Genomic DNA, 72,089 nt, shown 5'->3' on the forward strand with positions numbered 1-72,089 from the left:
ATTTACTGTGTGATGATCCCTGAGATCATGCAATGAATGAGAAAGAGGAAGCCCTGTTAACATTGTTGGGTGTTTCTTTTTAAGCCCTGCTGTAGATCAGGAGAACAATTATTGTAAGCAGGCATGAGAGGCAAAATAATTAAAATAAAATAAAGACAGGCAGACTAGAGAGAGGATCCCGACTTTTTGCCTTAAATATTATAGGCTCTAGTCTTAACATATGCATGCAGGCACATACATTTCCCTATAGAAACCACTCTAGAATGTAGGCTTTAAAGTTTAATGTAAGTTTTGCATTGCTGACCAGCACAAAAATACCAAATAAAACATGCTGCATTACTAGGCTATGCTGTAACATCTTATTTTGCTCCTGCGGGGATAAGACATAATTCATAATATCTGTAAATAGTGCATGCGTTTACTCATTTGTTCCAGCAAGAAGGTAAAACCTTTATGGAATTATAGCAATAGGATCCTTGGGGATCCTAATCTAATACTGTTTTTTTCCTTTCCTTTTACTGCCCTGTCACTGCGTGGCAAACACTTTCCCCTCTCCTTCCTCCGTTATGACATATGCAATGCTTTGCACTGTTATCTGACACATTATAGACAGTGCTGGCTTTCAGATGAGCATTTCTGAGCAAGGGCCCTTCCAGCCTTCCACCCAGCTCTGTCTTGCATTGATTATGCACAATTACACCTCTGAGTCATGTGCCACAGCTGTCCCCACCCCCAGGTGATTTATTACCAACGAGATGGTTCTAAGCAACAACCTGTTTATCACTGTCATAGGTGCACAGATATTTGAGATATCTGTATGTACTGTATGGAGGCTCTAGCGCATGGGCATACATAATCTTAGAACCCCACCAGGGAGTGATGAGCATCATAGGAATGTCATGCAATGCTCAGTCCACAGAGCAGGCCTAAGCAGTGTTGTGCCCAAGTCACCTTATTTCACCTTATTTGCTTCCAAAGCAGCACATTGAATGCGTCTGAAGAAACACCTGGGGGTGGAGAGACTAATAAGCTTGCAATGTATGCTGTGCAGATGCTGTTCAGCACCCTTCTGTTACCCTCCTAGAAGCTGCTGCTGTTCTGGTGCCCTTACTGTCCTTGCCCTCATTTGCCATTGCTTGTTGTTGAACCCTAATGGCTCTTGTAACCGGTGCAATTTTTTTTATAACTGTATCCTATTAGACAAGGCATTGCAACAGCATTCACGAAACTGTGTTAGTCATAGGACGTATGAAGTCATAGGAACATAGAAAGTGATACTTCAGGGTTTCATGCTCTCCAAGTAAATGTTCTCCTGTAAATGCCATGCATGCATGAAACCTGTGAGTTTTTTCTGCATGCACAGCAGATGCTCTAGCTGTGGTCCTTTCCCAAAGACATAGGAAGATACTGCCTTATACTGAGTCAGACCCTTGATCCTTCAGAAGACTTCCTGTCTGAAAACATGGAAAACCACTGCGGCCTAATTTTACAGCTGCCCCTTACTTATCTAACATCACTAATGAAGCTTACAGATGGGCCTTCTCTAGAGCCCGCTTTGAGGCAATGCCCTCAGCGGTGCTGTACGGCAAATTTACGTGGGTGCCAATTTATGAGCGCCTTTGCCCTTGCATGTCTAACAAGGTAGAATCTGTCACTCACATTCTCTTATTTGTGAATTTTAGAGTGAAGAACAAGCTCGACTTATTTTACCCCTGTTATCAAAATTTACAACCTTAAAATATTATTTATTTGGAACTCCCCCCCCCCCCCGAAATCTTACAAAAATTCCTTCTGGAAGATTCCTCAAGCCCAGTGTCATATGACGTGGCCAAATTCTGCACTTTAGCTATTAAGAAACGTACATCCCTTCTGTTGAATGACACATTACAAATTCCTTTTGTGTAATTGTTCTATTTCCGGTGATGTTATTGCTGATTTTCTTTCGTTTGGAATTATGATATTCTGTATTGCTGGCTTTTGCTGTAATAAAAATTGAACTTGAACTTGGAAAGCCACTGCCAGTCAGTGTGGACAGTCCTGAGCTAGATAGAGCAATGGCCCCACTCAGTAAAATGCAGCTTTCTATACTCCTGTACCAGTGAACACAGTTATTATTTGTTCACTCCTAAGGAGAATCAAACAAGAACCCAATATCTGTTTACCTTTTGATTGGTCGGAAACACACATATTTAAAAACCAGTGTGATTTGAATTAAACACTGAATGAATTGCATAATGAAATATATCCAAATAATGGAATGAATAAAGTATCAAATCAGATTGGAAACAAACCTTCAAGTTAGTACTGTGAAGAACCTCTGTTTTCAACAAGAAAGTTGTGCATATGCTTGATACTTTTCCAGCAAAATCAATGGGATTTAAAAGGGGTTACATTTGAAACTGAGACATACTTTGTTTTGACGGAAAGCAATCCGAACTTCATGCAGTAGTTACATTGCAACAAATGAAAAAAGAAATTCCACTCACCTGGGCTGTGGGAGACAGTCGTGGTGTGGCATGGCTTACCACCGATGCTATGCATATTCCACAACTTCTAACAGCCAGCAGGAGATGTGTGTTTTTTCCCCTCTCCCCCTGACCAAGGAAGTTTGAATACGGCCCACCTGTGGATCTGTCCAATCACAGCTAGGCCCCAGGAGGCCATCATGGAGGAGGTGGGGCTGAAGATCTCTCAGGATCTTCGCTTAGGGCCACATCCCAGGTATAAAATAGGCCTGCCTCCGTGCCTGGCACTGCAATCAGTTTTCCCACCTACCCTCCCATTATTTTGTAGCCCATTGTTATACAACAGTGTTGGGTTAGTTTCATGTGAAGACCTTCTACAGAATTGTCAGTCACTGTATTTGGAACGAGGAATTAATTCTGCTTCCAGACAAATTGGCCAGTCTATGGGATTTTGCCTCCCTCATAGCAATCATCACAACTTTCGTGGGTAAGGCATTGAGTAAGATCGATAGGAATGACTGAAGGGGAGGTGGGTTGTAGGTCTTTGCCTTCCCCCTCTAGGCAAATGGGGTATCCCATTAAAGGAATCCCAGGGAAGGTGTTTCTGTCCATATGTCCAGATGGGGGCTGAAAGTCATAGCTCTCCCCAAGGTCACAATTCTGATGGGTTGCTCCTATTTAATGTATGCCATAGGGCAGGAACATCCAACTCTCAATAGACTGTGATCTACTCACAGTATATATATAAAACTGGCATTAATCTACCCACTGTCGTAAAAAGACTGGCAGTGATGTACCCAAAGTTGTAGAGCTTTTTTTAAGAAGCCAAAGTTGTGGAGCTTGAGCTTTTATTTTTTTTAGTAAGCCAAAGTTGGGTTTGTTTGTTGTTGTTTTTTGCTCCTTACTTTTTTGTAAGGAGATCGCTGAGGGGCCAGAGATCAACCAGGAACACCCTGCGATCTACCAGTAGATCATGATCTACCTGTTGCACATGCCTGCCATAGGGCAATCCTAACCCAAAATCAACCCCCTGACTGATTTTTAAATCCCCCAATGCCTAGGCCCAAACTCACTTGCATCTGTAATCAATAAAGTTGTGGCCAGTTTTGATCCAATAACCTTGTCCTGTGATTCCTTCGTGTTTACACGGCACTCTGATGGTGGGCTCACATAGTGCCTGGGCATGCAAATAAACTACCCCTATGATCTAACTTCCATTGTGTTTGTGCAATACTAATATCAAACTGAATCAGGAGAGGTAACTGGGTTATGCTGTTAGCAGAATGTATTACTTACAGAGTTAAACATTGCCTGTACATTGCAGACTAGTAACAAATCAGATCAGTATAGATAACTGCATTATTGTGTTAGGGCAATATATTACTTACAAAGTTAAACCAAGAAAAGCATTAACTGCATTGAAAGATGTTACCTCTGGAGGGGACTAGGTCAGAGCAATCCAACACCCAGTACAAAGCAATCAGTAGGTGCATATAAGTAAGTCACCTTAAGTCCAGTGAGATTTACTCCCAAGAGACCTCATAGAAGACTACTGATATCCTGTAGAGTTTCATACCAATAATGTCCCAGCAGTTCTGTACTGCTTTTTCTTGCACTGTAGTGCAAAAGTGCCTCTCCAGACAGCTGTGATGCAGCAATGCTAGGAGAGCATCACAGAACAACTTTTAAATAGGGGGTGGAACATTTTTGTGTCACTTTTGTTCTTGTTTTTATTCTGTACTTTGTGATTTTATTCTGTACTTTTGATGCTGTGAACCACCCTGGGATCTTCAGATGAAGGGTGGTATTCAAATTAAATAATAAAATAATAATTCTAATACACTATTGTTGCAACAGTGACATTTTACAGAATACAACCACAGAAAACATTTTAAAAGGTCTGCAGGGGACCATAGTTTTAATTTATTTATTTCTAAAAAATTCTCTAGATAGATACATAGATAGATAGATAGATGATAGATAGATAGACGATAGATAGATAGACGATAGATGATAGATAGATAGATAGATAGATAGATAGATAGATAGATAGATAGATAGATAGATGATAGATAGATAGATAGATAAAAATGCTCAACTGCTGTCTTTACTTGGCCAATTTCATTTGGGCTGCTGAAAGCAGGCAAATCTTTGCTAATTTCATTATGAACTGACATGATCCACAGTTCCCAAACCATTGCATAGGTCAGAATGAAGATTTTGCACTTCACTGAATTTGACGATGTCCTCATCAACTCAAAATACATATGAAATAATAAGTTAAAAATGCATATTCATGTGATAAAATACATTTAGAAACATATTAAAAATGCTTTCAAAACTTATCTATATGCAAATTTAAATTAAACTAATTCTAAATTATACATTGATGTGGAAATGGGGGGGGGGACCCAACTTATGAATGATCACGTGTGAAATTGACACAGACAAAAAAAATCCTATGATTTGTCCATCTCTATCAAAAACACACTCCAAAGTTTACTGTTATCTTCTGGGGCTGGGATAAATGATTTTGTTTGTGTGGGCGGGGGGAGTTCTTACCATGATAGATATAAAGCAGTCACGGGCTGCGACGAGTAAAACCGTATTGCGAATATTGCCCTATGGGAACAATGCATTGCAATGATCTGCTGTTGATCCCAGAGGGAGGCAAAGATAGCTAACCCCCACCACAGAGCCGTGCTACCAGCAAGACACTGGATAATATATTGTGCCCTTTCATTACTGTATGAGTAAATAAAATATGTCATTGAAATTGTCTGTCTACATCAGCAAAAGGTTTTGGAAACCAATGAGATAAAGAGAGTTAACCTTGCATAGGCTCCAGAAGGAGGAAAGACCATATGTTTTGTGCTGAGGAAGGATTAATAGGGCAATGTACAAATTGTCCTCCAGCCATTTATTTTTTTTGAAAACATCTAGTTTGGGTTTGGTTTTGTTTTTTTTACCAATGGGGGTGTACATATATTTTTATGAGAAAACTCAGAAAAAGTACCCTGTTGGTAAGTTGCCTTAATGCCAGCAGGTTGGCCCATTTGCTCAAGTGGGGCACTGCCCATTAACACCTTGACAGCTCTCACATACCTGCCTTCTAACTTGCATCCATTTCAATGATGCCCACCAGCCTATATCACTATAAATGAGAATTGCGTGGTGATACCCCGATCCCTCCCAGAATAAATAAAGACACAGGACACATTTGCATAAGGTTAATGGGCGTAAAAGGCCACAACTTTATTGATTGCGGATGTAGAGAAGGATTGGCTTAGGCATTGGATCTAAAATGAGAATTAGAAGAATTCATGGAAGAGAGGGCAACCAGTGGCTGCAAGCCATGGTGGTGATACTCTGCCTCCACAGTTGGAGGTAGCAATGCCTCTGAGTAGCGGTTGCTGGAAACTGCTCCTGCTCGCAAGACCTGCTTGTGGTTTCCCTATAGGTTTCTGGTTCCACTGTCCACTGTGAGGACTGAGGACAGAATGCTGGGCTAGATGGACCTTAGACCTGATTCAGCACACTCTTCTTATGTTCTCATGTAGAGGGGGGCACTGGCTTTCTGCTTCCTCTTCCTTAGTCTCAGTGTTGCTCTTATGAGAAAGTAGTGGGGAGAAGGATGAATCGATTGGTTTTGTCTATATTTGCCTCTGGCTCTGCCTAATGTCCTTCTGTGTTAGTTTCCCGCTCCCTCTTCCAAGCAATATTTCCCTTGTTGAGGGGTGCAGGGATAATGACAGCCAATATATTTGACCATTTTGGTTGCCCTCTTCTGGAAACGATGCCTTATGAGGAACGGCTTAGGGAGCTGGGTATGTTTAGCCTGGAGAAGAGAAGGTTAAGGGGTGATATGATAACCATGTTCAAATATATAAAAGGATGTCATATAGAGGAGGGAGAAAGGTTGTTTTCTGCTGCTCCAGAGAAGCGGACACGGAGCAACGGATTCAAACTACAAGAAAGAAAATTCCACCTAAACATTAGGAAGAACTTCCTGACAGTAAGAGCTGTTCGGCAGTGGAATTTGCTGCCAAGGAGTGTGGTGGAGTCTCCTTCTTTGGAGGTCTTTAAGCAGAGGCTTGACAGCCATCTGTCAGGAATGCTTTGATGGTGTTTCCTGCTTGGCAGGGGGTTGGACTGGATGGCCCTTGTGGTCTCTTCCAACTCTATGATTCTATGATTCTATGATATTCACTGGCACTATTTCAGAGAAATAGACCAAAGAGGAAAGGAGGAGGAGTAGCGTTATATGTCAGGGATGTGTATACCTGTGAAGAGATCCAGGATTTAAAACTTCAAAGCCAAGTTGAGAGTATCTGGGTCAAAATTAAGGGAGAGAAAAATAACAGTGATCTCATTGTGGGGGTTTACTATAGATCCCCAAGCCAAACTGAGGACACAGATGATGCCTTCCTGGAACAGATGACCAGGCATTCAAAAGGAGGTGAGATAGTAGTAATGGGGGATTTCAACTATCCTGATATTTGTTAAAAAAAATTCCTTCAGTAGCACCTTAAAGACCAACTAAGTTTTTATTTTGGTATGAGCTTTCGTGTGCACGCACACTTTACGAAAGCTCATACCAAAATAAAAACTTAGTTGGTCTTTAAGGTGCTACTGAAGGAATTTTTTTTATTTTACTTTGACCCAGACCAACACGGCTACCTACCTGTAACCTGATATTTGTTGGATGTCAAACTCAGCCAAGAGCATAAGGTCGAACAGATTCCTCACTTGCCTTGCAGACAATTTCATTGTCCAGAAAGTGGGAAAAGCAACAAGAGGATCAGCCATTTTATATCTGGTCCTAACCAATAGTGATGACCTGGTTAGTGGGGTAGAAGTGGCAGGATCATTAGGTGGGAGTGATCATGCTCTTCTGGAGTTTATTGTTCAGCGGAAAGGAGCAACCAAGCATGTTGTTCTTGTTTAGTCGTTTAGTCGTGTCCGACTCTTCGTGACCCCATGGACCATAGCACGCCAGGCACTCCTGTCTTCCACTGCCTCCCGCAGTTTGATCAAACTCATGTTCGTAGCTTCGAGAACACTGTCCAACCATCTTGTCCTCTGACGTCCCCTTCTCCTAGTGCCCTCCATCTTTCCCAACATCAAGGTCTTTTCCAAGGATTCTTCTCTTCTCATGAGGTGGCCAAAGTATTGGAGCCTCAGCTTCACGATCTGTCCTTCCAGTGAGCACTCAGGGCTGATTTCCTTAAGAATGGATAGGTTTGATCTTCTTGCAGTCCATGGGACTCTCAAGAGTCTCCTCCAGCACCATACTTCAAAAGCATCAATTCTTCGGCGATCAGCCTTCTTTATGGTCCAGCTCTCACTTCCATACATCACTACTGGGAAAACCATAGCTTTAACTATACAGACCTTTGTCGGCAAGGTGATGTCTCTGCTTTTTAAGATGCTGTCTAGGTTTGTCATTGCTTTTCTCCCAAGAAGCAGGTGTCTTTTAATTTCGTGACTGCTGTCACCATCTGCAGTGATCAAGGAGCCCAAGAAGGTGAAATCTCTCACTGCCTCCATTTCTTCCCCTTCTATTTGCCAGGAGGTGATGGGACCAGTGGCCATGATCTTGGTTTTTTTGATGTTGAGCTTCAGACCATATTTTGCGCTCTCCTCTTTCACCCTCATTAAAAGGTTCTTTAATTCCTCCTCGCTTTCTGCCATCAAGGTTGTGTCATCTGCATATCTGAGGTTGTTGATATTTCTTCCGGCAATCTTAATTCCGGCTTGGGATTCATCTAGTCCAGCCTTTCGCATGATGAATTCTGCATATAAGTTAAATAAGCAGGGAGACAATATACAACCTTGTCATACTCCTTTCCCAATTTTGAACCACTCAGTTGTTCCATATCCAGTTCTAACTGTAGCTTCTTGTCCCACATAGAGATTTCTCAGGAGACAGATGAGGTGATCAGGCACTCCCATTTCTTTAAGAACTTGCCATAGTTTGCTGTGGTCAACACAGTCAAAGGCTTTTGCATAGTCAATGAAGCAGAAGTAGACGTTTTTCTGGAACTCTCTAGCTTTCTCCATAATCCAGCACATGTTTGCTATTTGGTCTCTGGTTCCTCTGCCCTTTCGAAATCCAGCTTGCACTTCTGGGAGTTCCCGGTCCACATACTGCCTAAGCCTGCCTTGTAGAATTTTAAGCATAACCTTGCTAGCGTGTGAAATGAGTGCAATTGTGCGGTAGTTGGAGCATTCTTTGGCACTGCCCTTCTTTGGAATTGGGATGTAGACTGATCTTCTCCAATCCTCTGGCCATTGCTGAGTTTTCCAAACATGCTGGCATATTGGGTGTAGCACCTTAACAGCATCATCTTTTAAAATTTTAAATAGTTCAGCTGGAATATCATCACTTCCGCTGGCCTTGTTATTAGCAGTGCTTTCTAAGGCCCACATAGAAATTTGAGTCTTACTATGCAACCAAGCATAGTAAGACTCAAATCCTAGACTTTAAGAAAGCCGACTTCAGAAAACTTAGGGAAACGCTGTGTGAGATTCCATGGACAGAAATATTAAAAGTGAAGGGAGTTCATGATGGTTGGGAGTTTGTTAAAAGGGAGATATTAAAAGCACAACTTCAGGCAATACCAATGAGACGGAAACATGGAAGGTGCCTAAAGAAGCCAGGGTGGCTATGTAAAGAACTTTTAACTGAGTTAAGATTTAAAAGGGATATGTACAAAAAATGGAAAAGGGGGGAAATCACCAGAGAGGAATTCAAACATATAGCCAGCACATGTAGAGACAAAGTCAGAAAAGCTAAAGCACAGGATGAACTCAGGCTCGCCAGAGAGGTTAAAAGCAACAAAAAGGGCTTTTATGGGTATGTCCGTAGCAAAAGGAAGAACAAGGAAACAGTGGGGTCACTTAGAGGAGAAGATGGTGAAATGCAAACAGGGGACAGAGAAAGGGCAGAACTCCTCAATGCCTTCTTTGCCTCAGTCTTCTCCAAAAAAGAAAACAATGCCCGACCTGAAGAATATGGAGTCGATCATTCAGCAGGGGAAACACAGCCCAAAATAAGTAAGGAGGTAGTACAAGAATACTTGGCTAGTTTAGATGTCTTCAAGTCTCCAGGGCGAGATGAACTACATCCAAGAGTATTAAAAGAACTGGCAGAGGTGATTTCAGAACCACTGGCAATAATCTTTGAAAATTCCTGGAGAACAGGCGAAGTTCCAGCAGACTGGAGGAGGGCAAATGTTGTCCCGATTTTAAAAAAGGGGAAAAGAGAGGACCCAAACAATTACCGCCCAGTCAGCCTGAAATCAATACCAGGAAAGCTTCTAGAGCAGATCATTAAGCAAACAGTCTGTGAGCACCTAGAAAGAAACTCTGTGATCACTAAAAGTCAGCATGGGTTTCTGAAAAATAAGTCATGTCAGACTAATCTGATCTCATTTTTTGACAGAATTACAAGCCTGGTAGATGAAGGGAATGCTGTGGATGTAGCCTATCTTGATTTCAGCAAGGCCTTTGACAAGGTGCCCCATGATATTATTGTAAAGAAGCTGGTAAAATGTGGGCTAGACAATGCTACCATTCAGTGGATTTGTAACTGGCTGACTGACCGAACCCAAAGGGTGCTCATCAATGGCTCCTCCTCATCCTGGAGAGTGGTGACTAGTGGGGTGCCACAGGGTTCTGTCTTGGGCCCAGTCTTATTCAACATCTTTATCAATGACTTGGATGATGGGCTTGAGGGCATCCTTAGCACGTTTGCAGACGACACCAAATTGGGAGCGGTGGCTAATACCCCAGAGGACAGGATCACACTTCAAAATGACCTTAACAGATTAGACAACTAGGGCAAAGCAAACAAGATGAATTTTAACAAGGAGAAATGTAAGGTACTACACTTGGGCAAAAAATAATAATGAAAGGCACAAATACAGGATGGGTGACACCTGGCTTGAGAGCAGTACATGTGAAAAGGATCTAGGAGTCTTGGTAGACCACTAACTTGACATGAGTCAGCAGTGTGATGCAGCAGGTAAAAAAGCCAATGCAATTCTGGGCTGCATCAATAGGAGTATAGCATCTAGCTCAAGGGAAGTAATAGTACCAGTGTATTCTGCTCTGGTCAGACGTCACCTGGAGTACTGTGTCCAGTTCTGGGCACCACAGTTCAAGAAGGATACTGACAAGCTGGAATGTGTCCAGAAGAGGGCAACCAAAATGGTCAAAGGCCTGGAAACGATGCCTTATGAGGAACGGCTTGGGGAGCTGGGTATGTTTAGCCTGGAGAAGAGAAGGTTAAGGGGTGATATGATAGCCATGTTCAAATATATAAAAGGATGTCATATGGAGGAGGGAGAAAGATTGTTTTCTGCTGCTCCAGAGAAGCGGACACGGAGCAATGGATTCAAACTTCAAGAAAGAAGATTCCACCTAAACATTAGGAAGAACTTCCTGACAGTAAGAGCTGTTCGGCAGTGGAATTTGCTGCCAAGGAGTGTGGTGGAGTCTCCTTCTTTGGAGGTCTTTAAGCAGAGGCTTGACAGGCATATGTCAAGAATGCTTTGATGGTGTTTCCTGCTTGGCAGGGGGTTAGACTGGATGGCCCTTGTGGTCTCTTCCAACTCTATGATTCTATGATTCTATGAATTTAATCAGGATGCACAGATGATGACGGAAACTATGGGTCCTGGCTAGAAACAACATTCCTGAATATGTTCAGTAGTATTCATCTCATAGGAAGAGACAACAAGAAGAGCAAAGCTCTTGTTATTCTTGTTATTTAGTCGTTTAGTCGTGTCCGACTCTTCGTGACCCCATGGACCATAGCACGCCAGGCACTCCTGTCTTCCACTGCCTCCCTCAGTTTGGTCAAGCTCATGTTTGTAGCTTCAAGAACACTGTCCAGCCATCTCGTCCTCTGTCGTCCCCTTCTCCTTGGGCCCTCCATCTTTCCCAACACCAGGGTCTTTTCCAGGGAGTCTTCTCTTCTCATGTATTGGAGCCTCAGCTTCAGGATCTGTCCTTCCAGTGAGCACTCAGGACTGAGAGCAAAGCTCTACCCGGCTCCATTTCCTGTCAGTCTCAAGGTGGATTCATAAGGGTTAGTTTTATCTTAAAAGGTAGTAAGTAGCAGGGCAGGCTACATTTATGAATGGTTGAAGGAGCTGGGTATGTTTAGAGGAAAAAAGAGAAACTAAGAGGTCATATGATAGCCATCTTCAAATATTGAAAAGGCTGTCACGTAGAAGATGGAGCAAGCTTGTTTTCGGCAACTCCAGAGGGGAGGACCAAAACTAATGGATTTTAATGACAAGAAATGAGGTTCCAATATAGTGCCCCAATCAAGGGAAGTAATAATACTGCTCTATTGTGACTTGCTCATACCACAACTGGAATACTGTGTCCAGTTTTGGGCACCACAGTTTAATAAGAATGTCGACAAGCAGGAATGTGTGCAAAAGGAGCGTGACCAAGAGGATCAAAGGTCTGGAAACTAAGCTTTATGAGGAGTGGTTGATGGAGATGACCATGTTTAGCCTGGAAAAGAGGAGACTGAGAGGAGTTACAATAGCCATCTGAAAATATCTAAATGACTGTCACATGGAAGAGGGAGCATGCTTGTTTTCTCCTGCTCTGAAGAGTAGGACCCAAACCAATGGATTGAAGTTACAAGAAAAGAGATTCTGACTAAACATCAAGAAGAACCTTCTTACAATAAGAGCTGTTTGATGGCAGAATGAGTTCCCTTGGAAAGTGGTGGATTCTAATTCATTGGAGTTTTTTAAAGCAGAAGTTGGATGGCCATCTGTCCAAGATTGTTTAGCTGTGATTCATGCATTGCAGAGGGTTGGACAAGATGACCCTTAGGGTTCCTTCCAGTCCTGTGGTTCTATGGTTTTATGAACTGTGCCCAAATGCAAAGTTTCTGGAACCTAGCTCATAATGGATGATTATTTCTGCTCTCTGAGAATCTGCCTCCTGTGCGGCCCCAAGCCCAAATTTGCCCTGTGACATATTGCTTCAAAATAACGACTTACGCCTTTGCCCGCTTGCTTCTCCTAAGAATATATTTCCATATGTTTAGGGAGTGCAATCTGTGGGGTGGATCATCAAGCTAGGAAATGCTTTTAAAATGGGATTGAACAGAGCTGACTCGGAAAGTGTAGCTGTTCTGAAAGAATCAATAGGTCTTATGGAGCCCATTATCATAACATCCTGTCCCTGGTACGAGAGTGGGGGATAAGTGTGCTATTGTTAAATTAGGTGGTGCCATCTTAGCGAGGAAAACAGAAATGTAATGTTTGCTAATTGAACTATAAAAATAATAATTACCTTTGATGTAGGGGAATGCGATGTCTCTCGGCACTGAGCCCTGATTGTATAAATTGAAGCCGTTATCATCAGAGCCTAAACTAGATTAGATGAGAACCTCTCAAATTACATTCAGATGATACTGAATGTAAACAAAGTGCTGAATGGTTTCTCTAGCAGCAAGAGGGCTTCTCCTCGCCCAGCCCTTTCTTCTTTCCGCATCACTTTATGGCCAGAGCATTGCCATTTGGGCTTGTTCAGTCATTAGCCTGAAATGTTAGCCTGCTAGAAATGCAGGTTTCCCATCATGGATGAAAGTAGTCAACCATGAATGCACCATCACATACCTAGAAGAAATGTTGATAGCTTAGTGAAACACTGGAGAGCCCTCACCCTGCAAATACAGAGGAGTTATGAGTTCTCCCCCTAGAAGAAGACAAGGCTCCCAGAAGACATCTGGATCAAATATATAAAGGGCTGTCACATAGAAGATGGATCAAGCTTATTTTCTCCTACAGCTTCAAGTTAAAAGCCAACTAAACATCAGGAATAACTTTCTGACAGTAAGAGCTGTTCGACAGTGGAACGTCTCCCTCGGGAGGTGGTGGTCTCTCCTGCCACTGGAAGTTGGGTGGATGCTTTAGTTCAGATCTTTGCTTTGCAGTAGGTTAAACTAGATGATCCTCAGGGTATCATCTTCCAAATCTACAATTCTGTGATTCTGTTATCGATAGAGACAGGAAGTGATGGGGTCACTGGTTTTAAGTTAAGGGTGACTAATGGTAGAAGAATTAGGAAGTACTTCTTCGTGCAGCTCTTATTTAAATTAAAGGCCCCCCCAACCTCTCTCGATGACAATGAAAAATAATAAATGAATAGAAAGAGAATCTACCCATATGACTCTGACACAAAAACCTCACAAATACACTATGTAAAAGAATGAAAGTTTACTACCTCCCTTCTTCTCCCCCAACTTTATACTGCATACAACATTAAATTCTAACATTGGCTATTACTGACCTGTAGAAAGGACTTCACAATCTGAAAATAGAGACAATGTATGAACTTTTGGAACCTCGGAAAATCTTTCATAAAAACATTTTTTTTAAAAAAAAGGTAGTGGCCTTTCTGTGGGTGACAAGGATTAAGAGTTACATTTGAGTCAGAATTCTGTGCTTTCTTTTCTCTTTCTCTGCCTTTGTTTTTATTTAGATTAGTTTGTTTTATCGTATTGTATTTTGAAAAGCCTTCAATAAAAGCTTATGGGGGGGGTAGGGAAAGGGAGTAGAAAGAACATCATCAGTAACATAAAAGTAGAATTTCAGGAAACAAGTGGGTATGCAAAGGCAAATAGGTTGACTTTGGGGGTTGTTCTATTTCCTATAATGGTAAACACACATGAAAATTATATTTCTCACATTTTTAAGATAGTCCAGTTAAACAGTGGATGTTCTCAGAGGTGTCTCCATTTGAACTTTATATGATGAACAAATCATCCCAGAGATGTTGAATAAGATTATCAAATATTCCTAGTGCAGAGATGGAGGTTCCTAGATGAGTGGTGGAGAACCCGTGTGGTCCTCCAGATGTGGCTTGACTACAGCTCCCATAATCCCCGACCATTGGACACAATGTCTGTGGTGATGGGAGTTGTAGTCCAACAACCTATTGAGGCCACAGCTTCTCCATCTCCAAACTAGACCATTGTTGCTGTCAGGATCTGGCAGGCTGCCGGCTTAGATAATCAGAACGCAGTCATTCTTATTACAAGTAGATTTATTGTACACAGTGATTAACCTCACACTAGTGACCGTCCATCAAGATGGAGTTGAGGCATCTGAATTCAAAGTGCTTCTCCAACAGGAAACACAACAGCCCCCCCCTTGATTGACACCTTTCTCTGGCCTTTGTTCATCTGTGAGCCCGGGGACTCTCAGGGTCATCTGCCACGACTTCATACCTGCCAAGTCTCCCGCTGAAAAATGTGGGAACAGCAGCAGCGTGGTACCGGAAGTTGCGTAGAAGCAACTTCTGGGGCCGCTCTGACTATGTGTGGGCACTGGAAATAAGGCAAAGCGACATCGGAAGTCACTTCTACGCATGCCCGGCGGCCATCTTGGTGGTCTCGGGGACTCTCGGGGTCATCTGCCACCTCTTCCACCAATGAAGAGTAGCCCCTCCCCTGTGCTTGGACTAGATGCTGCTTCTCAGAGAAATAATAATAATAATAATAATAATAATAATAATAATAATAATAATAATAATAATTTATACCCCGTCCTCCCCAGCCAAGACCAGGCTCAGGGCAGTGAACACCAAAAATAAAACAATTGATTAAGATACAACTTAAAAACAAGATTAAATACAACATTACAATTAAAATGCAGCCTCATGCAGAAGGGGAAAGGGAATAGGGAAAGTGGGAGAGGGGATCAGGCCTGGCTCTAGGGCTAGTCCTGGTGGCGTGGGGCGCCAGGGTGCTGGGCTGGCAGGAGGGCGCTGTGCGACAAAGCTGCGCGGAAGCCCGCCCATGAGGGCGGGGCAACGGAGCGATCTCCATGCCACGGTGCCAGGGCACCCGACCAGCTTGAGACAGCCCTGGAGGGGATCAAGTTGGTTCCAGGCCAAAGGACAGGAAGAACAACCCTGTCTTACAGGCCCTGCAGAAAGAAGTCAGGTCCCCCAGGGCCCTAGTCTCATGAGACAGAGCGTTCCACCAGGTCGGAGTCAGTGTTGAAAAGGCCCTGGTTCTAGTTAAGGCTAATCTGACTTCCTTCGGGTCTGGGACCTCTAGGGTGTTACTATTTATGGACCTTAAGGTCCTCCACGGGGCATGCTGGGAGAGACGGTCCTCTAAGTATGAGGGTCCTAGGCTGTGAATTGGCCTCTGTCCAGCCCACTTCCGCTGTCCTGATAATTTACAGGCTCTTCTCCTCTAGATAAGGGGGGGGGGTTGTGGCCCACTGCCTTCAGCTGGCTGGGAAAGAGGCCAGTCTCCTTCTCCCTCTTCTGACTGACTGCCTCATCCCACTCAGAATCCTCATCCATGACAGCTGCCTTTACTGCCAATACCCATCTCTGTCATAACCCTGCCAGATTTTAATGCAGGGGTAAGAAATGCATGCCCCCTCCTCTGAAGCTGCTGAACACCCATCATCCCTTGCCATTGCTTTTGTTGACTGGAGGTGATGGGAGATGGATCCAACAAGATCTAGAGAACTGTGGGTTACTCATCCCCTACCTTTGGGGGTTTCCGCATATCCCTATGTCAGATTGCATCACCTGCAGGGTCAACCCTGCATTTCCATTTCAGCAATTCATATGAAGGAGCATTCGTCACCAAACCCTAGCAGAGGCTTCACCCAGCATGTGGTTTCTCAACACCACAGCTGCAAAACTGCTAAGCATCAGCCTCAACTCCTGTCTTGGAGCGTGACAGCCCTAACGGTCCTTGTTTTCCCTTTGTCTGCTTTAATTTATAATCATCAACATGCCTTTGATGGTTCCCCTCCTCCCAACCCTGACGCCATTCCCCAACCCCCGCCCCAGTAATGCACAGGAGGTAGAGAGCGGGGTGGGGGGAGGGGGAGAGAGAGAAGAAGAAGAAGAAAAGAAAGAAAGAAATTGCCACCTTGAAATTAGTCAAGGCAATTGCAGATGGCATAATGACACCACATAATCGTTGCAATTTAAGTCACAGAGAATCAAAGCTCGTTCGCTCCAAATGTTTCTTCCCTCCCAAGCTCCGTCCCCAAAATTAAAGTATCTAAAAACAGGAGATGGCAAACAACGTTTGACTCCTTAAGGAGGATCCATTTTTGAGAACGGGGTGCTGGGGACAGCCAGCAAGCATTCCAACTGCATGCATTGGCTGACAGTAGATGACTTCAGTGGAGGAGTGACACTTGAATTTACCCCACAGGGGGTAAGGAAGGAGGGAGGGAGGGAGGGAGGGAGGAGGAACGCAGCTGCTCCATCTGTTCAGACAATGCCACGTTCCTCTCTCCACTCAATAATGAAGGCTCTTGAGCGATCTTTCATCAGAATGACTCTGCGGCATTAAAAATGCATTTCAATACATAGCTTGTTTAAATATTTAACCCTCCTCGGCTTTGAACGATTGATTCAGATCGGTGCTTGTTTAGATGTGTGGGAAACATCGATTTTCATAGAAACGGGTGCATAAATCTTGGGTGGCTGCATAGGCATGGAGAAAGCTGGCTTACTCTTCACCAACCCAGTGCCCTCCAGATGTGGTGGGTCTCCCATCTCCTGTGAGCCCCATCAGGGCTGATGGAAGTTGGAGTTCAACGACATCTGGAGGGTTTCAAACTGGACTAGGCTAACAGGGCTCCATCTTCAAACATGAGGTGTACAGACTAAGAAGAACTTGTCTCCCACATTTGTTTTTGGAAATGAGTTCACCCTTCTTCACCACAATAGCATCAGTACTCCAGATGAAAAGAATCGCCTAAGGCATCTCTCTGAGATAAATCTGAGATTTATCTCTCAGATTTTTTGCTTTTGTTGATTAAAGGGCTTGACCACCATTGTCCATGTCCAGGTATCTTCCTGGTTAGATTACTATGATATGCTCTATGTGGGGCTGGCCTTGAGGCTGGTTTGAGCTAGTGCAAAATGCCATGGTTTACTCACTGAAGCAGCATATCAACACCATATTATGCTGTTGAAATAATTGCACGGTCTGCCAAGCTAATTTCAAAGTGCTGGTTTTGGTGCCTAAAGCTCTGTATAGCTTTGGACCATATTACCTGAAAGATCATCTCTCCATACCAAATTGGTCACTGCGGTCTCCAGAAGAGGGCCTCCTGCAGATACCAACTTATTAGGAAGTCTGTTACACGTGATAGAGGAACCAGACCTTGGGTGTGGCAACTACCTTTAGCTACCTCCAGATAGGTGCTGTCTCTGGTTCCTTTTTGGCACCTATCTTCCAGCTAGCCTTTTCAAGAGGAATATTTCCCAGTCTACATCTGTACTGGAATTGTTTTCGATAGGTTTTAATTATTTTTCTATGTAATTCTTTTCCATTCCTGAACTCCTTTGGGATGACGGGCAAGAAATCATCGCCGCCACCATCATCATGGTACACCTGGTGACTAATGGGGAGCCCTGCAGGGTGGGAGGTTCACACACCACTCCTTTCAGCTAGAGCAAGGGGACAACTGAGATTGGTTTCATCCATCATGGAGCACTTCAAACTCAAACCCCAGATTTGTATTTTGAACGTGAATTTCTATGTCCGAGCTGAAGCTGCCTCCTGGAGTTCCTCAAATAGGGCGTCTCATCCTCTGCCAGCACGACCAATGATCAGAGATAATGTGTTGATGGGAGTTGCAGTCCAGCAGCCTCTGGGGGAACATGCAGGTTCTCCATGGTCAAGGGAAACCTGGGTTCAGGCCCCTATTCACCCATGAGTCTTCTTTTCACAGCAATGAGGAGTGCATCACAACAATTCGGAAAGGAACAATGAGTCTGTATGCCAAGAGGGGAAACAGAATTCCAAACAGGATGCTGGGAGTTGTAGTCCAACATCATCCAAAATGCCCTCATTGGATATAAACTATATCAAATGCCATTGTGCCTCATACAGTGTCAAATACAACATAGTGTAAGTACATCTCAATTAGTCAATACGCTGAAATATCAAAGACTGGCATCAAATATCACAATATATCAAATCCGAAGGGTTCCCTGTGGAAAAAATATGGGTATTCTGAGAATATCTGACATTATTTTTAGGAAGATTTCCGGGAGCAGATTCCTTTCAGCTCTGCTTCACATGGAGAAGCCCCTTTGCTTTCTTCCTCAGATGTTTCCTTGGAGAAATATGTTGCATTTTAATTGAGCTTCTGCTATGAGATCTTCTTTCACTTGGCCTTTTTCTTCACTGTGATGTATAAGGGCTAATAATAATAATCATTCAAATTAATATCATCAATCCTTGCAAAACAGTCAAGCTCATCCACTCTTGAAGGGCACTGAACTCGTCATGTTCTGCACTTGCCGCTTCTTTATTACACTTGAGGTGTCCTCGTAAACTACGACGTCCCCCATACCTTGTCAGAAAAGGGCATGCCCAACATTGTGGAAAGGAGCTAAGAACAATTTATCCTTGAATGTTTCCACTGTGCCTCTCCTGGTTTACTTCCTGGAGCAATTTCCAATTCATCCTTCATGATTTGGCTTTCTAAAAAAGTTGCCGAGATTTTGGAATGGAGGTGGGGGTGGAGGTAGGACCCTGATGTCTATGATCATGGCTTGGCAGCCTGAAAATTAGTACACAAAGGTCCTGGAAGACCCATTTCCTGCCTTGCAGAACTTTTTGCCAACTGGGGTGGGAGGGTGAAACCCTCATTGACTCCAGCTACAAAAGCCGAGGCTGCTGAACAAACTATCGGTCTGAGGTTGTTTAGGGTGGGTTGGGGGAGGTTGTTGCTTCTATTAATTTTCTGTATCTTTATTTTAGATCTTTTTATGCTTTATGTGCAAATTGTTTAATTTGATTGTGTACCTTTGGATGTGTTTTATTGATTGTCTATGCCTGCTTTTGTTATGTTTGTAATCATAGCAGCCAACTCCTAGGGGCCAAAGTCCCTTTGCTCCCCCCATAAAATATTTGAGGGCACTAGGGCCCCCCAATGTTTATGGGCATTGTCATTCAAATAGTATATCTGTGCTGCATCTTGTGATCAATTATGTGGGAAGAGGCTTACCTCCCCCCCCCACAAAAAATGAAGTTGGCACCCCTGTTTGTAATTAAGTACCCCCCCTTCAATGTTGTAAGATGCCTTGATCATGAGCATTATGGAAAGGCAGCAAGCAAATAAAACTAGGTATGCATTTATGTATGTTTTCCCCTCCCCTTCTTAGCCGGTGTGGTGTAGTGGTTAAGAGTGGTAGACTCATAATCTGGGGAACCGGGTTCGCATCTCCACTCCTCCACATGCAGCTGCTAGTCACACTTCTCTGAAGTCTCTCAGCCCCACTCACCTCACAGAGTGTTTGTTGTGGGGGAGGAAGGGGAAGGAGAATGTTAGCCGCTTTGAGACTCCTTAGGGTAGTGGTAAAGCGGGATATCAAATACAAACTCTTCTTCTTCTTCTTCTTCTTCTTCTTCTTCTTCTTCTTCTTCTTCTTCTTCTTCTTCTTCTTCTTCTTCCTCCTCCTCCTCCTCCTCCTCCTCCTCCTCCTCCTCCTCTTCTTCTTCTTCTTCTTCTTCTTCTTCTTCTTCTATAGGATGTAATAGCTTGCCTTTCTGACATAGGACAATAAGAATGTCAGAAGAGCTCTTCTGGATAGGGCATCTAGTCCTGTTCTCACAATGAGGTAGAAATTCTGCAAAATCCCTTATCAGTGAGGCCGGATTCCTGTATGCAAAGGTACAGCCTGTCACCAAGCTCTCAGCCTGACCTACCTCACAGGATAATTGTGAGGAGGAAGGGGGAGAACCAGGTAAACTATTTATTTAATTCATTCATTAATACATTCGTTAAGGTGTAAATAGACTAGTGACAATAATTGAGGAGAGTTATTTGTCTAACTGGTAGCTTCTCGAAGCTACCAACATGAGTTTGACCAAACTGCGGGAGGCAGTGGAAGACAGGAGTGCCTGGCGTGCTAGGGTCCATGGGGTCACGAAGAGTCGGACACAACTAAATGACTAAACAACAACATTTGTCTAACTCTCCCCTAATTGACACCACAGACACACATCAGGCCTTGAGTATAGCAGACACACATTTGTGTGGTGCTGAGCTAGGAGACCCACTCCCCTCTGGCAAGGGTATTGGGTTTCCATCCACTCTGAATGCCAATCATTGGCAGAAGCCCAAAAGTTTCCAGTGAACTCTCTCATTGCTGTCCACGGTCTGCTCATTACGTGAGAAAAACAACAGCAGCATGCAGGTTCATCACTTCATGACTGCAGATCAACCACAGTTTAGCTATGAAACTTGCTTCCATGGAAAGAAGTGACAGCCACCAATTTAAAAGAGGATTAGACTAATTCTGCCTCCACATTTGAGGGCAGGAATGCTTCTGAATACCAGTTGCTGGAAACCACAGGAGGGAAGAGAGCGCTCCTGTGCTCAAAACCCGCTTGTGGGTTTCCCACAGTCATCTGGTTGGCCGCTGTGAGAACAGGATGCTGGTTTAGATGGGACATTGGCCGGATCCAGCAGGTGCATCTTCCGTCACCTACGAACACAGTTCACACATTCAGGTGTGGATGATCAAGGGCTGAAATCAAGTGATAAGAAATGCAGGCATGTGTGAACTGGCCCAAAGACACCGCCAACCCCTTCTACTCTTACCTTCAACCGGTCTGGTGAAGGCGACCCTGAATTTTGTACCACCAGCCAAAAAAGTGATAGCAGGATGTAAGCCGATTCATTATTGAAACGGTGGGTTTCTAAGCACAACGGACCAATATACGCTTGTTGATTCATGGCAGACCACATTCTCCAAATAGCCATCTGAAACCAGCAGGCCCTTCAATATTAAGCAAAACCTTATATTTATTGTACCCATTGTTGAATATTTTTCTTTCTCCCCCCCGCTTTTTTTGCATAAAATATCTGCTATTTGCAGGTAGTTGATTGAATTTCCAGCAGATGCTTAGCAGGCCATTTCAGTTGTCAGCCCGAAGCAGGTAATGAGAATTTATCAGCACCTCGTTCACATTTGCAGCTGATCTCTCACCCGTGCATTTCAATAAATATTCGTTTTATTTATCGAGATGCATTTGGAATTAGCAGCTTATTTTGTTCCATTGTATTTCGGGTTGGCGCTCAGACATTATTTATTTATATATTTATTTTTTTGGATAAAATAAAATAAAATAAAATAACTGGCTGGCTAAACAAGGCGGCAAAGTGTTTATCATTACCGCGTTTCGCAGATGCCGGGGCTCGAATTGAGATGTCGGCTGCGCCGACACCTCCTTTGACGTCAATAGCGATAATTGCATTAATGGTGAGACGAGGCACTCGTTTCTGAAAGTCTCTGGGAGGGGAGGGGGGGAAACATGCGATGTGGGGAGACGAGAGCCATTGTTCCATGAAAAATATAGAAACCTATCATTTTTATTGAATGCAGAAGGGTGAAAAAAAATGATATTGTTTAGAAACCACTAGAAGTAATAGCAGACATATCATAAGCCTTGTCAACCGTCATCTCAGCTGTGGTAAGCTGAGGGTGACTGGGGGAAAATAGGAATATATAAGTGTTCTGGCAATTAGAACGCTAGAGTTTAGTTGTTTCTCCACATGGTGTGAAGGATCTTAAACATTGCCATTTTGCCATTGTACTTCCCGTGCAAAGTATATAAGTCAAGTTCCTGCAGTGAGGTGGAATAGGAAGAAATTGTTTAAGAGTAGAACTGCCACAAATTCTGCCTGCTGAAACCATTTGTGTTTCCTCCGGGGCCGTGCTGAAAAACTCTCCTATGTTTCTCTCTCTCTCTCTCTCTCTCTCTCTCTCTCTCTCTCTCTCTCTCTCTCTCTCTCTCTCTCTCTCTGCTGTTGCTGCCATTGTAACATTTGCCAACAATTCAAGAGAAAAGGATTTTAAAATTTTGAAATGGAAGAGAATGTTTTGGAGACCCAATCATGTGTGGGTTGCAAGGCTTTTATTTCATTTCTTTTGCTTTCAAGGTGGTCAATGGATGCTTGCGAGTGTCCTTTCCTTCATTCTACAAATCAGTGGTCTGGACTTCTCTTAAGAACAAAAATCAGTAATGATAACACGGGCTTGATCACTAGCTTCAAAGGCTTCCCATGTCTCAAATAAGTGTCAGGGAAAGGTATCATGATATTTCAACAAAAAGGCTAATGCTATTCCAAACTGCATCAACAGAACTACAGTCATACCTCGGTTTAAGTACGCTTCGGTTTGAGTACTTTCAGTTTAGGTACTCCGCGGACCTGTCTGGAACGGATTAATCAACTTTCCATTACTTTCAATGGGAAAGTCACAGGTATGTAGCCGCGTTGGTCAGACGTAGTCAGAAAAAAAAAAATTCCTTCCAGTAGCACTTTAGAGACCAACTAAGTTTGTCATAGGTATGAGCTTTCGTGTGCATGCACATTTCTTCAGATACACTGAAACAAAAGTCACCAGACCCTTATGTATGCAAGTTTCTTGGTGAGGTTGATGGACTTTTCAATGGGAAAGTTTGCTTCAAGTTAAGTACGCTTCAGGTTAAGTACGGACTTCCAGAACCAATTACACTCATACTTCGGGTTAAGTACGCTTCAGGTTGAGTACTCCGCAGACCCGTCTGGAACGGATTAATCCACTTTCCATTACTTTCAATGGGAAAGTTCGCTTCAGGTTGAGTACGCTTCAGTTTAAGTACTCCGCGGACCATCTGGAACAGATTAATCCACTTTCCATTACTTTCAATGGGAAAGTTCGCTTCAGGTTAAGTACGCTTCAGATTAAGTACAGACTTCCGGAACCAACTGTGTACTTAAACCAAGGTACCACTGTATAGTGTCCAGATCAAGGGAAGTAATAGTACTACTCTATTCTTCCTTGGTTAGACCCCACCTGGAGTATGATGTCCAATTCCGGGCACCACAGTTTGAAATGGATCTTGACAAGCTGGAACATGTTCAAAAATGCTAAAGGATCTGAAAACAACACTATATTGTTTTGGTACAATTGAGAGAGCTGAATATGCTTGGCCTAGAGAAGAGAAGACTGAGTGGTGATATGATAGCTATGTTCCAATATCTGAATTAGTGCAAGGAAGACATTGGAACAAGCTTGTTTTCTGCTGCTGCAGAGGGTAGCAAGCAACTGATGTATTGAAATTACAAGAAAGGAGATTCTGACTCAATATTAGGAAGAATGTGCTGATGGCGGGAGCTGTTTGATAGTTGAATAGATTACCTTGGGAGGTGGTGGACTCTCATTTATTGGAGGTTTTTAAAGAAGATGTTCAAAGGCCATCTTTGTTTCTTTAGCTGTGTTTTCTGCATTTCTTTTTTTTAAAATCATTTTATTAGAAAGAATGAAATTGGTTAAAAACAATTGACATCCATGCATACAGTTAACATACATACAATTAACACACATACCTCTTTCACCTAACATGTATCATCTTACATACACAAAATTATAATCAAAAAATCCCAGTCACCTTCATCACCACCACCCACCACTTGTGCTAGACTTCCAGTCACCTAATCCATAATATATATTTCTTCCCTTTGTACCACTTGCATATTGTTTCCTTTATACATACATCTTGTAAATGCGGGAAGAATGAACCAGATACATTGGACCACATTTTCTTTTCCTGTAATTACGGTATTAATGCGAGAAGACGATTGCTGGACGCTTTGCAGGTGGATGCATCGATCGCAGCAATGCCAACTATTCAGGGGTTATTGTCAGATAATAATGATGGAGTTACTTTAGTGGTGGCTGAGTTTTTGTGCTCGGTTCACGCAGAGAGATTGGGCCACTGTGGAGAGGACCAGGGGATGCTAATTGAAAATTGATATATTGTTCTAAAATATTAATTCAATTAATATGTATTTTATTTCATGAAGTTTATAATGTGAATGTTTTATTCATAATTTTGTTCTGAAGCTTCTGAACTTGTCATGCCTAATAAAGGTTATTGATTGATTGACATACATCTTGTATTCTTTTTAATCAACATTTCATTACATCTTGCTTCAATTATTATATCATGTTATTGTATTTTCATCCTCCAATTTCTCATCCTCCTAGTTTCTGATTTCAGGATTCCTCTTAATCTGTTATCAAATCTGTTTTCTCAATATAATTTTTAAGATATTCCTTGAATTTTTTTCCATTCTTTTTCTGTTTTTTTTTCCTTTAAGACCCTTCCGATGTTTCCCATTAATCTTACCACATTATGATATTCTATTAATTTTGCTAACCATTCCAATTTTGTTGATATTTGGACACTCTTCCAATTTTTTGCTATTAATAGCCTTGCAGATACTGTTATATACAGATAAAGTACTTTGTCTTCTTTTTTCAAATTTTTCTTAACAGAATATTTAAATATCCTTTTCATTTTGTTGTAAACCACATCCCAAAATTGCTTGATATTGGGACATTCCCACCAGATATGACCCATTCTTTTTAACCATAGGAATCCTGCAGCATCATGATACAGCTCTAAATTGGGGAGTCCAAATCCACCATTATCTTTTATCAATCAAAATTTTATGCTTAATCCTAGGTTTTCCCCCAGATCATATGAAATTTGCTAGATCTTTTCTCCAACTGTTAAAGCATTTACTCCCACCAAATATCAGTATCATTGAAAAAGAAACACCATTCTTGGTAGTATGTTCATTTTTATAAGCAAAAATTTCCCTAATAGAGATAGATTTAATTTCCCCCATGTCTCTAGATCTTTTTTAAAATTTCTTTCCATAATTTGTCATAATTTCCTTCAACCACATCCATATTATTTGTTGTTAAGTTTACTCCATGGAGTTTTCTTGGCAGGGATACTGGAATGGCTTGCCGGTTCCTCCTCCAGGTGGATCACGTTTGGTCAAAACAGAACTTCTCTAAGTTATTTAAGCCCCTTCACCATGGCAAGGCAGTGATCAATGAGTTTGACCAAACTGCGGGAGGCAGTGGAAGACAGGAGTGCCTGGTGTGCTATGGTCCATGGCGTCACATAGAGTCGGACACGACTAAACAACTAAACAACAACAACAAAGTTTACTCCAAGATACCTTATTTTCTTTTTTATTTCCAATCCCGTAATTTCTTGCAGCCTGATCTTACTTTCCTCATCCAGATTTTTAACTAATACTGTATATATTATTATTATTATTATTATTATTATTATTATTATTATTATTATTATTATTATTATTTGTAATTTAATTTGAATCCTGCTAGTTTTCTGAATTCATTTATACATCTCAATATATTTGGTATGCTTTCCAGGGGATCTTGTGTTAACATTATGTCATCAGCAAACACTCTAATCTTATAATTTTTCTCTCCTAATATTACACCTTTTGTTGACTTATCCTGTCTGATTTTCTCCAATAGCACTTCTATTACAATTATAAACAATAATGGGTATAGCGGGCAGCCTTGTCTTGTTCCTTTATTTATGGTGATTTTCTCATCGATGTCACCATTAATAATTATATCTGCTTTCTGATTTTTATAAACCGCAGTTACCTTTCAGAAACTTTTCACCCACTTTCATCTCTCTTAATAGTTTTCCCATAAAGTCCCATGAGACATTATCAAATGCCTTCTCCGCATCTATTGATACCAGTGCTGCTTTTTTGTCTTTTTTATATTGCAGATATTCCAGTATATCTACTATATTTCTGATATTGTCTTTTATTTGCCTTCCCTCTATGAATCCTGCCTGATTTTTATGCACTATATATTTTATATATTTATTTCACTATCAGCCAATATTCCAGCAAAATTTTTATAATCCAAATTTAATAGTGATATGGTCGGCAATTTGTAACAAATCTGGATCCCTGCCCTGTTTCGGTAATAGTGTTATGAGCACCTCTGACCAAGAATCAGGGATAATCCCATTATTCATTGCTTTTGTCAATACTTCTTCTAAGGGTTCAAATCAGCTGTTCTTCCATGGTTTTGTAGTATTCTGCCTGTAGTCCGTCGGGTCCAGGAGATTTTCCGATTTTCATTTTTTAAATTATATTTTTTTATTTCTTCTCTTGAAATTGGCTCGTTTAATAATTTATTATCTTCTTTTGTTATTTCTGATAATTTCTATTTATTTAAATAATCCTCCATCTCAGTGTTTTCTGCATTTCAGAGTGTTGCACTAGATGAGCTTTGGAGTTCCTTCCAACTCTACAATTGTATGGTTCTGATTTCTGCCATGGGGCTTTTCTCACAATGATAAAATGAGCTCAACCCTGTACCCACCCAATTTTGGAGGATTTAGAGTTCAAAACTAGCACTTTAGTTTGGGACCAGAAACAAATCAGCAGCCAGTGCAGTTGGGTCAGAAACACTGCCATGGATCCACACCTTCTTGTCCCAGTAAACCATCTGGATGTTGGGATGCATCATGTTGGGTGCTAGGTGTAGTTTCTGAACCATCTTCAAGTACCAAGCATTGCAGTAGTCTATCCTGGTAGTAACAAGAGCATGGACTTTTCCATCCACTCCATTCTATTTCCGCATGAGAATCAAGTATGAATGGACTTCCCTCCCCTCTCAAAATACACATTTGGGGGAAAATAATAATTTTAAAATGTGCATTTGGAAATGCATATTTTTTCCTTGAAACACACATTTTAGATGGCTTTAATACAAGAAGTCCATCAAAAGCTGTGAAGCATTAGATAATCTGATTATAGTGAAGTTCCAATCTGTGCATAACCTGCGAGGTGCAGGTCAGGTGAGTTGACTTTCTGCAAGCATCCCTGATTGAGCTTCTTTGGGTGTCAGATTTTGCTTCTCACCAGCACTGGGTGGCATGTTGGGAGTACAAGCAAAATGAGGGAAGTAGCCTTCTGCAACCTGATGTTCTCCAGATGTTTTGAACCACAGCTCCCATCAACCCGAGAGGTTGTCTACACCTCTGTTTGACCCACCACTTTCCCCCGGGGAAATCCAATCTATAATGCTGAATCTGAACAAATAAGGTTTCTCGTAGATTGTGATTTATTCTGATTTAGCACTAAAGAGTGGGTTTTCTGGGGTAAAGCAGTGAGCAAATGCAAAACTGCTCAGACCTATGCCTAGAAAGCACAGGGCAAACAGAAAACGACTTGGAACCGTGCTTTTGACACACAGTACAAGAGTGTGTGGACGAGTCAGCAAAGCCAATGGTCAGGGTAGACTGGGTCTGACAGTCCATAGCATCTGGAAAGTTGTATGCACTCACCTAGGCTGATAAGACCTGCTGCTTCAGCCCCCACTAAACTGTCCCTTGCATGAGATTTTGAGTCGAATTAGAAGATTCGGAAATACCTGAGCATTTTTAAAGGAATCACACACACGGAGAGAAATAGCTCTATCTGTGTTAGGTTTGAAATTGTTTGTATATATGAAAATGTTGAACGATGAAATCAATCATGATGGCTATGTTCTGCCTCAATGGGCAGAGGCAGCAAAGCTCCTGAATATCAGTTGTTGAGTATTCCAGATGGACACAGTGCTCTTGAGCTTGGCCCCTGCTTGTGGGTTTCCCATAGTACTCTGGTTGGCCACTGTGAGGAAGCTGGACGAGATGGGCCATTGGGCTGATCCAAAAGGTTCTGCTTACATTATTAAATTGTATGTATGTTTTCATTGTTAAATCACTTCAAGGTGTTCCCTCATAAATGCAATGAGAACGAATGAATGAATGAATGAAGGCAAAATTTGTCAAGTGGTTTCCCCCCACACCTATAAATCATAACAACACATACTGGTCTCTCAACGGGCCCCAAGCTTGTCTGATTTCACTTCTTTGCAAATGTTTGCGAGTACATTTATTCCTGTGTCCTAATATGTGTGGGCCCAGAAACACACAGCCAAGGAGAGAACTAAAGCAAAGTGGATTCCTGGCCATAATTCAGAGTCAGCATTGACAGACATAATGAGATGTCATTCCCCGTCTTTTGTTATTAGAGCCATGTCACCGCAATGGCTAAAGCCACCCTCAGGCTACCCGTGCCATCGCGAGCTTGCTGCTAATTCCATCTTGTCATAAAACTGGGAGAAGTTTAATGACTCAAGAAGATGTGAATGACAATGTTTTTCATCTGAAAGCCAAGGGCATGGAATGTCGTGTGGCATATACTTAAGGGCTTCATAGATAACCATACCAATTTCAATGGCTTATATCGTCCTCTCTCCTACCCCCAGACCTATGATGAGAATTAGAATGAAGTGTCTGCTTGATTAGGCCAATGGCTCATCTAGTCCAGCACCCTGTCCTCACAGTGCCGAACGAGGTGCCCCAATGGGAATCCCACAAACAAGACCCAAGCCCAAGAGTACTCTCTCCTCCTGTGGCTTCCAGCAACTGGTATTCAAAAGAATTGCTTCCATCAACTGTGAACTTGCAAGTTCTGCTGCAATGAGCAGCTTTCAGGAGGAATATATAGCAGATCACAACAGGAAGGATACATGTGTGCAAGAGAGTTGAGCTGGAATGTTACGTCTCTATGAAGCAGGAATGGGGGAACTGTGGCTCTTTGGATGTTATGAAATATTACTTCCTTCAACGTTCCTGACCCTCGCTAGGGATGAAGTTGGACTCTGACTACATCAAGAATATTAGATTTGTCTGATTGTGTTTCAATGCCACTTTTCATTCAAATGAATCTCAAAGTGGCTTGCAAACAATAAATAACAGTAACAGAACATAATAGAACATCACAAATACAGGACAAATCATATAAAATAATTAGCAGATCATCAATAAAACAATAAACTATAAAACACTATTAAATCTATAAAATAGAAATAAAAAATTTAGCTACACATCACAATTACAGCAAAAGTCGCATTATATGATTAACAGATCAATATGGCATTTATAATCTATAAAACAATATTAACAACATTAACAAAATAGCAACTAAAAAAATAAGCTAAGCCTTGTTAAGTTCATATACTCTCCATGCCCTATGACTCATAATCTTTCGCTCTATTCAGTTCATTAAAATACACATATAATGCCCATTGCTAAGCCAGCTCAGCCAGTTACTGCACTGCCTGGGGTCCTCAGGGAGTGGGCCATGATTGAGATGGTGGGGCTCTCGGACCTACCACCAGTTGTAAGGTGGGTGTTGACTCTAGGTAGCCTGCCCAGATGCCATTGATGAGGAACTTGCTCACATTACTCTCGATAATCAGAAGGTTCATTCCCACTCAAGGAAGTGTGAGATGAGCCTCCAGAGTGGTGAGTCAAGGTTGCACTTGGTGTAGAGGCCAACCACGAGGTCCAACAGCGATTCCATGCTCAGGATGATCTTGCTTCACCACAGCCCGTCCATCTACAGGTTCACAAAATTCTTCAGTCAAACCTGACCCAGTCACTGCCCAAAACATTCTGCAAACGATCATCTCTCCTGTCAGAACTAGGCATGCTTTAATGGATATTAAATGGTTGAATCCTGACAAGACAGAAGTACTGTTTTTTGGGGGACAGGAGGTGGGCAGTTACCTGAATGGGGTAACTGTGCCCCTGAAGGACCAGGTGTGTAGCCTGGGAGTCATTTTGGACTCGCAGCTGTCCATGGAGGCACAGGTCAATTCTGTGTCCAGGGCAGCTGTTTACCAGCTCCATATGGTAGGCAGGCTGAGACCCTAACTGACCACAGACTGTCTCACCAGAGTGGTGCATGCTCTGGTTATCTCCCGCTTGGACTACTGCAATGCGCTCTATGTGGGGCTACCTTTGAAGGTGACCCGGAAACTGCAATTAATCCAGAATGCTGCAGCTAGACTGGTGACTGGGAGTGGCCACCGAGACCACATACCACCGGTCTTGAAGGATCTACATTGGCTCCCAGTATGTTTCCGAGCACAATTCAAAGTGTTGGTGCTGACCTTTAAAGCTCTAAATGGCCTCGGTACAGTATACCTGAAGGAGCGTCTCCACCCCCATCGTTCTGCCCGGACACTGAGGTCCAGTGCCGAAGGGCCTTCTGGCGGTTCCCTCACTGCGAGAAGTGAAGCTACAGGGAACCAGGCAGAGGGCCTTCTCGGTGGTGGTGCCCGCCCTGTGGAACGCCCTCCCACCAGATGTCAAAGAGAACAACAACTACCAGACTTTTAGAAGACACCTGAAGGCAGCCCTGTTTAGGGAAGCTTTTAAAGTTTGTATTTTAATATTTTGTTGGAAGCTGCACAGAGTGGCTCAGGAAACCCTGCCAGATGGGCAGGGTATAAATAATAAATTTTATTATTATTATTATTATTATTATTATTATTATTATTAGTGCTGTACAAGGAGAGCCCAGTACCTGCTTCCCTGCTGTAAAGACTCCTCTCTGCTGTACCTGTGATTGGGAATGTTTCTGGTTCTACATTCCCAGAGCCAGGGCCAATCCTCTGAATCTGGCCATGGAGACTCTGCTTCTTTGGTTGGCTTGGCTTGTCAAAGTTTTGAGGTCCACAAGAGTTTCAGAGGCAACTGGGTCAGAAACCTGGGTCTAAAGGAGAATGAAGACACCACCTGGCAGACACTAAGCAAGTCTGCATCTGATCAGCGGCTGGATGAACAGCCACTTGGGAGCCACATGTACATTGAAATAGGAACATAGGAAGCAGTGTTATATTGAGTCAGACAATTGGCTCATCTAGCTCAGTATTGTCTGCAGTGATTGGTAGAGGCACTCTATGTCAGTTTAAGTAGCTGACGTGTATTTCTCAATAACAGGCTTACAGCTGTCCAAGCTTCCACAAGTCATCCTTCATTGTCAGAGTCAGTTGACTTGACTGGCTTCTGACCCCTCTCAAGGCCAGATATACACCATGTCCTCCCCCGCCTCCTGCTGGCCCGCCTCTGCTCTAATCGCTTGCTCTGCCTCCTACTTCTTGGTGACTCAGGTGCAGCCAATTCCTCTTCCTCTGGAGATTCCTCTCTTCTGGGTGTGTCCCTGACACTCTAGGATTTCAGGCAAGAGCCTCTCCCAACCATAACTGGAGATACTATTGTGGATTGAACATGGGATGCCCTGTGACTCTTCCCTTGTGGATGGATCCATGCTTCTGAAAGCCAAAAGTTTGTGTGAAGGGGAGGGAAATCAACTTTCAGTCCTTGTTCAAGGAAACTTTTGATACATCAATATCAAGTCCCAGCATCTCTGCAGCGAAGAGGCAGGAATGTAATTTAGCATGTTATCATTTCCCAGGAAAGCAAATGAGTGAAATCTAATTGGCTTTCCCATTACAGAGAACCTCAGTGATTGTAGCAGTGACACTTTCACACTGGGGGGAAGAAGAAAAACATGCTCAAGACAAACATTATTTGCAGCATGTGGAAATCATAATAACAATGATAACATGGAGCATTTTCATTGTTGCCAATCTTCTTGATGGAGCTCAATCTATCTGTCCATCCAATGTGGCAGCGTGCGTCATTCGTCTATTAGGATCGTAAACTGCAATTAATTGCTTTCAACAGGCAACACAGTAAGTTGTTCTTCTTTGTTAACCCATCTTCTGTGTCTCCTAAGTAGGGATGGGGAGGGATGCGATTCAGTTCACATTGAAAGGTGAACCGACACAAGTCACACACTTTCCAAAGCACTGCATGAACCAGTATGCAGCTATCTTTCAAAACGTGTAGTTCTCTGAATTTTGCAGTTTGGTCCCCCAGCCAAGGAATGTGCACAGAAAAGCATATCCAAGGGTAAAAAGGAAAATTATTATTATTATTGCAAAAACAAGATGCAGAAATGTTACATTCAAAAAATGTGCTGTAGCAGGGGAAAATTTTGCAAAAATGTGTATATTAGTCAAAATTACATACAAATATGTGTATGTTGGGAGAAATCAGCAATAACATGCTGATGAATTTTAATGAGGGTTTTCGCTTTTGTGAATCAGAAGCTGATGCAGCAATGTGGATAACTGAAGTTCAGAAACCAAAATGGACAGATTCAGCCACCCTTACTCCTAAGTAACCTCTTGTGTTCTAAACTATCACTTGCCATCATGTTTCCAAGAACTATAAACCCACCAGAATTGAAATGGATATGCACATTCATCATTTGGCAAGCTGTGGAATTTCATTCACACATTGCAAGTGAAATAAAGACTGGTAGCATGGTATGATTGCTTTGAATTAAGTGGGAAGCAGTTATGAAATGTGATGTGCTGGCAACTGCTAAATGTTATCTAAGGTATGCTACCAATTATTATTTATTGTGGATCAGTAATACAATTATCAGCATTGCACTGAGGTACAATTCTCAATAACCCTTCTCCTCCTCCTCCTCCTCTTCTTCTTCTTCTTCTTCTTCTTCTTCTTCTTCTTCTTCTTCTTCTTCTTCTTCTTCTTCTTCTCTTCCTCCTTCCTCCTCCTCCTCCTCCTCCTCCTCCCCCTCCTCCTCCTCCTCCCCTGTTCCATAGTTTTGGTCTATGTCTGAATATCTATTTGATGCCCTTTTGAATGAAGTTGGTGGACCAAACCTGTCAAAAATGCACTGCGTTGGACTCCTTCTTTTAGGACTTCATAATTCAATTTTGCCTGATGGTTCCTGAGATCAAGGAACAGCTTTTGCCATATGTTCAAATAAAATAGGACACGATTTAGAATCAATATGGTGGACTGGAAATTTCAAAGCTGCATTGATTTTAACCACTGATTTCAAAACTGCTCTCTCTTTTTTCTTCTTAGAATTTTCTTAGAATTCCTGAGCAACACTGGGAACAAAGCTGTGTTTTATATAGTTTATTTCATATTGTATCACAGTGTGGTATGCTGGCCTGACAGTCATGGTCAGAAAATCTCTACAGAGGGTGGTGAATATAGCACATGATATCATGGGCTGTCCCTTGAGTCCGCTAGATGACATCACAAGGGATCGTTGCCTTAGGAGAGCAAGAAAAATTCTCAGGGATGACTCACACCCCAGCCATCACCTTTTTAATCTTCTACGCTCAGGCAGGAGATATAGAAGTATAATCAGCCGTACCAACAGGCTAAAAAATAGCTTCAATCTGTGGGCTTTTAGACTGTTGAATGAAAAATAACAAAGCACAATTGACTTGCGAGGTGGTGTGTTGTGTGATAAGCACACAGAGTGCAATGAGATTGAGTGTTTGGGTTGAGGGGAGGCTCATTTAATTTCATTGTACACAGGTTGTACACTGACAATAAAGGTATTATTATTATTATTATTATTATTATTATTATTATTATTAGGCTATCCCTGTCCAGATAGGGGCACAGTTGAGCCACCAGCCGAAGCAGATGGAAAGCATTCAGTGTCGCCGAGGCTACCTGAACCCCAAGCAATAACAAAGGACCCAGAAGTACCCCCAAGCTATGTACCCGCTCCTTCAGAGGGAGGGCAACCCCGTAATTTCCTAATTTTAAAATTGAATTTTAACATTGTATTTAATCTGCACTTTAATTGATTTTTTTCTTTTATGCTTGCTTTGATATTCTGAAGTGCACTCCCCAAGGAACACCCTCTGGAAATGACCATCCAAGTAGGATTGGAAACACCTCAAAGTGGTGCCACCCACCTTTAATTCAGACAGCTGCTGAGAGCTTGAGGAGTATTAACAGGGACACAGTTTTCCCATCTCTCATGTGACAGAGGTCATCATACAGTACAACCAAAGTAGTTTCAGTGCCAAACCCGGGCACTAAACCCTGCTTGAAATGGATCTGGAAATGGAACTAGAAAAGTATACAAAGCATTTATCACATCCTCCTCCGTTATATGCATATATTAGGAAAATGCACATGAAAAACATGCAGATTTTTGTGTAGACAGTTGTTGTTTTTAATGCAACATTGATATGTAAACAGGTTGGAAGAACTGAGAAACTTAGAGAAACAAATTGAGAATTTTACCCATCCCTAGTTCCTGCGCAGTGTTTGCTACTAAGAATAAAACCTTCTTTTGTGCTTTGTTATTTATTTATTTTCTGGTAAAGTGGAGGGGGTGAATTTACGGTTTCCCAACTCGAAATCAAAGTACATGCTGGAACAAACCATTAAAAAGAGCTCTGCTTTCCAGATTTCCCCCAAGAAAGCTTTTAGGAACAGTAGGGAATAAACAAATTAATACATATTTTAAAATAATTTTGACTGGAAAGAAGCATTTGGAGAGGGGCAGGGGTGGGGGGAATCCATTAAGCAGTCTCTCACACTTAACCTGACAGTTTTTGGTTTCCAAATTTCACTTAAAGATGTTATTGTAATAGTTTTTTTGGACTTGACTGTGAAACGTACAATTTGGTCTAGTTAAGTGTTCTGAAGCCCTTTTCATCACTGCCAAGGATATGAATGAAATTAACAACCACATGCTAAAAGGATTCATCTTATGATTCAGCAGTTGATGCAGACGAGCACAGGGCAGATGGTGAGAGCTGGCGGGGCGAGGGGTGAGGAATGACAGCTGAGTTGGGTTCGGGTGCTCGCGGATGTTTGTTGCAGCTTTGAAAAGAGAATTTGATGCTGTGCTGTTGTGATTGTTGCATCAACACACACATTTCTGCTTGCTGGACAAAATGACCTCCCCTCTAATCCCTGATTCATACTGCTCTGGATTGTTCTTCTAACTCTCTGCCCCCTCAATATCCAGCAACATTGTGCGGGTGATGTCAGGGCGTCTCACGATGTGGGATGCCCGATCCTGGCCCCTTCAATTGTGGGCACAAGCCAGTGCCAATGCTTATCACCACCCAAGAGGATAGGAGACACCATGTTGTCTATTCCTCTGTGGGTGGCTAGGAAGTCACCTCGTTCTGAGAGCCATTTGTTATGTATTAATTTAACTGCAGTACTCCTTCTGGCCACCGTGGCTGCAGTTCTTACCCTGCCCACTGTGGCTGCAGTTCTCACTCAGGTCCACAACATGCAAATGAAGGATTGAGAGTGCTGTTCACGGATTGGGTAGCTAGGGGAAGTTTGTTACTGTTGCAAGTTACTGAGTACTATATAAGCCAGTTGGCTAAGCTACTGTTCAGTCTGGACTCAGAGCTAGAATAAAGAGCTGGTTGTTTTGAGAGCTGTGTTTTCATCCTTCTTACCCACTATTCTACACCATTTGGCTATTTAAAGTTGCTCTGCCCCCTCTTCTCCTTCTGTTTCTCTTTGTCAGATCAACCCTCCTTTTTAAAAAAATAAATAAATAAGGATTTTCTTGGTTTACAAAGGTAGTACAATGTCTCATATTTTTCCCATGTATCATTTTTACACATTAATCTTGATTGTTGAGACGTTAGGAAGAAAGGGGGAGGGGTGGGTGGGCTGGGGAGGTGGGTAGGGTGGGGTGTCGATGTTTCTCTTTTTTCCTGGTATGCGTAGAGGTTCAGTGTCAGCGTTGGTCATGCAGGTTCTCTGTTGTTCACTTGTGCTCCTTTGTTGGTGAGAGAGGTCGGGGGTTGGCGTAGGATGCACTTGTTCAAACGGAAGAAGACACCTTCACCCCAATATGGTTCCCTTTCATCACCTACACAGCCCAACAAGGCAACGACAAAAGCCCTACCATCAGCATACAAATCAATATGGCTAAGCTAACCAAAACACCCACCCACCCCACTCACACGAGAAACCAAAGACCACCACAGCCAACCCTCCTTTTTGTAGGTATGAACTTTGGCTGGTTGCCTTTCTGGAGGACTGAGTAGAAATTTGGGGGGAGCCCCTGTTTGGCAGTTGGGACACCCTGTTTTTTGACAACTTCACAGTGTAGAGCATCTTCTGTTGATTTTGGAATTAGTTGGCTGTTTGGCATTCGGTGTCAGCTGCTAAGGGAAGGTAGAACCTGACTCTAGTGCCGCTCTGAGGCATTATGTGGATGAGCAATGCTCTTGAGTATCACCCAGCAATGGAAGCTTGGGGGTACATGGAGGTTCCCTTGGGACCTGGCCTGCACATTATGGGGGATGTTGTACAGTGGGACCAGGATAGGTTTTGACTTCACTTACCCAAGACTTCACTTAACAAGCAGGGAGACATATCTCTCTCCCGCCCCAATCTTGGCTGAGGAGCACATAACCAGTTGGTCTACAGTTCAAGGAGTGAAGGAATGCACCCTTCATACGCAAGCATTGCTTCCCCTTGCTGTATTTATTTATATATCTATTCAAATAAACCTAACAAACAGTCTTGAGTGATGGAATTGATAGAATGGATAGAGAAATATGTTTTCTCACTCCCTCATAGCACTAGAACTCATGGGCATCCAATGAAGTTTAATGTTGGGATGTTCAGGACAAAAAAAAAGACAGCACATACCTTTATGTAGCACATAGCTAAACTGTGGAACTCACTCCCACAGGAGGCAGTGCTGGGCACCAACCCAGTTGACTTTAAAAGAGGATTAAAAAAATTAATGGAGAAGGCTGTTGAGATGAATACCAGCTACCATAGCTGGAGGCAGCAATGCTTCTGATCTCCAGTTGCTGGAAACCACAGGTGGGGAGGGTGCTCTGGTGCTCGAGTAATGATTGGTGGCCTCTGGATGGCTACTGTGAGAACAGGATGCTGGACTAGATGGGCCTGATTCAGCAGTCTCTTCTTAGGTCCATATTCTCTCTTAATTCCCTTCCCCCTCAAACCCCCAAAGATGGTCATTTTGCAAGACTTATGTGAATAGGACTCATAGCTCAATGAAAGAGCATCTACTTTGCATGTTGAAGGTTTAATGATCAATCACCTGCATTTTTGATCGATCACTAGTATCCTGGAAGGTCTGGGAATAACCCCTGATTGAAAAATTGGGGACCACTGCCCCCACTGTAAAGACAACACTGAGGCAGAGGGACCAATGGTTTGACTCAGTATAAGGTGGCTTGTTGTGTTTTTATATATCCAATAAACCCAGCTCAGCTTGAACAGGGTTAATTTTAAGAAGCAAATGCATAAATGTGTCACCCAGTTAGAGGTGTGTGTGTGTGCATGTTTAGCAATTTAAGGGATAAAACACACCTCTGCCGTGCATATGTTTGCACAAAGCAAGTTCAGGTGGTCTTTGCCAACTTGAAAAATGGACATCCCTGGGATTCGGAAAAAAAAGAGATCTCAGGTGAGCTAAATTTGTCTGCTTTCCTTTTCCCCCACCTCGAAGGAGAGAAATGGATTCTCAGCTTAATAAGGTTTGACAAGACCCGGCTCAGGAGGCAGGTGCCAAAGAATCCAACTAGTCGAAAGCATTAGAGACACTGTGGGCACCCGAGGATAGAGATGTTGCCATGGGAACAGAGTGAAAGGTGGCTGGTTAGGAGGCTGGAGTTCTTGTTGAAGACAGACCTAGGCAGCTGCAGCCGCGCTATCAGCCTACCACTTTAGCAACAGTAGGTAAATCCACCCTCCCTTCCTTTCCCCATCGGGAGCTGAGGAATTTAATCCTCTTCCTTTGTACAGCTGGAACAAGAGGGCTTGCGGCATACTTCCCGAAAGTATTTGCAAAAAGAAGAGAGCCAGGCCAAGTTGGCTGCCGAGGAGAGGAAAAGGGTGCTCAGGGGCGGCGCTGGCATTTTTCTAAAGACGGCAAGGGGTGCTTTTTTTAAAGTTACAAAGCCCTAATAATCCTTTCGCTTACACAATCCTTTCTATTCACGGGGCCATAAATGCACACAGTTTGCTCCCGAGGTGCAAAGACATCCCAAGCAGAGCTTATTAGGAGGAAAAAAAAGTAGAAGAATCAAAATTGCTGCAAGAGAGGATTTAATACTAAAAAGGAACATTGTCCGTTCACTAGGACAAAAACAAGGGTAGTTTGCTCGGTTTGGGGGGGGTCTCTCTCCTGATTTGATTAATAAACTAACCAATTCCCATTTTTATTTTCATTCTGCTGCTGAGTTTTAGAAATGTAATGTGCCACATTCCTTGTACTGAGCTTAGAGTTGTACCTCAGCATTATGTAGAGGGTCATGGGGTGTGTTTCGGGTGTATGGCAGAGGCTGGAGAGTTCCTCCAGGCATGGATCTAAGGCCTAGTCCAACCCCCTGCCAATGGCCAAAACTCAGTAGCATAGCTTCTATGATAGGCGACAAGTCTAGCCACTGCTTAAAAGCAACAACTGCCACATTCTGCCTCCACTGTTGGAGACATCAAGCTTCTGAATACGAGTTGCTTAGAACCAGAGGTGGAGATAAGGCTGCTATCACTGAGGCCCAACTTGCAGACTTTGCACAGGCATCTGGTCAACAATTGCAAATACAATATGCTGGATATGATGGGCCACTTATCCAGCAGGCTCATCTTCTTGTCTACATTGGCTGGCGGCATCTCTACAGGGTTGCAGGTATGGATTCTCTCCCAGTCCTACCTGGAGATGCTGTGGGGATTGAACCTGGGACCCTCTGAGCTATAGCCCTTCCTATTCTCCTCTCACTGAGATTTATGATGAACATGACAGCTCCCAAGGGTGAAATTTCTGGCCATAAGTCACGAGTATGAACAGCAGTATGATTACAAGCAACATTACTATTACAAGGTCAACCCTTGTCACCACTCAACTGGTAGCCAATGTTGGTGCTCCACAGAGGTTCAACATGGACTTGGGGGGAAATGCCTAGTCTACTTTGAAGCTCAAAAGATTTATCTGTGCAGGTCCTGAACAGCTTAAGCTACCTTACAGGTAGGGATGAGGAGACATTCATTTTTGGTTATATTTTAATGATAAACTACCAAGTTCATACTTCTTGCAGAAGCCAAAGCATGGCCATCCTTTGAAGTTCACACTTCTTGAATTTTTGTTGTGCAGTTCTCCAAACAAAGTGGACATAAATGTATATATATTTTTTATTTTTTATGATGGAATAGGGGAAATCGATTTGCAGAAATCTGCATTGTGCTAAATTTCTTTGCAAATATTTTGAGAACAGCATCCCAAATGGAAAATGATAGATTTATCTATCCCCTACTCCCAGGGTTGTTGTGACAATAAAAACAGCCAGTAAAGAAAAATGCTGGATAAGTCAGCCTAATTTTATTTGGAGGAAAGGGCATGATGCCCAATATAGGGCATTTTCATAGATCCATACTCTTGGAAGAGTTGATGAAAGGTGCTTCAATGTGCCATTGTACTCTTCAGCCGGCATAATTGGATTTAGGAGCACTCCCTGGCTGCAAACTTGAGTAACCAAGAGCAGCTGAAGACCCCATTCCCTTAGTCACAAGTCCTGCTAACAGCTATTATTTCAGTCTATAATGTGACAGCTTATGGCAATAGTTGTATACTGTATTTTGTCTTTATTAGGGAAGGGACAGTCATTTTCAACTCAGCTCTGGAGTATAAGAATGACAAAATAGGCAGGGTGACATCTTTTCCGTATCACCTTCTGTGCCAAGAAGCATTCACAGTGCATGCAGGCATTGCAATAATTCTGGAGGACAGCTAGGCAGAAATCTCCTCTCAAAATGTTCCATCCCATGTGCAGGCAGAGCGATTTTTGGAGAGACCAGAAGTGGCTTGCTAGGGTGGGATGGAGACACTAGCCTAGATTCCAGACAGGTGAACATAAGGACACAATGTCCTGAGAAGAGCCTGCTGGATCAGGCCAATGACCCATCTAGTCCAGTATCTTGTTCTCACAGCAGCCAACCAGATGGTTGTGGGGAACATGCGAACAAGATTCTAGCATAAGATCTCTCTCCCCTATTGTGGTTTCCGGCAATAGGCATTCAGAAGCATTTATGCCTCCATCTGTGGAGAAGAGGACAGCCATCATGGCTATTTCACATCAATGGTCCTCTCCTCCATGAATTTTAAAGGTGGACCACTGTTGCTTACCAGCAGCAGTCCATATTGGCTGTGCCAGTGAGTTTGTATCAACCCTTCCCCTTCTTTCTCTCTGTAAGCAACAGTAACCCTTCTGCTGAGAACCTAACATTGTGGCTTCACCCCATGCAGCAAGCTACTCTTTGAGGTAACCACTTGATTGAGCTTCGGTAGGAGGAGAAATTCTCCAAGGCTGTCCAGATCGAGGGAAATAATAGTACCACTCTATTCTGCCTTGATTGGACCCCACCTAGAATACTGGGCACCATGGTTTAAGAAAGATATTGACAAGCTGGAACATGTGCAGAGGAGGGCAACCAAGACAATAAAGGATCTGGATACCAAGCCATATGAGGAATGGTTGAGGGAGTTAGGTATGTTAGCCTGGTGAAGAGAAGACAGAGAGGTGATATTATCATTATTATTTTTTAGTAAATGTGTAGAGCACCCTTCATTTGAAGATTACAGGGTGCTTTACAACATAAAAATGGAAAATACGATAGCTATATTCAAATATTTGAAGGGCTGTCAAAGAGAAGGTGGAGCCAGCTGTTCCAGAGCGTAGGATCTGAACCCATTGCTTCAGATTACAAGAACGGAGAATCCAATTTAACATTAGGAATATCTTTGTGATGGCAATAGCTGTTTAACAACGGGATGTATTACCTTGGAAGGTGATGGACTCATTGGAGGTTTTCATTGGAGCTGTGATTCCTGTGCTGCAGGGGGTTGGTCTAGTGCTTGGGGTCCCTTCCATTCTCTGCAGAACCTTTGATTATACCCGTGCAGTTAATTAACAGTGACCTTTTCCCTCAAACTGCAAATGGAGGCAACAGCCTGGCCACCATTTTGCAGCCTTCACAATGATCCAGACCTAGCATATATTTTTTTGGCAGGGAGGCCTGGACATACTACCACAAATGGTTGATAATATTCAAACAAAATTCTGCTAAGTAGCCCTCACTCCCCCCCCCACATTTTCTTTTGGAGGTGGGTAGAAAAAATAAAAATTACACACACAAAAGTACACACAGAGAGTTTTATGATAAATTGTGGATCTGCTCTGCAGAGAAGCATGTGGGATGGAATGTTCAAGGCTGGTCAATTATTTCCTTCATTCATGCATATAAGGGTTTATTATACCCCCTGCTGGTCAATGCATTATATATATATATTGAGGATTTAAACATTATTATTATTATTATTATTAAAAAAATAAAACAACTGATATGCTAGAACCCGGAACCGGAGTATTCCACACAGCAGTGTTTCTGCTGTAAGTCTCACATCTGTTTGCAGGTTATTAGAGTATGGTACTGTGTGTCATGTTATTTGTCCCTAAATGTAATAAACTTGAGAGGTCCAGGCAGTTGGTAATTCTCTCCCCATTAAAAAAAAAGATCATTTGCAAACTTCAGCCAATTCCTTCCACATGGTTATCACTTTGCAAATTGAGCCACCCTCAAGCCTGAAAACGTTGCCAACCACCCAGCCCCACCTGATCAGGGTCCCTTTGATGAAAACTCATGGGCATCAGGATAAATGGGCACAGGGAGACATTCTAATGCAGCTTCTCCCAGGATTGGTGTTGGTAATTACAGCCTCAGCAGGTAGCTTAATGGGTTTTTCGAATGCTAGATATTCTACCGGGAATAATGTGACCCAGCAAGCTCTGGTTCCCAAAGCCACTAGTTCTGCTTGAGGGCGCTTGAATGAAATGGATTTGGCATGTGTAGGCCAAGTCACTTTTGAGAATCAGTGCTCTCCACAAAAGCAATCACAACGAGAGGGAAAGAAGTATCTTCTTCTCCCCCCAGATTCTCACATCTCCAAGGCTCCTTGTCCAATTAACCTCAAACTTCACTGAGAACATCATATAGAGAAATCCTCTCCTTGGCTATGGAACGTACCCGAGTCTTTCTGCATGCAAGGCAGATGCTCTACCACTGACTCACAGTTCTTGTCCCCCCCCCCAAATAAAGCAAGACTCCAGTCCTCATGAGTCTGAAAAAGGGCTGGTATAACAGGACCATTGGAAGATGTATTGCAGACCTTCGGTTTATATAGTTCAATGCCAACTGCCCAGCCTCCACTTTCAGGTGGGAGTCTCTCATCTCCTACCCGGGGGTGTCCATGATTGAACTTGAGACCTTCTGCATTCAAAACAGATGCTCTCACCACAAAGCCATGTCCCTTCCCTAAATGGGATGATATGGAGCCTGAGGGTGTCCTAGCAAGCTATGTTCCCTCCATCACATCCCCCCATTGCTTCATCACTCTCTGCATGCTGGGCAGCAGACTTCTGCAGTGACAAGCTTGTATTTGTGAAAGGTCCCCATGTGATTTAGAACACCAAACTTCTTGGGGGGAAATCACAAATTGTCAGGGAGTGACCTGAGCAGTGACCACTGAAAACAATTTAATTCTGGTTTTCAGCAGCAACGCTTGTGTCAGCTGGACTCCATGACAAATCCTCAAGTGAAATAAACTTGAGGAGGGATTTGGAGAAAAATACACGAGATAGAGAAGTGGTTCTTTCATGGAGGTTGTCTGAACTACTGTTTTGCTATATGTCATGACACAGCGTCAAATGCTGTAGGGACACCCAGTAGGGAGCTGGATAAGGGTTCAGAGCTGACTACAGAAGCCTGGTGTGCTATGGTCCATGGGGTCACGAAGAGTCGGACATGACTAAACGACTAAACAACAACAGAAGAAAGGGAAACCATTGTGTTTGTGTTGGTTGGACATCAACTCTCAGGGGAATCTCCCAGACCACCAAAGCCTCTGGGCCAGAGCCTGGACTCTGACAGACAGCTATCTCTGAGCTAAAAGATGGTTCTGTTTTGGTATTTCTGTTAAACTTATTATCAGTTATAATAAGAGGTTCTGACCACAAAACTGGTAAGAACAAGTCAAGTAGGAACTAACAGTTGACTTTTAAGGTGGAAAAAGCCTCCATGTAAAGTATGAGGAAGGTTCTGTATGTACAGTTTTTTAAAAAAATGGGTTGAGTAAGACTTACGAAGGGCTGTAATTGGATGAGAGATGGTGAAGTGATGGAACAATGGAAGATGTTTGGTTAGGGGTTCAACACTTAAGAGGATGCATTGTATTGGGAAGCTGGGAGCAACAGAACTCTGACCATGCAGTACTGCCTGCTGTTGCTGCAAGGACTACTTACTTTGGATAAATACTACTAAGTATAATTGTTTAATTCACACTGAAATGGAGAATGTCAATGTCTATTGCTTTCATTGAAGCTAAAGAAAAGCAAGAAGAGCTCTCTGAGTTCCTAGATGGGTTGATAATTAACTGTTGTTATTCTCTGCTGAGGGACCCAGGTGGCGCTGTGGTTAAACCACTGAGCCTAGGGCTTGCTGATCAGAAGGTCGGCGGTTCGAATCCCTGTGACGGGGTGAGCTCCCGTTGCTTGGTCCCAGCTCCTGCCAACCTAGCAGTTCGAAAGCATGTCAAAATGCAAGTAGATAAATAGGAACCGCTATAGCGGGAAGGTAAACAGCGTTTCCATGTGCTGCTCTGGTTTGCCAGAAGCAGCTTTGTCATGCTGGCCACATGACCTGGAAGCTATACACCGGCTCCCTCGGCCAATAATGCGAGATGGACCTAATGGTCAGGGGTCCCTTTACCTTTACTTTTTATTCTCTGCTAGCCAGCACATGAGTGATTTACCTTAGATCACATGGGAGGCTATTGAATTGAAAATTTGCCATCTTGGAAGGGTGGTGGCTAGAGATCTTTGTTCCTGGGCTCTGTGGGAGAAAGGATGTGTAGAAGAGACTCTCCTGACGGGAAAGATAATACCTCCTGGCAAAATGGAGGCGGTAGGAAGAGAAAAACCTCTTCTTCTAGGTCTGTTTGGAATTATTTTTTTATTTCTAAGTTGCTGAGGCTGTGCTGGACAGCACAAGATATTGCATGTAACTATTTGGATGTATCTTTGACATTTTTTTTTTCTGTCTTAAAAAAAAGTTCTGCAAGTTAAGTTGTGAACAATCTAATGGGTCTGGACAATGCTTTATTTCAAAAGAGACCGTTTTTTTATGCATCCAGTTGCTTCAAGCTGTGCAATATTAATATCTGCAATAAAGACTGTCCCCAGTATCAGAGGTGGTGTGCCTCTGTTTGCCAATTTCTGGGGAGAAAAGATTATGGGGGGGCAGTGTTTTTGTGTTTGAATCCTGCTTGCAGATCTCCCACAGGAATCTGGTTGGCCACTGTGGATGCGGGACTAGAGATGCCTTTGGTCTGATCCAGCAGAGCTCTTTGTTTGTTTGTTTTGGTTTACAGAAGAGATAATACAATGAAATTATCAGAAAGAAGAATTAGCAATAATAATTTACGGCTTTCAAAAAGTTAAAACAACAATAAACTAAAAGCAGATTGATACACTCGTCAACTTTCTAAATACCTGGGTAGGCTTGTCTGAAGAAGAAGAAGAAAATGTTTCCAGCAAGCCCCCAAAAGAATACACTGGAGACACCTGTCTGATATCAATAGGCAGGGAGTTCCAAAGCGCAGGTGTTCCTATGCCCATTGCATCAAGTATCTCAAAGGCTCCTCTCAGACAAATTAATTCAGTTTGACTGCTGGATTGTGAGGTAGTCAAACAAGAGCCAAAGCAAAAAAAATGCAATCACAGAAACTCAAGTTTCAGTGGGGAGACTCCTGGATTCTTGTCACAGTATAAACCCGATAAAAAGATATGAATGTGTATTGCTTTATAATGAAGATTCCACTGAGGTGTTCCTTTTTTAAAAAAATTCAATGAACTGCCCTTATTGTAAGCATGTTGTTCAAACCCTTTCTGCATCTATCCAAGTGGACAGTAGCCAACAAAAGCTCCTGCCCTTGAAATAAAATGAGCCAGTCTTTCAGTTCTGACAAAGACCAAATCTTTTTTCTTCTTTAATAACCTTAGCTATAGAATCACTTCTGCGGCTCCACAGCTCCGTAGGGACTGAGCTTTCTGACAAAGTCTTTTGCTGTTTAATAATGGACAGAGAAGTGGACGGCTGGTAATATGGAGAGGGCCACATCCAGTTTCCATTCATGTATTTCTTCCACCTTTGGTGGTCCGGGGGTCATTAAAAATGCATCCCCCTTTTATGTAGCCATTATTCAAGGGATAACAGGGAATTTTGTACCATTAAACAAAAAGCAAACAGGTTAGGGCCAAAACTAACAAGGATGGTAGCTGCTTCTACAACAAATAATGTTGGTACAGTGAGGTGAAGGTGCAAAGGAGAAAATGTGTCAGCACCCATAACTATTGTACAGTTTGCTGTTACTTAAATCTCTTTGAAAGGTGCCCTGCTCACTGTTGTTGTTATTTATTCATCACATTCCACATATGTCTCAAGGCGATGCACACAATCTAATAAAAAGAGCTAAAAAGGTTTTTTTTATTTAAAAAAGCACAAAAAAATAACAGTCAATGAATAGAAAAACAATAAAAACATAGCAGAAAACTATTCATAGATTAATGGCGGCAGCAGATTTATTATTTAATACTATTTATTTGTTCTACTTTTTTTCCTCTCCAAGGAACTCAATGTGTTGTACATGGTTTCCCCCCCTCCACATCTAATCCTCACAACAACCCTGTGAGGTAGGTTAGGCTGAGAGATGGCTGAAAGTCACCCAATGAGCTTCATAACTGAGTGGGGATTTGAACCCTGGTTCCCCAGGTCGGGTGTTAATCCTCTGAGCCGCCTCCATCCTATGCTCAGGTTGTATATGTGTGCAAATAAAGCCATATATCTTTAAAGATATTGCAGTCTCCTCTGACCTTCATTCCAAGGAAACCCAACCTTGGGCAAAGCTCAGGCACCCGTGGAGTCTTCCACCACTCACTGGTCCATAACACTAGTATGAACTGACATTCAACTGACGGACAAAAAATGCTGGGTCACCTATATGGTGACTACAGAGATCATTCCTGTAGTATCTTGCCCCAGCTGAAATTAGTACTGAAATAAGTCTTGTCATGTGACCAGTATAATAGTTTGTAAAGGTGCCTAAGGGCCCCAAAACACTGGCAGCCCCTAAGATAACACAGTGCAATAAAACCTCGCCCCCAAATAATGTAAAATACATATCAACAAATCAGATGGTTCATAGGGTGGCAGGGACAACAATAGTTCCATTTTCAAAGGGCAGGAAGAAGGAGGTGTGTCTTCAGTTACCGCCCAGAGCTGTAAAGTGACATCATCTGACATATCCCTATGTCCCCATCCACATTTCTCCATGGAACTGGAAGTTCTGAATTACCTCATCTAGTTTCTGAAGGTGATTAAATGCACCAGCAACTTTCCATTGCTCTACTTTTTTATGTTCCAAGCTGTGTGCAGGACACCACATGTCCAGTTTGCCTCATCCTTTAGTTCCTTCACATCTCTCTCCTCACTCAGAATGACCAATAAACACAGGTATTGATAAAACAATGTTGAGGGGGAAAACACAAATCTTGATGTGATTCTAGACATGATTGCTTTAACATCCCTTTGTGCAGTATTCAGCAAAAGAACTGACACTCCTGCTGTAAACTGCAGTAGTTAATTTCAGAAGGTCTCCCAGACATAGCTGCCAAGTTTCCCCTTTTCTCGCGAGGAAGCCTATTCAGCATAAGGGAAAATCCCTTAAAAAAAGGGATAACTTGGCAGCTATGCTCCCAGATAAGCTGGCATTTAGGTGGAGAGATATGTAAAGCAACGTGAATCAGTATATGAGAGAGAGAGGGGGGGGTTAGGGTGTTGGACTAGGACCTGGTAGACTAGGGTTCAAATCCCCACCCAGCAACATGAAGCCCACTGGATGATCTGCAGCCAGTCATGGTCTCTCAGCCTGACTTCTTCACAAGGCTGTTGTGAGGATAAAATAGAGAGCAAGAGAACCATGTATACCACCTTCAGCTCCCTGGAGGAAACCTGGGACATAAGCACAATGAATCCATCAATTGTCCCAACACAATGACCCTCGTACTGCATCTGATTGGCCACCAGGCGGAACTTGGTCTTCCCCAGAAGGGCTGCTGTTACTGAAAAAAAAATCCAGGGCTAAACCTTCTCTCAGATTTAGCTTGCCACCTCGCCACAGAATATACATCTATTCCATGCAATGTTAAATTGATTGGATGTTATTTTTGTCATCCTTGAATAGCTATTCAGGTTTTTTGCGGGTTTGCTAAGGATCACCACATTCATTAGCGGGAGGTTACAGAGGTTGGCTCCCTCTTCAACTAAAAGCAATCTACTCCTATGTACTTTGAGAAGCTGTAAGAGATTTCCTTTTCCTTTTCTTTCTTTTTTCTTTTTACAAGAGCTTTTAAAACTTCCAGGATATTGTCCCCCTTAACCATGCTGGTCCACCACAATCTACAGAATGTTCTTTATAAATTGGGAGGGGGTGTCGCATTACATATGGTGTTTTTGTAGACTCGGCACTTTTTCATGGCCCACATGCTTCTATTTTATATAAACTGAGGATTGTTAGATTCTCTATGAAGGAAGCACTAGTTTTGTGGAGACCTGACAGAAATTGTGCAAGTGATACAATGGTATCCTGCCTTTTCAAGAGGTTGTCCTGAAAATGAGGACAACCAGTATACTACAGAAAGAGAATGGACAGCCATAGCTGCCAAGTACCCCGTTTTCCCCGGAGAACCCCGTTTTTACTTACCTTTTCCCTGTGGTCCCCCGTATCACTTCGTCTCCCGTTTTTCTCCGTTATTTTCTCCTACCGCCAGCCATTTTTTTTCTTTCCGATTTGCCCCAAAATGGCCACCGCCGGCTTCAAAAGTCGCATCTACGCATGTCTGGAAGTGCATAGAAGTGACTTCTGGTGTTGACGGCGGCCATTTTTGGTGCCCATAGATGGGCGGAGCGACACCGGAAGTTACATCAACACAACTTCCGGTGTCACACGGCTGCTGGTCCCGGATTCTGCAGTCCGGGACTTGGAAGGTAAGGACAGCCCATTTTGAGAAGAGAAATATTAATGAGTCCCCTGGAAGTTTCAACTGCTTTGAGTTGATGTTCCAAAGAACCAGGTACAAACATAAGAAAATAAGAAAAGCCTGATGGATCAGGCCCATAGTTCAGCATCCTAAAAGCCCGCCAAGTAGGACATGGGAGCAACATCAGTCTCCACTCCTGTGGGTTCCAGCAACTGGTATTCAGCGACATACAGCTAGCAGCCCATGATAATATCATCCTCCATGAATCTTTTAAATCTATCTAGGTTGGTGGCCATCATTGCCTCCCATGGGAGCAAATCCCACAGTTTATCTGTCCTTTATGTGAAGCAATACTTTCTCTGTCCTGGTTCTTCCAGCATTCAGCTTCCTTGTATGTCTGTGAGCTCTAGTGTTGTGACAGAGGAAGAAAAACTTTTCTCTATCCACTCTCTCCATGCCAGGCAAGTTGGATATGCATGTGACAGTTCTCTGCTCACCTGAAGTTCCTAGCAACTGGTATTCGGAAGCATAATTAGAATCCATTACATTTGTTAGCATAAAAAGGTAAAGGTAAAGGACCCCTGACAGTTAAGTCCAGTCGCAGACGACTCTGGGGTTGCCGCACTCATCTCGCTTTACTGGCCGAGGGAGCCGGTGTTTGTCTGCAGAGAGTTTTTCCGGGTCATGTGGCCAGCATGACTAAGCCGCTTCTGGCACAACGGAACACCGAAACCAGAGCAGCGCACGGAAATGCTGTTTACCTTCCCTATTTATCTACTTGTACTTTTTGGCATGCTTTTGAACTGCTAGGTTGGCAGGAGCTGGGACCGAGCAATGGGAGCTCACCCCATCGCGGGGATTTGAACCTCCGACCTTCTGATCAGCAAGCCCAAGAGGCTCAGTGATTTAGACCACAGCGCCACCCACATTCCTTACAGGTAAATTGCAATTGCACACTCAGCTGAATTTCCCCTTTTCCCCATGCCCTTCTTGCAGAAGCCATCAAGCATTCTTCCCTCTGTGACCACTGAATCCAGGTTTTTTGTTAACTGAAAACACACACACACACACACACACACACACACACACACACACACAGGAATAAATAGAAGGCTATATAATTTAATCCTTTAAGATGATACCAAGTACCATCTGACCCAGGGACAGATAAAATTTCTCAGAATATAACTTCTTGAGAATAGCTGCTAGGAAATTTCTCCACCCCTCCCAGCTCACAGACATTTCACCAAATCCTCCCTCCCAATATAGAGTAGACACATATTTAGAAGGGATTTTGACTCAGCCCTAGATATTAGCCCGGGATCAGGTTGCAGGCAAATTGGAGCCCTGCTTGCAAACTGCAAAGAAATTGGGAACTTCTGTAAGTTTCTAACATTTGGGGATATTTTGCTTAAAACCCTACTGAACCCATCAGGATGAAGAGACCCCCTCACTTTTTTGAAAGACACAAGATTGCAAACAGAAGGCAAGAGAATGAACATGGCTTGGCATTGAGGCTGGTGACCCAAGCGTCTCACATGAAACTGACTAACATTCAAACACTGTTGTTATGCAAGACCCTCAGAATCAAAAGGAGGAGCATGAGGATCTGAACACTTGATATAATTTGCCTTGCATGCTTTAATTTCAGTTAATGGTGACATCCGGAGTCATCCAAAGGTGATACCAGGGCGAATGAATACAAAACGGTCCTCTCTTCTTCTCTCCCCTCTCACTGATGCTTCCTGAATCTTTCAAAGTTGAAAAGCTGCTAATTTAGCAGTGTCAAATAAAATTTCTAAACTGTATGCCTATAAAAGAACATCTTTGCAATACGGCACAGCAAATATGCTTGCAAAACAGTTCAGTCAGCAAACCTGCTTTAGGTTTTGAAATATCTGGGAATGACATTTATTAGAAGCAAATGCTCATATATCAGTGATATAAAGGACTGCCTCTTCATCACTGCGCCTTTTATTATAGGCACTAATTTCATGGAAAATCCTTTCAATTCTTTGCAAAACACCTGCTGAACTTCAAGAAATATGGTTACTGCTTGTGCCGAGACAGATGTAGCTTAATCACATAATACTGACTTTGACTTTCCAGTGCCTCACAATAAATGAAGTGAAGGTGCTATTGCGGTAGGTTTAAATCTTGCTCCAATTTGTACTCACTTCATGGCTGTGCAGCTTGAAATGAAGAGAGCACCTGAAGAAAATAAACCCAGAGTAGTTACTGGAACAGTATTGACTTGCTTCATTCAAGACATATTTCCTACTGTAGATGCTTATGAAATTCTCCCCATCCAAACTTTCCCCAGATTTGAAGGTTTTGAATTACTAGCTTATTTTGAGAGGGGTTTTTATGCAATAGCAATACACAGCATCTTTGAAGTCAAACATTTTTGATTTCCAGGCTTTGTTCAGGTCACTACAAATGTGTATTGTTTGCATAGGTCCTAAAGGATTTTCACTGGCTCCCAGTATGTTTCCGAACACAATTCAAAGTGCTAGTGCTGACCTTTAATGCCCTAAACAGCTTCGGTCCAGTATACCTGAAGGAGCCTCTTCACCCCCATCATTCAGCCCAGGCACTGAGGTCCAGCTCTGAGGGCCTTCTGATGGTTTCCTCACACAAGAAGCGAAATTATGGGGAACCAGGCAGAGGGCCTTCTAGGTAGTGGCACCCTCCCTCAGATGTCAAGGAGCTTTTTTTTAAAAAAAAAAAAAAAAGGTAAAGGACCCCGACAGTTAAGTCCAGTTGCAGACGATTCTGGGGCTGTGGTGCTCATCTCACTTTACAGTCCGAGGGAGCTGGCGTTTGTCTGCAGACAGTTTTTCCTGGTCATGTGGCCAGCATGACTAAGCCACTTCTGGCGCAACGGAACACCGAAACCACAGCAGCACATGAAAATGCTGTTTACCTTCCCTACTTGCACTTTTTGCCGTGCTTTCAAACTGCAGGTTGACAGGAGCTGGGACCAAGCAATAGGAGCACAGCCTGTCGCGGAGATTCAAACTGCCAACCTTCCGATTGGCAAACTAAAGATGCTCAGTGGTTTAGACCACAGTGCCACCTGTGTCCCATAAGGAGATAAAGAACTATATAACTTTTAGAAGACATCTGAAGGCAACCCTGTATCGGGAAGTTTTTTTTATGTTTGATGTTTTTCTATGCTTTATATATGCTGTAAGCCACTCAGAGTGGTGGGGTGTAAATAAAATGATAATAATAATAATAATAATAATAATAATAATAATAATAATAATAGGAAGAAGAAGAAGAAGAAGAAGAAGAAGAAGAAGAAGAAGAAGAAGAAGAAGAAGAAGAAGAAGAAGAAGAAGTGCATTGATTAGATCAGAACCCTGAAAGGAATCCTGAGTCAATTGTGCAATTGCACAAGATTCCTTCTTCCACGGACTTAATCATTGCGCATATGTGTTTGCTGAACATCTGTAGCATCTAGGAGAGGGCAGAGTGAAATTCAATGGCAACAAAAAGAATATGGACCATTTCCAGAAGTCACTAGTGATTTCTCCAGGTTTTAGGCAGGCAGAGCAGAACATATGACAATGAAGAGGAAGAGGGAAAGGCAAACCTGTTTTCTATTTCTGACAGAGATTATAAGAACATCAGAAAGGCAACTCTTGGATCAGGCCTGTGGCCCATCTTGTCCATCATCAAGAAGCCAATCAGATGCCTATGGGAAAACCCTAAAGTAGGACCTGGACACAACATCCCTCTTGTGGTTAAGTTTGTGGTCTACTAAGACCCCTAGATCCTCCTCACATGTACTGCTGTCAAATCATGTGTCCTCCAGCTGTCCATGACAGGGATGTGTCCCCCACCTTAAAGGACCTACGACCATAAGAAGACGCTGCTAAACCAGATCAGTGGCCCATCTAATCCAGTCTCCTGTTCTCATAGTGGGCAGCCAGATGCCTGTGAGATTCAAGCACAAAAGTACTCCCCACCCCCCACCCCTAATGATTTCTAGCAACTGGCAGGCAGAAGTGTTGCTGCTCTAACTATGAAGGCAGAGCATAGACATCATGGTTCGTAGCCATCGATAGCCCTCTCCTCTATGCATTTGTCAAACCACTTTTAAAGCCATCTAGGTTGGTGGTCATTACTGCCCCCTGTGGGAGTGAGTTCCATAGCCCTGATTGCAGTAAGGGAGGTCTCCCTCCAAGGAAGTGGCCTGAACCTCATCTTCATCAGAGTCCTCTGCTGCACACTTCAGGGTCCCTGTTTTGTGGGTCACAAGAATACCTCTCAGCACCCAACTTCCAAGCCATTATCTTTGATGGAGGAGTTGTGTTGAATTGTGCTTCCTCCTCCTCCTTTTGCATCTAGAAGAGAAGCACCAGTTAAGGAAGGATGCCCAGGAAAAGGAATAGGTCCTGTACCTCATTCCCATGTAGATGTGGCAGGGCTACTCTCCCCTATTGATTCTTATTTATGCTCCTACGCAAAATAATGGCCCTTTAATTTTACTTCTGCCGATAAGGCAAGTGCTTGAGAAGGGAGGGGGGGAGCCCATAAAACAATGAAACCTCATGAATATTTATATCAACGACTACATAGCATTATAGTAATAATCTTCAGAACTAGTTTTTACCGGTTCAGAATTAATTATCAAGTTGAGTTTTAATTGCATTCTTCTAAATTACAATTAAAAAATACATAATGAATTAGTTTGAAAGTATGCTGCTTGGCCTACTGAGTCCAAAAGTTTCGTGAAATCCCATTCTTAATGCTTAATAAGCAGCTGGGGGGGTGGCAGAGGATGATATGCTAAGGCATAACTTTTCTGCTTGTTATTGAACATATTAAAACTGTGGGTTATTTTATTCCTTTATTTATTTAACTTCTTGAAGCTGATTCTCCTACTTTGGTCCATTTGTTGGTCCACATTAATGTCATAGATAAAGCACAGGAAAGATATCTGGGCTGTATCCAGGGCAAGGGGTCCATACACTGGCCCCATCCGCCATGTTACCATTCTACTTGCAATGGTCCAACCTCTCTGGAAGGAGCAATACAATCTGAAAGGGACTTATAAAGGCATTGAATGTATGCAGTTCAGGAACATCTGGGGGGGCAAAGGTTCCCCACACCTGCCCTATGGGGATATTGACTTTGGGGGAACCCTGTGGGTGTTGATAACCAGCTTGATGTGATAGGCTCCTTTTTTATTTTTATTTTAATGAAAATGTCTTTTAATTTTCACTGGTCTATGGCATTCTGATCTATGGCATTCTTGGGCTCCTTGATCACTGCAGATGGTGACAGCAGTCATGAAATTAAAAGACGCCTGCTTCTTGGGAGAAAAGCAATGACAAACCTAGACAGCATCTTAAAAAGCAGAGACATCACCTTGCCTACAAAGGTCCATATAGTTAAAGCTATGGTTTTCTCAGTAGTGATGTATGGAAGTGAGAGCTGGACCATAAAGAAGGCTGATCGCCGAAGAATTGATGCTTTTGAATTATGGTGCTGGAGGAGACTCTTGAGAGTCCCATGGACTGCAAGAAGATCCAACCTATCCATTCTGAAGGAAATCAGCCCTGAGTGCTCACTGGAAGGACAGATCGTGAAGCTGAGGCTCCAATACTTTGGCCACCCCATGAGAAGAGAAGAATCCTTGGAAAATACCCTGATTTTGGGAAAGATTGAGGGCACTAGGAGATGGTTGGACAGTGTTCTCGAAGCTACGAACATGAGTTTGACCAAACTGCGGGAGGCAGTGGAAGACAGGAGTGCCTGGTGTGCTATGGTCCATGGGGTCACGAAGAGTCGGACACGACTAAACGACTAAACAACAACAACAACAACATGGCATTCTGATAACTGGGCACCCAGTTCAAATTTTCATCAAGGATAAAAGCAAGTGAGCAATGTGTTTTCTATTTATTTATTTGAGAAACCAGCTCTAAGTATTTCTTCATAACCCAGTTATGGGATGAGCTGTAACTTTGGAAAGAGGGAAAAGGGAGGGGGGGGCAAATCAAAGATCAAGGTGTTGCTTAAAAAAAGAAGAAGTTATCTATGAAGTTTGATGCTGGCAAAGTTGAGCCCAAGTAAGAATCAATAAAGCCAATCATGTACAATCAACACTTATGTGGATTTAGGTCACGTGTCTCCAGGGCTTAAAATAGAGCCACGTTATTCCAAACAACCCCCATCAAGGACTTTACTTAAAGGAGATTTCACAGAAGTGTCTCCAGAAAGGATTTTGTTGTTGTTGCTTTCCTTTAGTAGTGGGAGATGCCATACTGCCTGTTTCACAACCAAAGACAAAGAAAAAGGGTGGGGTTAGGAAATGTGTTTGAAGCAAAAAAAAAAAATCCTGAGAAATTAACTGTTGTCCAATTTGTGAAGGGTGGTGGGTTGGAGATTGGTGTGTGGGTGGGGGTGCTTTTCTTCTACTGCTTCCCTTTCACAGTCAATTTGCTGGGAGTGGGATCTTGAAAGGAACGTACTGACATCCAGCAAAAGGGCTAACCTTTCAGGAAGCTTTTCAATATTTATACATTGGAACACTTGTTAAGATTTCCTACATTTTTCCTAAGGGGCCTTTTACATCTTCAGTCTGCATTTATCTTACCCCCTTTCTGTTTCACCAGAGACACATGTCTAGGGATGAGGGGGGGAAATTCGACTCAGTTTGCATTTAAAGGTGAACCTACCTAATTCACACTTTCTGGGGAAAAAAAGATGTGAAAGCAGAGCACAGAGCCGTCCTTCGAAATTTTGTAGTGCAGTTCTCCAGGCAAGTAATACGTTCAAAAAAAAAAAAAAAGCATGTACAATACGGTAAAGCGTACATAAAAATGCATATGTTCGTGAAAATAGGAGAGAAATTGCATCAGATTAGAAGGGATTGCTTTGCAAATATGTCAGCAAACGAAGTCTACAGATAAAAGTGTGTCTATGAGGAGATATTTGTAATAAAATGCTGGGGAAATTTCATGAAGATGTTTTATTTTTTAAAATTTAAAATAATTTTAAAAATTGCAAACTGGTGTGGAAATGTGGAGAACTGAGCTCAAGATTGGTAAAACGAGAAAGGGATGGGAACCAAAATGGGCAACTGTTACAACCTAGTGATATGACTAGAAGGTGGCTTTCTTCAGCTACAAATTCCTTAGGTAATAATGTCAAAGTGGAAGAAGGAAGGGCATCTCCAAATGTCTCAAAGTCTGGAACATTTAGAGATAAAATAACATAGTAGCCACCAGTCCATGCGACCTTGAGCGATCTTACAGCAGACTCTCCCCACCAGTGGTAAGTTGAACTTAATAAATAATAATAAATAAATAAATAAATAAATAAATAAATAAATCTTTATTAATTTTCCATAAATACAAACAAATATAAATAAATGAATGAATAAATAAATAAATAACAAATCATACAAAACCCAAACAATACAATAAAAAACAAATGAAATAAAAATAACATGAAACATACAACATATTACAATCGCCTAACAAATTAAAATCTATAACTTCCAATCATTCTCATTATACTGCTTATATTAACTATTCTCTTCCACAGATTTATGTTGCTTCATTTATTTATTTTTTGATATTTTTTGCTTACAAGTATCAATCTAGTTCTGCAAGTATTTTATTATTAGTACAATATGTTTTAAAGTATTCTTTAAATATTTTCCATTCTGCATATACTTTCTGATTTGACTTATTAAGTTGGACTTATTAAATGGAACCTTTTCCTTAGGAAGATTACACCCAGCATCGTAAGAAAGAGACCATTAAAATGGACCAAATTAATGGGGAATTCTTTTCAGGTAGAAATAAGTCAAGGAATGAATATTGTGTTTCATTTTTTTCATATGGATAAGCACATATACAGTATTTATTCTCTGCCTGTTCCTTCCATCCCTGAACTTCCTACATTGGTTTATTATGCATCTGAACTCTGTCTATTTACTCTGAGGCAAATCCTAGTGGCTTATAAGCAAATTAAGGGATGCAGTTTGAGGATGCATATTTTATTTTGTGTGAGCCAATGGGGGCATCCTTCCTATTCATTCCTCCATCACTCTTCCCAACAACCTTCTCCAAAATGTTGCCACAGCCCTCTGAGGATGCCAGCTTCTATTGCCAACCTGAAATATTAAGGGGAGAAGCTATTAAACATTCCCTTTACATACTGTCTCCCTTTTATATCTGAATTATTAGAACGATGAATGCCGGTCATCAAAAGAAATAATGAGTTTGAGAAAGCGAAAATGAAACTCACAAAGACAAAAAGGAATCGCGGCCAGGCAGAAGGGTCCTCAGAGAAGGTGGAACAAAGAGGAGGAGGATAAAAAGAGAAAAAATCAAGAATCAACAAAGAAGAAGACGATAAGAAAGAGAGAGGGAGGGGGAGGGGAAACAAGAACTGTGTGAGAGGAAGAAGGTTTCTCTTCCCTTTTCTGCAGAGTCAGGGATTATCCAGATGCTAAATTCAAACTGCCCTACGCAAATTTAGGCATCATAGAACCTCCAAGCCTTTCCCCAACCCAACATTGTAATATCAAGTCCAGACACAATGGAGGTTGTGTGAGATATGTTTGCTTTAGGGATGGGCACATTCTTATCATTCTGATTATCAGTTTTTAACCTGTGATGTGCCCTTAATGTTAGAACTCGGGATGGCTTCTATAAATCCAGGACTGTCCCTGGGAAATAGGGACACTTGGAGGGTCTACATATTGTTTCAAATCTACTGTAGTTGCTGTAGATCAAAAGGATGCCAGATAACTTCAAGTCCAAAGCAACTGCCAAGATGTTATGGTTCCACACAGGCCCGGCTCGCCCATTGACTCTAGTGGCGCAATGCACCACGGCGCCTGGGCGATCAGGGGGCGCCGAGGGGCGCCCCAGCAAGTGGGGGAGCTTCGCGGCGGCCTCCCTTTTCCCTCCACCAGCCGCACCGCGAGAGCAGGGAGGGAAGCGAGCGGAACAGGGGCACTAGGACCCTGTTCCGCTCTGCAGCGCCAGGGTCATCCCTCACCCCGGCGCTGCGTTTCATTGGTAGAGGTGATGCCACATGGCAGCACCTCTACCAATGAAACGCAGCGCCCTGTTGATGGGAAGGAACCCGGCATGGCCCGGCCTGCCCAGGCACCTCGCTCCGCTGGGAGAAGGGAGGAAGGCCGCACGGAGCAGTGGCACCCCTCCCCCACTCACTCCGGTGGCATCGGACAGGCAGGCGGCCTCCGGCACAGCGCGGCACTGCTGTGAGGTGCGGGGGCCGCCATGAGGCTCCCGCTGCCCGGCACGCCAGGTAAGAGTTTTCCTTTTTTTTAAAGAGGGGGGGCGCCCGAGGGATCCCTGCACCAGGGTGCCCGATGACCTTAAGACGGCCCTGGTTCCACATACAATGGAAGCTGCAGTTCTGGAGAAGCACATGGATCAAAACAGCAGGCTCAGAATTCTGGATGCATTTGATGGCATTACGGCAGGGATTGGGAAAACAAAACTTACTGGATGCCACGCGAGGGCGGGGGAGATTTCCTTCCTTCCCTCCTGCTTGCCGATTCCCACTGTACTGCCCAAAAGCAGAAGGGAAGGGAGGAAGGAACCTTTTGTGTGACCAGGCGGCGACAGCCCCAGCCCCCAGGGATCATAAGGAAGGAATAAAGACTCTGACAATGTTATATGGAATTAAAATCAGGCCACAACTTTATGAAACTTCCGAATGTAGGAAGATCTTGGCTTAGGCCTTGGGCGTGTATCCCTCCCAGCCCCACAGCCGGGGGGCGGGGACTGGGGCTCATCAGGGTAAATGGGATATGGGGGTGCACTGTGAGATGTAAATGTAGCAGGCAGCCCAGCCCATACCCCCGCACGCAGGGTAGTTCACTGACAACATTTCAGTGTATGGCCAGTGACACCCATATATATAACCCCTTTGAGAGGGGGACCGTGGAATCACTGCCGCAGGGGCGTGAGTCACCACTTCATGCCCCCCCCCATATAGGGAAGAAAAGACTAAAGGATTCCACCCAAGGCCATAACCGCCAAAATTGTTGTGACAAATTGCTACAGGGAAGATAAAACCTGTCAATGCAGGAAAATTTCTTCCCAGTCCCTCAACAGCAACCAGTCAAAGACCGTAGCAGCACCCGCACCTGCAAACAAGAAACATTAAACAAAGGGAGGGTAGGGAGGGTGAATCTCCAGAGCCGACTGCCTGGCTGTTGTCGACTCCACCCCCTATTTATAAATGGGGCTGGCCACACCTCCCAGCAAGAAACTTGACTACTGAGGCTGGGCGTGAACCTCCAAAAATTAACAGTGGGAGGCAAGCCAGCCCCTGTTTGCCAGGAAGCTCCCTGGGAACTTTAGCACCACGTGTGATTCCACAAAGGGCAGCCACAATGTATATTGTGAGTGCTCATTATATTGGGGTGAGAAAGTAGCCTTGGAAGTTCAAGGTGGCAACTTATATTTGAATTCAGATGGGTTCAAAAATAAGCCAAGGTATTTCCCGGTGACTCTCTCTCTCTCTCTCTCTCTCTCTCTCTCTCTCTCTCTCTCTCTCTCTCTCTCTCTCTCTCTCTCTCTCTGTGTGTGTGTGTGTGTGTGTGTGTGTAGGGGGTTACATGGTTCTCTAGTCACATTTTATCTTCACAGCAACCCTGCAAGGAAGGTTAGACAGTAACTGGCCCAAGATCGCCCCATGAATCTTCTCTCAATTTTGCTATGTAGTTCTCCAGCTCTCCCAAAATGCTTCTTGTTGTTTAGTCATTTAGTCGTGTCCGACTCTTTGTGACCCCATGGACCAAAGCAGGCCAGGCACTCATGTCTTCCACTGCCTCCCACAGTTTTGTCAGACTCATGTTCATAGATTCAAGAACACTGTCCAACCATCTCGTCCTCTGTCGTCCCCTTCTCCTACTGCATAGCTGCCAAGTCCGGGTCGTAAAGATCCGGGATCGGCAGCGCGCGCATGACCGGAAGTTGCGTGATGCAACTTCAGGTGGTGCTTTGCCCTTCTATGGGCATCAGAAAATGGCGGCGCCAGCGCCGGAAGTCGCTTCCGCGCATGATCAGAAACACGTAAAAGCGACTTCCGGCGCCGGCGCCGCCATTTTCTGATGCCCATAGAAGGGCGAAGCGCCACTGGAAGTCGCATCACGCAACTTCCGGTCATGTGCGGAAGCGACTTCCGGCGCCGGCGGCGCCATTTTCTGGTGCCCATAGATGGGCAAAGCGGCACCAGAAAAATGGCCGCCGGGAAGAAGCAAATTTAAGGGAGAATGCCGGGATTTATCAGCAAACGGGAGACCGCCGGGAAACAGTAAGAAAAAAGGGGTTTTCCCGGCGGATACGGGATACTTGGCAGCTATGCCTACTGCCCTCAATCTTTCCCAACATCAGGGTCTTTTCCAAGGAGTCTTCTCTTCTCATGAGGTGGCCAAAGTATTGGAGCCTCAGCTTCACGATCTGTCCTTCCATGGAGCACTCAGGGCTGATTTCCTTCAGAATGGATAGGTTTGATCTTCTTGCAGTCCATGGGACTCTCAAGAGTCTCCTCCAGCACCATAATTCAAAAGCATCAGTATGTACCTTAGGACCAAAAAATGTTAATGTTAGGAGAAATAATGTACAGATAGACATTAGTAGTGCAGCAATAAAACTTCTAGCACATTTGCAAAGTGAATTAGGGTCCAATATGGTTTCAGAGTGGATGAGGAACCTTGTATTGTGATTCCTGAATTGCAGAGGGTGGGCGAAATAACGCTTGGATCCTTTCCAATGCTACAATTCTATGATTATATTGGGGGCCAATGCATTTTTTAAAAAAGTGTGGATTAGGGGAGAGGCCCATGAATTAGAATTTTTGACTGGATTTTTTAAAAAGCAAATGCACAGAGAGATGTAGAAATTAGGAGAGATGGACTTAAGGTGGTGGAAACAAGAAAACAAAATTGCCCATCCTCTTATGGAGAATGTGCTATTCATTTATTTAATCAATACATGAATCACTTCCCATGAAAACATTCTGAAGCAATGAACAACAACAACAACAAAATGATGGGAAGAACAATTTTTGAATCCAAATCAGATATTGAATGGGATAAAAAAGAAATCTCTGCTTAAAAAGCTGGTTAGAAAAGGAAGGCCTTTGATAAATGGCAACAGGACAATAGGGAAGCTGTCTGTCTTCAATGAAAGGGGAGGCAATTCCATGGAGTAAATGCCATCATACTTAATGCCCAATTCCTACAGCATATAGAACGGACCTCCTGATGAGATGGTAGCTGCAGGAGGCCATCTCCCACCGAAGCAGTGATCGGCTGAATATATAAGAGGTGAGATGATCTTTGAGGTATCCTGGCCCCAAGCTGTAGAGGGCTTGGAACCAGTACCTTGAACTTTGCCCAGTGGCAAACTGGCTACCAGGGCACCTATTTGGCAGTGGAGTAATATGAATACATTTTCCTGCCCCAGTGAGCAGCTGAGATGCTGGAGCTCATGTTCAGGAATGAGGGAATAGTGAAAGTAAATATTCAATGCATTCTACCTTAAACATCTTTCTTGGCCTGTATGAGTTCTGAGCTGGAGAGCTGAAGGAGGTTGCCTTACCCCCAAGTACGCCCACTCGACCACTTCGATCGGCAGAATCGGCAGTACTGTAAGTGCCAAATAACACCCTTTCTGTAAAGAACTTGATCATTTATTGTGGCAGCACATACACTCTGGTACTCCCTGCCACTTGATATCAAGCAGGCAGTTTCACTGTACTCTTTGTGGTGCCCGGTAACAGCATTCTTGTTGAGACAAGGTTGCCCAGCTGATTAGAAAGTTGATGCAAGTCTTAACCTGTTTTAGTATTTTAACTTTTGGTATGTTTAAAACTATAGTCATAATATTTTCCTTGTTTTATCTTTTTTGTAAACCACTTTGAGTTATGTTTGGGTGTTTGTTTGTTTGTTTGTTTTTGCAAGCATGCAGTGTGTTAAAATTTATGAAAATAAATAAATAACTGGGAGCAAGTAAGATACCTTTGTACTATTACACACAATTAGGAAATATTGGGGAAGGGAGCATAATATGCAGATATTTGCAACAATGCAATTATCACTATATTGCCTAAAGATATGCAGAACCCACCTGGGGGTGGAATTGCTAGTCAAACCAAAACACAATGAAATTGCCGGATCATGTTTCTGAGCAGATGCCTCAAAAATTGTCTGAAATGCTTGCAATTCACATGCTTTTGCCCTGAGACATTTTAGTGTTCTTTGACCAATTAGAGCACTTCACCTGCTTCGTCTCATTGCCATCTTTACAACAATCCTCTGAGGTAGGTAGCCATTGCCCCCCCACCCCCCCACCCCCGTTGCAGGTGACTTGATGGCAGAAGTGAGATATGATGCACAGCTCATTTGTTTAGCCATTGCATTACCTAAGATTCCAGTCTTAAAAAGAGAGTCTTTGGAAACTGTTTTCCTGGCAAATTCTTCAGATTTGACCTGAAGTAGAAACCTCCATGCCGGCGTAAATATTGGCAAAAAGGTGAAATCAATAAGGGTTTTCTCCATCTTCATAATTAATGGGTCATTTGTGCATGAATCTCTTATAGGCATTAATCAGTTCATTTTGTCAAATTATTGCCAGCTCATTCCAAACATTATTTTCAGAAAGCCCCAGCACTTTCTGTCGCTCTCTGCTTTGTTGATGTGTGGCTCCAGAGAAGTTTCCCTCCACACCTCAACCGAAGGATCACACCCCCAAATCTGGAGATAATTGGAATTAAGATTACACCTCGTGTCCTGAGTTCCTGTCTGCTCCAAATGCATAAAGAGGAGAGGTAATGAAAGCAGGGGGCAATTATTCTAATTAGCCACCAAGGTCAGAACAAGAAGGAATGGGATGAAGAAGCAGCAAAGGGGAAATTTAAGTTAATGATTAAGACAAACTTTGTAACCATTAGGACAGTTAGAGGCACTGAACAAGCTGCCAAGGGAGGTCATAGAACCACTTCTGCTCTGCGGCTTTCAAGGGCACAGCCCTCATCAGTCTCGAGGTAATGGCTTAAAGAAAATGAGTTCAGCCCCACTGAAAAACAGGAGCACGGACTGGGCTACCAAGTCAAACTCTTGTCCCAGTTCTAACAATTTGCTGATGGACTGGTGGAAGGAATTGCAAGTGGATCACTAAGCCTTAAAACACACACACACACACACACACACACACACACACACAGTAAGGTGAATGGAAAAAGAACTTATGAATCATTTCACTGTATACCCGCCGAGGAACAGGGGATCGGTTTGATTCAGTTCGCAAGTAAAGAAGAAGAGTTTGGATTTGATATCCCGTTTTATCACTACCCGAAGGAGTCTCAAAGCGGCTAACAATCTCCTTTCCCCTCCTCCCCCACAACAGACACCCTGTGAGGTGAGTGGGGCTGAGAGACTTCCGAGAAGTGTGACTAGCCCAAGGTCACCCAGCAGCTGCATGTGGAGGAGCGGGGAAGCGAACCCGGTTCACCAGATTACGAGTCCACTGCTCTTAACCACTACACCACACTGGCTCTCATTTGAACTTTCAAAAACAACTCACGAAATGAAACACCTTCAAACTTTGAAGTTCTCTGAATCTTGCGATGCTTTTAACTGGCAACACAGCAAGTTGTTCTCGTTTGCTAACCCATTGACTGCATCTCCTAAGTAGGGATAGGGGGAAAATATGATTCAGTTCACATTCAGAGTGAATGTGATTCACACTGTCTGAAACAATATGTGAAGAAAAACACAGCCCTCTTGCAATGTGGTTCTCCAGCAAAGTAATGTGTACATCCTAGGGTCAAGTGTGCATAGAATTACATATTTTGGTGAAAGCAGCATTGGGGGTGGTGGAATGCTTTATATAAAGGAAATCTGCTTTGTAAAAATGTTTACATTGCAGAAAGCAACATTTTAAAATGTGAATATTGGTATAAACTTGCACTAAACGGCATGCATGCATGCACACAAACAACAACAACAACAACAACAACAACAACAACAACAACAACAACAACAGGAAAATTGACATGGAAATGTGTGGAACTGAATTTAAGACTCGGGGGGGGTGAGAAAGTGAGAGAAGCTGAAATTGACAGAATCCCTATCTATGATTCCAGAGTGCCGGAATTCCTCTTCTGCTTTCTTCACCCACCTCCAGCACTGCAGTAATATATTATCAGTGTTATTTATGTCATTTATTATTTGCTTGCTATCCAGCATCTTGAAGCAATTTCACAATACGATAAAAACCATATACAGATTGATTCCATATATGTGTTTGTGTGCCTATACACAAAGAACAGCCTTTACCAAAGGTGTCGCGGGCTTTGAAGACACTCGAACTCAGGACGCAAAGGAGAAATATGCTAAGAGGAAGGCACGCTTGGCAAATCCACACTGTGATCAACTCCCACCCGGAAACCAATGTCCCCACTGTGGAAGGACGTGTGGCTCCAGAATTGGCCTCCACCGTCACTTACAGACTCATTGTTAAAACCATGTTTATGGAAGACAATCTTACTCGGCTATGAGGGGTTGCCAAAGAACACACACACACGTATAAGACAATTTTAAATACATTCAGATTCCAACTGGGATATAAAAGAGAACTTCACTTTGATGGCTTGTTGAAAGTGGAAAGTTTCAATAAGCAAAGTGACGCTTCAACAATCATGAAAAGTCAGAGGCTGCATATTATTTGGGTAAAGGATGTAGCAGGAAATACGAGTTGCATGCAACTATCAGAGGAGACACACTGAAACTAATAGGCCTAAATTAGCCACAGGCCTTCATTTCAATGAACCCACACTGAGTAAAAGTTAGTTGAATACAACCCTATGTCAATAATCATATTAGGAAATGCATCCAATTAAAAGAAACGTCATTAGGAAGGGCTGGTGACTGCTTCAAACTTACCTTCATGAAAGCTAGAAACTTGATTGATTGGTTTGCTTTCCAGGGGGAATCTGAGACTTAATTCATCCTTGGATGAAATGTCCAAGAACTGGGGTGGTGGAGATAGAAGTTCCTGTTAGGGGATGCATACTACTGATCAAAAATTCTGCTGCGGTAATGTGAATGTTCTTGGCTTAATTCTCCTTCCATTCGCTCATGCTCACCTTAGCTGTATGGGTGGAACTGACAGCAATTAACAAACATGCACCAAGCCTTCAGCTGGTCTAAACTGATGTTCCTCCATTGACTTCACCGCAGCTACATTGATTTATGCCAGCTGAGGATCTGTCCCTATGGGTTTATTGAATGCAGAGTGTTGCTTTAATTACAGTACTTCCTATTAGAGGAAATTGCCTACCCAGCATCCTTAATGGGAAGTCGAATGCATCTATGTTTTTGGAAAGCAAAAGAGAAGGGAGACACAGAAAAGCTCTGTAAAGTCCCCATGATATGCTGCCTCGAGATACACACGCCTGGGGATTTAGGTTGAGGCCACATCTTTGTACTGTATGGTTTGTCTCACTTGCCTGAGCCACTCAGTGCTGCCCATACCAGGGGTTCTCAAGCTTTCTACGCCCAGGGACCACTGGAGGAGGCTGAAAATTACTCAGATCCACCAGTGCACAAAATAGTGACAGGTGCAGACAGTTGGGCACAATTACCTGTCAGTCACTGACATCACTCTCTACTGGTCCAGCTAACCCATCTGTGGGAATCGCTAAACTCTTTGACAGAACTTTTGCTTTGTGGCAAGGAGTTCCACTGCTCAGCTTTCCTCAAGCTAACTATAGGTCTTATATGACTCAGCCTCCCCGTTTTAGGGACGTGGGTGGCTCTGTGGTCTAAACCACTGAGCCTCTTGGGCTTGCCGATCGGAAGGTCAGCAGTTCGAATCCCTGCGATGGGGTGAGCTCCCGTTGCTCTGTCCCAGCTCCTGCCAACCTAGCAATTTGAAAGGAAGCCAGTGCAAGTAGATAAATAGGCACTGCTGCAATGGGAAGGTGAATGGCGTTTCCGTGCGCTCTGGCACTCATCACAATCCTCTGTGTGCCAGTAGCGGTTTAGTCCTGCTGGCCACATGACCCGGAAAACTGTCTGTGGACAAACACTGGCTCCCTCGGCCTGAAAGCGAGATGAGCGCCGCAACCCCAGAGTCACTTTTGACTGGACTTAACTTTTAGGCACAACGGTTGATCAAGAGGCTTTAAGTAAAGTTTTTCCCCATTTATATCTTCCCATCTTACCTGCATCTCCACATGTCTCCCAATCTTTTATCCACCTCCTATAATTTCTTCTCGCATACACCTTTCACACTCAAGCTACTTTATCTTTCCTCCCTGGACCTATTTGCACCCACTTGTTCCTTCTGTAACAGTTTCACTCCTTCACCCCCTTCCTTTATACACATTGCTTGTGTCCCAGGGAAGAGTGGTTTGACTTCACCCCTGGAGGTGCACTCCATTGTTTCTTGAGACACGGATGCCAGCAAGTGGATTGACAAATGATGTGATATTGTGTAGGGCAGCTTTCTACATTGCTGTGCAGGAAAAGTGGAGAAAGTAATCTGACGAGCCTCACTTTCTCTTTCTAGGGTCCTAGACAAGGTCCCTTCCCCTGTTTCCTTGCAGTCGCACAAGCCTATTCCCTCAATTAATCCCCCGAACCTCATTTTCTACCATCTTAACTTCCGCACTCAGCACTTTCTATGCTTCATCAATAAATCTCTCCTACTCATTTATCTCTCGGCATAATCTCTCCCAGACTCTCCCAGTCTCAACATTTCTTTCTGCTGTGGCATCCCCTGATACTCAACCAAAACCAGAAGCAAGTTTTGATTTTTTTGGGGGGGGGGCACTTGCATGATTTGCAGCAGAAGCTACTGCACAGAGAAGGGAATCTCATATTACACCTGGGTCAAACTCTGGTATGAAACTTGAAGGTTGTAAATACATGAGCAAATTCATCTCTCCAAAAGGCATAGGGTCAAGGGCTCAACGTGCACCTGCATTCATCCCTGCTCCACCCTGCAGGCTATTTGGGCACCATCACCACTTTTGTGAAAATTGATTCCATAATGCAATTATCTGTTGCATGAAGAATTGCAATGGCTTTGACAGTTCTGGCCATTCCTGGACTGGGAAGAAGCCTGGCCACAGTAGTTTGTGCACTGGTTACTTTAAGATCTGTATTACTGTAATGTGCTCTGTATGGGGCTTCTGTAGCACTTGATCTTGAGGCTGCAGTTAGTACAGAATGCAGTTGGTACAGAGTGAGACCTTGTCAGCATATAACACCTATGCTCAGAGATTTGCACGGGTTGTTGATTTGCTACGGTGCCAAGTTTAAGGTGTTACTATTATTATACAAGGGACGCGGGTGGCGCTGTGATCTAAACCACTGAGCCTAGGGCTTGCTGATCAGAAGGTCGTCGGTTCGAATCCCCGTGACGGGGTGAGCTCCCGTTGCTCGGTCCCAGCTCCTGCCAACCTAGCAGTTCGAAAGCACGTCAAAGTGCAAGTAGATAAATAGGTAACGCTACAGCAGGAAGGTAAACGGCGTTTTAGTGTGCTGCTCTGGTTTGCCAGAAGCAGCTTAGTCATGCTGGCCACATGACCCGGAAGCTCTCTGTGGACAAATGCCGGCTCCCTTGGTCTATAGAGCGAGATGAGCGCCGCAACCCCAGAGTCGTCCGAAAGTGGACCTAATGGGGTAAAGGACCCCTGAATGGTTATGTCCAGTCAAAGGTGACTATGGGGTTGCGGCACCCTTCTCCCCTTTCAGGCCGAGGGATCCAACATTTGTCCACAGACAGCTTTCCGGGTCATGTGGCCAGCAGGACAAAACCACTTCTGGTGCAATGGAACACCGTGACAGAAACCAGAGCTCATGGTAACATCATTTACCTTCCCACTGCAGTGATACCTATTTACCTACTTGCACTGGTGTGCTTTCGAACTGCTAGGTGGGCAGGCGCTGGGATGGAGCAATGGGAGCTCACCCTGTCATGGGGATTCTAACCACCGACCTTATGATCAGCAAGCCCAAGAGGCTCAGTGGTTTAGACCAGAGCGTCTCCTATGTTTCCTGTTAGTATACAAAGCCAGTCTACAAAGCCCTTATCAACTTGGGACCAGTATAAGTACAAAATTGCCTTGACACATACACACCCACTTGACCAATTTGATCAGTGGAACTGGCACCATTACAGGTGTCACACCCTACCTGTTCCACATTTGTAAGGACTTGGTATTTTAGTGTGGCAGCACCTACACTTTGGAACTCCCTGACTATTGATATCTGGCAGGCGCCTTTGCTGTACTTTTTTAGTGCCTGCTGAAAACAGGGTTTTGATTAGGCAAGCCTACCCAGATGTTTAGAAAGTTGATGTGAGTTTTAATCTGTTTTTAGTCTATTCCTAATTTAACAATGTGAAAGTCTTAAATTAAATTTGTTAATTTTTCTTATTAATAATTTTATTGTAGTATCTCTCTTTTTTATAATCTATTTTTATTAATTTTCCAATTAAAACACGATTATATCACATTCATTATTTTGAATTATACAAATACATATCAATTAAACCGAATATTATGCCAAATCATATAATATTTTCTGGAGTTCCCATGCTTCAAAAATTTGGGGATTCCTCGCACCCGTCTACTGCCGTCTTTTTCTAAAGTCCAAATCTTCTCTCAAAATCCAAAATAATCCCGATCATTCCCCACCAGTCACTAAAATATTTTCTTCTTTCATCCGATTTTTTCACAGCTGCTGAAATAAGTATCAAACGAGAGTTCACATATATTCTTTCTCCTGTATGAGTTTTAATCGTCCTGCCCCCCCCATATATCTTCTGTCTGGAATGTCCTGTTGCGTCAGCCTTTCAACACGGAGCAGCGCCATCTTAAAAAGCTTAGATCACTTTCATTTTCTTAAGCTTTTTATTTTTTAAACCACCGATCTTTGTAAAAATTACAGCTTTTCCAGGCAAAGAAACAGCAGTCACCTTATGTATAGACTCTTGATAAGTTTGTGGCTCTCCTTGCCCTGTAGCTGAACTTAGCTTCAGATCGCTGCTCAAATTCAAAGTGCGTCACAACCATAAATCCACCGAACGCATTCCAGGGACTCCGACCATCCAGTTAAAGGGGGGCCTCTCTCTTCAGTAGTTTTACAACTTCAAGGGATATGCTCAGTAGAATAGTTTATAGTTCATTACTCACTCAGGTATTCTTTATCTCTCATTTGTTCCAAACAAACAAGGACGTCCCGTCCGGGAAGGTATGGAGTAACTCGTAGAGTATATGAAAAATAAATAAAAAAGTTCGCTTCCCTTCTCGTTACGTCCCCATCAATCTTTCTTCCAGATAAAATACAGCTTTGACTTCTCACCCTCAGCAGCACAAATTCCTTGGCAGTAAACAGAGCTTCTTCCCCTCCTTCCGAAGCATGTCCATGAATACGCCTAATTATCTTCTTTAATCATGGAGATCCCGCTCTGCAAGTTGGCGTCCGGGAGATCCGACATTTCATGAGTGCTCTCAGCCCAGGCCCCCCCCCCCCACTCCTTGAACAGTCGGAGTGGGTTTGGGGGCATCGCGGGCCCGCGGGCCCTCTCTGTAACCCCCGGAGAGGTAAGGGGGTTGCCTTTAACTCCCCTGGCAACCGCCGAATTCCTCATGAAGGTCGGAGGGATGGAACAAGGGTCAGCCATTCCTGCAGGCGGAAGCGGAACTGTAGTAGTATCTCTTTTGTAATCCACTTTGTGAGTCTTTGTTTGTTTCTACAATAAAGTGGTGTTTCTACAACCAAGTGGTGTTTTTACAATCAAGTAGTGCATAGCTTTTATGAAATAAATAGATATATAAGGAAACTTGCTGCTCAGCTGACTGTCCTCAGCATACCTGCCAAGTTGCTGTCAGAGAAATAAGGGACCGGGCCGGAAATAGCAGACCGGAAGTAGCGCTACCGCCATTTTGGAACTGGGCAGAGCATGCTCAGAAGTGACTTTTGATGCTGCTTTGCCCAGTTCCAAAATGGCCACCGCGCCAGAAGTCACACTGCAGCCATTTTGGAACTGGGCAGAGCAGCATCAAAAGTCGCTTCTGAGCATGCTCCGCCCAGTTCCAAAATGGCGGCCGCGCCAGAATATACCGGGGAAAAACAAAAAAACAGGAACAGCTGGAAAAACGGTGATTTCCCGGGGAAAACGGGAGACTTGGCAGCTATGGTCCTCAGAGGAGAACTTTCAGGTTGAATCTGGAGTTGGGGTGCTGGGCAGATGGAACCTTGAACAGCCTGCTGGATCAGGCCCATGGCTCCTCTGGTCCAGTATCCTGTTCTCACAGTGGCCAGCCAGATGCCCATAGGAAACTTGCAAGCGGGGTCCAAGCTCAAGAGCACTCTTCCCTCCTGTGGATTCCAGCAACTGGTATTCAGAAACATTGGTGCCTCCCGTGCTCCAATGCATCCTTTGATGGCTGGGAACAATCAGCAATAGAGATTGGGGAAAACTCAACAGTGTCAATCAGTGTTCCTCCTGATTGAATGACAACCAGACAGTGGCCATTTTTGGCTTTCTCAAAATCCCCAGGGCTGACTCTACATAATGCCATGCCATGGCTATGAAGTGCCTTTGGGAAGGGAAAATTGTGTTTGTCAGACTGGCCCACTGTGAGAAGTGCTAGATGGTGTCATGGGCCAGGAGTCATCTTCACCTGCTGACCAGCAGCCTGAAGGAGCAGAAAGCGAAGTGACGTCACCTGCTACTGATCAGCCTTCTTGCTCCTAATGAGAACCAGCTGATTCCAGATCTCTTAAGCAGGGTTTCCAGCCTCAGTCAGTTGCTGGAAATAACGTTTGTCATTCCTGTCCAGACCTTGCTGCTTCTTGTGACCTTGGACCCTTGACTTTCTTGACCCCTAGATGGCAGCAATGAGTGCCATTCAACTAAGTCCTGCTCAGAGTAGACAATCATCATCAATGTACCTGCATTATTTTATTTCAGGCATTTCTATGGCAGTCACATTTCTAAGTGGTGTGAAGAAGCCACCTTGTCATTCTAGTAGCGCTGGGGACATCCCCTAGAGTCCCTGATGAGCCCCACTTTCTCCCTGGCAAGACCATGTCTGTGAATTGAGAACCTTTCCATGCATGAATATTCAGTTCAGCTCCAGATATACCTGACTTAACTTTTCCTGGCAATCAAACACAGGCTGTGCAAACAGTTTGTTCTATTTGAAATTAAAGAGCTCAATTAAACCTGACATTTCTTAGAAGCTTGGCAGCAGCTTTCCTAAATGGAGGGGAAAATATAATGGGTACATCCTGTTATCTAGCTTCTTATCCTGTGCAGTCTTTGTCTTCCTGCACATGTTCTCTTCTTTTCCTCCAAGTATTTAAAAGCCACGTTGGAAGGCAGGAATGATGCCCATCACCCTTCTTTGGTTCTAGATGTACTTAGAAATGGGGATGGGGATGCTTATTCAAATGCAGGTCCCATTGCCAGTAGAAAGCATTCAAACTCATAAGTGATTGAATGAATACAAAACCACAGCTTTGTTGACAGGCGATTGGGGGGGGGGGACTTGAACTATCCATCTAAAGCCTACCTAGTCCAGATACCGGGGGCAGGGCCATCTTAACCTTATTGGGTGCCGTGGTGCAGGGATCCCTCAGGCGCCCCCCCACCTCACGTTTCACTCTGGAGGGACGAAGACTCCATTTTCCGGAGGCATCGCTCCCCCCCCCCAACGCTGCCATGCCGTGCCTTCTGCTTCTCGCCCTCTGCGGGCTGCACCGGCAGCGGCGATGCTGGACTCATGCTCCCCCGGCAGTGCCAGGCACAGCAGGCCATTGGAGGGGGTGGCCTGGCGGACGGGGACGCTGCCAGCTGTGCTCCGACTCTGCCTCCGCTTGCTCTGCCAAAACGGCTGCACGCCGCTGCCATCCAAGAAGCCCATCGGCGCGATAGGCCGGCATCCCCACAATGGCGCCTGCAGCCCGAGAAGAGGCGGGCGGGGAAAGGCACCGCAACTTGAGCCGGCGTGCAGGGAAAGGCTGTCTGGCGGGTGCAGCGTGGCGCCCCCTGGCGGCCTGGTGCCCTGGCGCATTGCGCCATCCAGCCTTGCCTTAGGGCCGGCCCTGACTGGGGGAGTAAGCATAAAGGTAAAGGTAAAGGGACCCCTGCCCATTAGTTCCAGTCACGGTTGCAGTGTTCATTTCAGGTTATTGGCCGAGGGAGCCAGCGTGCAGCTTCCGGGTCATGTGGCCAGCATCACTAAGCTGCTTCTGGCGAACCAGAACAGCACATAGAAATTCCGTTTACCTTCCCGCTGTAGCGGTACCTATTTATCTACTTGCACTTTGACGTGCTTTCGAATTGCTAGGTTGGCAGGAGCTGGGACTGAGCAACGGGAGCTCACCCCGTTGAGGGGATTCGAACCACCAACCTTCTGATTGGCAAGCCCTAGGCTCAGTGGTCTAACTCACAGTGCCACCCGCGTCCCATACTCGACACTTAAACCGTAACCAGCTAGCCTCACACTGCAATGAATGGGAGATGCACTGATAGTGCTCAGAGGAAGGTTTTCTATCAGACGTCACCAGTCTTCTAACTCTCCCCATGCCTGTCATGAACTACCTATCTGCCCCTCCCCCTTTGCTGTGTGAAAATTTGCCAGTCCAATATGGAGGGTGGGGAACAGGAAAGGGGTGTGGATCTGATGCAAATGCAGTTTGCATTTGAGCTCCTAATCCAGATGGCGATATGAACACTGAAGTCTGCTTCTATTCACAGAGCAGGGGCATGAAATTCCCAAGACTTTTAACACCTTGGAAAACCGACATTTGCAATACAGTTTCTGGAAAGTAAAAACGGAAGACCTGTTCCATAGTAG

This window comes from Zootoca vivipara, chromosome 10 (genome assembly GCF_965207765.1).
Source record: "Zootoca vivipara chromosome 10, rZooViv2.hap1.1, whole genome shotgun sequence".
Classification (NCBI taxonomy): domain Eukaryota; kingdom Metazoa; phylum Chordata; class Lepidosauria; order Squamata; family Lacertidae; genus Zootoca; species Zootoca vivipara.